Raw genomic sequence first — 72,089 nt, 5'->3', positions numbered from 1 at the left:
TCTCCTAACCTCTAACACTTCAATACTCAAATCAATTTTCATTAGAGTGAAAAAGTTTGCAAGCCTTACCCTTTTGTTTCAGCTGTAATTTTGGACTCTGGATGCAAACAGTGACACTTATGTGACTTTTGGCTGGGGAATGTGTATGATGCAAAAATTCTGTCTTGGTACTTGAATTGCTGTGTGTAATTACTAAGGAAACTTTTTACATAGAGAGTTTCTCCTTCAGAGAAGAACAGACAACTGACTTCCAGGCAATCTGAAAAAGCACAATGGCATACCTAATTAAGAAGATAATAAAGACATTTACTCAAGAAGAACCCAAGACTAATTATTGTTATATCCTAGTTAAAATAAATATAACAACTTGTTCCCAAGTGTGGGCACTTCTGCATATAAGTAACTGAGGATTAATCATCATTACCCCAATGACTTCTATTAGCTGTGATTTAGATAAATTTTAGAAAATCTGTGAAATATGTGAAGGTCTGACTTTGTTCTCAAGGTTGGGAGAATTCCAGTTACTAAAATTGTAAAATCAGAAATATAGAATTCTAACTGGCATGTTGGAAATGAAATTAAGCAGATAATCAAAGTGAACTCAGTAAACCCCCAAACTGCCTAGCAGGTCTTATCAACAATTTACAATGTTGGAATGCTATATACCATGCAAAATTATTTGATTATGCATTAAATGTTGATTGAGGAGGTTTACAGTAACTGAAATAGATTGTGAATTACTGTGTCCTTGAGATTTATGTAGAAGATTAATCTCCAGATACCAAAAACTTTGTGAAGACAAAATTCTTGGGGGTTATTTTGTCTTGAACCTTAGCAAAGGACATGAAGAAGATCACAAAAATAACTTTGGTATGCCCTCATAGACACATTAGTTTTGAAACCACTCTTTTTTTTTTTTTTCTCTGAATTTTTAGTTTTGAAAGACTTTTTTTATAGAAGAATGAAGGAGTTTTTTGTTGGTTTATAGAATTCTATAACCCTGACCTGATTGTTCCAAATCTGGAGATGTAACTTCAGAGTCACTACAACAACACAATACTCTCAAATTCTTTTCATCTTGTTCACAGGAAGCTTATTATTTAAGGGTAGCATATTTAGCTGTTTTGGAGATAGAAACAACACAAAGCAGAACTCAAAAGCTACACTATAGATATAATTCACTGACATTTTTATTTGCAGGATGCATTGCTTTTACACTGACGTTACTTCTAGTCAGTATATTATTCTTTCTCAGCAGTTCAAACACCTTTGTATTAAAAATTTACTCTTTTTATGATGAAAATATTGCATGGCTTATCCCATTTCCCCTTACTTCTGGATTGTGTGGGAGTAACAGAAGAATATATGTACAAGCATTCACCAGCAGGATAATTAAAGAACTGATGTGGTCTGTCAAGATGTGTTCTTCAAGTTTGGGACTCCTTGTGTATACAGGCAATGACCATTGATAGACCTATTTAACATACACTACTACTTGGCAGTAACATAAGCTGAATGAAAAAGAAGTAATTGTACTGTTCCCAGCCCACTGGATCTCTTTGGTGGACATGCCTGGTCCATGCTCTTAAAAAACAGGAAGGAAATGGAAGATAGCTGTGTGAATATTCTTTTTTTATATGAATATTATCACCAATTGTTACTTGTAACAACCTGAACAGCAGGAAAGTTTTATCCAAACTTGTAGTGGAAAGAAATATTTTAGCTGTTGCACGAAAGCCTTTTCTTGATCTCTCTGACTTATAAGAAATCAAGAGAGGGACAAGGATAACTAAAAAAAAAACAATACAGAATGTGCAATTGGTTACATGAAGTGACAAAATGGTCTATTTCTGTATGCTGGTCATTTCCATAAGAAATAAACATCCCTCATGAGGTTCCCATGTACTCACTTTTTTGAGCTTGTCCAGGTCCCTCTGGATGGCATGCCTTACTTCAGATGTCTCATCTGCACCACTCGTCATGGTGTCATCTGCAAACTTGTTGAGGGTGCACTTGATCTCCTAGTCTATGTCATTGATGAAAACATTAAACAGTACTGGTCCCAGTATGGATCCGTGAGGGAAACCACTTGTCACCAGTGCCCATTGGGACATTGAACCATTCACCACTACCCTCTGGGTATGACTGTCCAACCAATTAATTGTCCACTGAACTGTCCACCCATCAAATCCTTCTCTCTCTAATTTAGAGAGAAGGATGTTGTGGGGAACTCTGTCAAAGACCTTACAGAAATCCATACAGATGACATCAATAGCCCCTGCCTTGTCTCCAATGCAGTCACTCCATCACAGAAAGCCAGTAGGCTGGTCAAACAGGACCACATTCTGTTTTGTCAGGAATGTTGCTACAAGGTCAACTGTCACAAAAATTTTAATAGTCTAACTGGCTCAGCAAATGTATCAGCAACTGGGTTTTATTTCTTTGGAGATCAGCTCAGTAATTAATAAGGAGAATAAAGAGAAATGGGAACTTGTAGAACTACTGTTCTACAAGAGTAGTGAAACCACTCGCCTCTTCCATACTATCACTTATTTTGCAGTCTCTTTTACATGTTGTTTTGGAGATCAAGTCTGAAAGTATTTCCAACATAAGATTTGAAGGGACAGATAGGAAAAGTTGAGTTCCAATCAAATGGATATCCTGCTGAGAAACAATAGAGATTTTATTCAACAAATATCAGGCTTTCATTTGAACCTCATTTCTCACAGCTCTCTTGTTTAATTTCAGGAAAAGCTAGAAACTGTTGACATGATGTAATGAACACATTGCATTTAATCACATCACTAACACTGCCTGGTGCAAGTTAATGAGCATTCAATTGAGATTTTGGAGTCCTTTCTATTTTTGTTATTAAAACAAATAAACATTGCTATCAACAAATTGTCTCACTCTAAATAGAAGAAGTTTGTGTACGTGAGCAGCTCTAGCATTTCATATACAAGTTGTGAACTCAGTAGTGCTTCAGACTTATACAAATATTATACCTATCTGAAACCAAGGAGTTTGTTCTATAGGTCAACTGCATAATATCCTGAACTTCATCATCACAGATTTTAACTTCATTTGGATTTGATTCTATGATCTTTCAGTGTTTATTCAGTCACAAACAATGATGTTGTCCTGGTTTTTGGCTGGGGTAGCTGGTACAGTGCTGTGTGCTGAATTCAGTATGATGTAGACAGCACACTGATGTTTTGGTTGTTGGTAGCTTATGTTTACCTGAAGCCAAGGACTTTTTTTGTGTCTCATTCTCTGCTAGTGAGATGGTACACAAAAAGGCTGGGAGAGAGCATAGCTGGGACAGGTGACACAAACTGACCAAAGGATATTCTGCACCATAGAATGTTATGCCCAGTGTATTAACTGGGGAAATTACTTGGAAAGGGGAATGATCAAGGTTCAGGGGTGGGATCTGACATTGGTCATCAGGTGGTGAGCAATTGTATGGTGCATAATTTGTTTTTTCTTGGGTTTTATTTTTTTCCCATAATAATAACAATACTAATAATTTATTATTTATTCTTTAATTTTGTTTCCATTATTAAACTGTTTGCTCTTATCTCAACTTTTGATTCTCCTCCTCATTCCACTGGGGTTGGGGGTGAGTGAGCAGTTGGTGCTGCATTACCAGCAGAGCTTAAATCACAACAAATGTCAAGTAAGTGAAAATTCAATGTCTAATTTCTATGTATTTGCTTTTATAGATAATTCTATCAAATTACTTTGAACATATGAAATTTATTTAAGGGAAATTTTCTCGTTTTCTATACAAAGAGTTGCAACACAGTTTCACTTGGCCTAAGCTCTCATGCATGACAGTGTGAGATTCAAGTTTAAGATGTGTTTTAAAGGAATTTCAAGTGGCATTGACATGTTGGTTCTTCTTTATTCTTTTAAAAAGATCAGTAGCAAAACCAGTATACTCCTAGTATATACAACTGAAACAAGTTTGAGCAAAATTTTTATGTTAGGTAAGACCTACAGTTTGCACCATACCTTTTTTTTCAATATCATTGGTTTAATTAATTTAATTAAAGATCTGTGAAACAACACACAGTAGTAATATAGCTTGTGTGGTATAATAAAAATTCCCACAATAAAAACAAATATAGTTTATTCTCATGACAACCATAATTGTAGTTAATAATAACAATTTATAAATCATATTTCATATCTTGCATTATAATTTTCCATATCACGACACAGAAAAAAATATGAAAGGAAATTTTTAATAAAAAGTCAGTCTGTTGGGACAAAATCAAAATTCCCTAAATATTAGGAAAACCCAAGTAACAGACATCTCTTTAGGTTTCCAAAAGGAGAAGGAGAAGCCAAGGAAAGTTCATAAAGGGATGTTTCTGTTTTAAGAAAAAAAAACGAAAACCAGTAGCAATCAAGCCCATTTTTGTATCGCCTTTGTAACATTGTGCTTACAAACAGTCCTATAGTGTATGGAATATTTTTCCTTGTTTGTTTCTCTGCTTACTGAACTTGGATTATAATTACCTAGGTGTAAACATGCCACTACATTTTGAATAAATGGAAAGGTTATTCTTCAAAGTGAATTCCTCCCAATATGCTGTGAGAAATAATCTATAAAAGTGGACTTCAGTGCTGGGTCCTAATTAAAATAATTTCAATAGTAGAGTGAATATTAGGTCCATGTATTTCTTTCACACATTGTTTATTGGTTAAGCACTGCAGAGGAGAGCTCTCACTAATAATCAGTAAATCATTGCTGATGCCCAAAAAGAGTCCCATCCTTTCCTCTTGCCTTCCTCAATTCTCTCTTGTTCTCTTCACTTAGGATGAACAAATTATCAAGGGACATCTCAGGCTGCAAACTCATTATCTCTTCTCTAATTATAGACACACACACACACACACACACACACACACAACTACCAGGCGTTTGTTCTCACTTATGTGATTTATCTGTGTAAGTTCCTGAAAAGGGTGACCTAGCAAACTTAGCACAGATCTGACAGGCGCAATTCTTATGAGAAGAAAAAACAGGATACCTGTCTAGCAGGATTCAGAAGACTGGATATTTTTTTTCAAATTGTCAGTAATTGCTTATGTAGCAAGGATTATACAAAGGCAAACAGCTGAGACCCCCCTCAACTCCTTCCAAAAGCAAAACAAACAAAACAAAGAAAAAAGTCAGCTACTATTCAGCAACAAATTCCAAAGAAGTGTAAATCTGAAATTTTACAAAACACAAATTCTAATACAGACTATTGCATAACTATTCCTAAAAATTTGCTACTGGAAAACTTAAAATTGGTGAATGTCAATGGTTATAAAAAATGGATTCAGGAAGAATTCAAGCAGCAACTAACTTGGGGTTAAGAGTTCAGTATCGAGCCAATTAGATGAAAGTGCATTTAAAAATGAAACAGACAAGAATAAAAAAATAGTCATACAGATATATTATCTAGTCAGGAACTGTCTATATAGGTGTTTTAAAGGATAATAATTCTCCCCAGCAAAGCAGCAGTCTTTACATGAGCAGTCACTTAGGAAGGTAAAGATAGATTCAAGATTACTTACATTTAAAAATACTTATAAGCTTTCCAACTGAGGATGCTTAAAGCCTAGGAAGGTTACTTTGTGGATTAAATCAAGAAGTAAGAAAAGAATATATACTTTATGTGTAGTGTGCAAATTGTCAACATATGTTACTAACAGAGTTCCAAAAATTCTGTGTTGAGACCTGAGGCATTCAACACAAATCTATTAAAAAAAAAGAAACCAAATAACAAGGTTTTCCCTGATACAAATGCTGAATTAAGGACGAGGAAAACAAATGGTTACAGTAAAGAGTACACAGATGTATGCAGTAGGGGGAATAAATTAGAAGAATTAAAAATCTATGTGAAATCTCATTGCAGTTACAGAGACATGGTATGATAGCTCGCATAACTGGAATGTTGTCATGGAAGAATGGGTAAGAGAGGTGAGGTGATGGATTTGCTCTTTATGTGAGGGATCATCTGGAATGTCTCAAGCTCTACCCAGAGGCAGAAAAATGAATTGAGAACTTATGGGTAAGAAGTAAGGGACTGGATAATATATATGGGTGATACTTGTGGGCATCTGCTATGGGCCACCTGACCAGGAGGAGGATGTTCATGAGGCTTTCTATGGAAAAGACTGCCCAGGGAAGTCCTGGAACCTCCATCTCTGGAGACATTCAAAACTCACCTGGATACAATCCAGTTTAACCTGTTCTCAGTGGTCCCTTCCAACCTTAACGATTCTGTCGTTTTATTATCTGTGGCACCAAGGTTCCAAAGGTAGAATAGCTAAAATCTAAAGTCACAGGATACACTTGCAACAGGGAAACACATCTGGGACACTGATGATTGGCTGTCAAGTACCTTTTGAATATTCAGTCAGAAAAATATCTGCAATTTAAATATCTTGTTAGATTTAATAACAGTTGTCAAAAAAGCACATTAACGTGCCTAGGGGATTAATTCCCAACTTCCTTAACTGCATCTATGTGACTAAGACAAGATTCAACATGTGCTGTATAGTCCCAGGTGAATATATTTCCATGTTTTATGCAATGATAATTCAAACCAGCTGAAATCTTTTAAAAACATTTTTCAATTAAAAGACATTCTTCAAATATAGAGAAAGGGAAATTTTGTAAGTCATGTTCACTCACACAACAATCTGCAAATGTACCAAATCATAACCTTGTTTAATCAAGCTCAGCCAACAAACTTCATTTTGACTGAAGTTTCCCCTAAATTTCCCCTAAGATCTTCATAGAGAAGTTGATGAACTATGAGCTGAATGAGGAAGCAGTTTGGTGGGTTAAAACTGCCTGAATGGCTGGGCTCAGAGATATAAAGTCTAGTTGGAGGCCAGTAGCTAGCAGTGTACCCCAGAAATCAATATTGGGTCCACATCTTCAAAAAAGATTGGAGTGCAGGGTTCATCCTCAGTTTGCAGATGGCACAAAACTGGCAGAAGTGTCTGATACAGCAGACGGCCTTGCTGCCATCCAGAGGGTCCTTGAAGAAATTATCTGAGAGGAGCCTTGTGCAGATCAGCAAGTGGAAGTGCAAACTCCTGCAACTGGACACCAAGCTGAACATGAACCAGCAATGTACTCTTGAGCCAAAAAAAAAAAAAAAAAAAAAAAGGCTAATGCTCTCCCCGCATGTATTAGACAAAGCAGTTTCAGCAGGCCAACTGCTGAAACTGAGAGTTGATCCTTCCCCTCTATTTAGCACTGGGGAGATCACAATCCACATCTGGATTCTTGTATCCAGTTCTTGCTTCCCCAGAACAAGACAGACATGGACATACCAGAGAGAGTCTGACAAAGTGCCACTAGGATGATGACAGGACAGGAGCATCTGTGTCCCAAGGAATGATTGAGAGAGTGGGAAAGGCTGTTCTGCATGGAGAAGAGAATGTTGAGGAACATCTAATTAGTGTTTATATGTTCCTAGGGAGGAAATGTAGAAGATGAAGCCAGGCTCTTTTAATTGGTGCCCAGTGTGAGGACAACAGGCAGTAGGCAGATACTGAAACACAGGAGGCTCCCTCTAAAGACCCAGAAGTTTTTTAATATGAGGGCAGCTGAACACTGTTGCCTCATAAGTTGCCCACAACAGCTGTGTATTTTCCATCCTTGAAGATATTCAAAGTCCACCTGGGTGTGGTCCTGGGCAATCATATGTAGGCCTTCCTACCTGAGCAAGGAGATTGGACAAGGTGTCTTTTAAAGGTCCCTTTGAACATCAACCATTTTGTGATTCTGTGACTGAAGTTTTATTATCTCGCTCATTTTTAAAAAACACATACAAGGAGTGGTGTGTTATCTCTATCATTATTTATTTTAAATTTTTTATTTTAATTTAAAAATTGCTTTTTAATTTTTAAAATTTTTCTAAATTTTTGGAGCACAGGTGAAAGAACAGTAGATTTGACTTTTTGCACAGTAGCTTGAAAGAACAACATGGTTTTAGGACAAATAATAAGATATTCACATTGGTCCAGGTTGTAAACCATGAAAACTGACATAGCCTTACTGAAGTGGAAGCACCTGACCTTTTAATGCACTTAATATTGTTAAGGCTAGGTAAATAATTTTTTTAAAAAAATCACTCAGAATTAAAATGCATGATTGTTCTTTTATTCAACAACATAACCGCACAGTATGCGACAGACATCAATCACTTCAGGAAGAAAACATAATGAGGTCATAAGGGCATGCAAAGCAATGTTCAGCAGAACAGAAGTTAAACATAAGCCTGTACTACAAAAGCTAAACATTAGCAAGAAAGACAAATTTTGTAGTTTACCAAACTACAATTATACACATTTTTGTGAAAAAAAAAAAAAAAAAAAAAAAAAAAAAAAAAAAAAAAAAATTACAAATTTTGTACTTAGGTTTTGGGTTGGATTTTTTAAATTGAAATTATCATTAAAAACACATAAAGAGGAAAAGTAAAGGACCAAAATTTCAAGCATTGATAGTAAGAGGACTATTTTAAGTGGTTGGATAGCACAGCTTTCTAGACTAGTTTAACAAATAAGTTTGAAAGAAGTACCTAAAAGTCATAGAAACTGGTTTGGAAACAAACTATTAACTCAAAGATGAAGATTTATTTTAAAATAAATGAAACCACAACAAGGATAGAAACTGAAAATAATTTGGTGTCTTCACAGGTACTGCAAATCTCACTTTTAGTGATGTGATCATGAAAGCTTTACCTTTGCCATACATAGAATCATAGAAAGATTTGGGTTGGGAATGAGCTTATAGATCACCTATTTTCAAGATGTGTGTCATCTGCAAACTGGAAAGGGACACTTTCCACTACGCCAGATTACCAGATTAGTTGTGTATCTCTTAATATTTGTCTTAAATACAAGATGCTTCATATGTACATTTTCTTATGATGACATTATCTACTATTTTAAATATCTCTTCTTCCTTCCTGGAATTTAGCTTTCATATGCATTTATAGAGAGAAATCACAACTGTTTTCTACTTTTTTTCTGTCATAAAGAGGAAGCCAAATTTTTCTCATCTGTTGCTTTTTTTATGATGAGTCCTTCCTTACTCTAATCATCTAAATAGCACTTTCTGGCCTTATTTTAATTTACCATCTTGAAAAGAAACAGGTGACAGTACACATAATCCTGCAATTTAAATTTTTTCTGTGACTGTTACAGATCATGAGTATTTTCCAGTCTCAGTGGAAATAGCTTCTCTTGCATATCTAAGAATAATCAATTATAATGTCAAAGTATAGCATATTAAGTAAAATTATTTTGCAATAAGCCATATTAGATTTTATTTCAGCTTCCATTAACTTCATCATTGTAATTATTCCCCTGCTCATTTTTTTCCCCTAATATGTCTGTATGTATCTTACTCTCTGGGTATTTTTTATATTTCTGATATTATTACTCCTGATTCCTCAATTTGCAAAAACTTTAACCTATTTTTTTACATTAGTTCATGCAGAATTATAGAATAAATATTTTAGACTCTCCACTTTTCATGGATTCAAAGAAATGCCTTTCAATTACACCAGTTAGATTTTTCAGAACCTTTCTCCTATCAGCCAAACTGAATAACCCACTCAGTTTCTCTATTTTTACAGGTTACTTTTTGCTGTATTTACTGAAGCTTTACTGTATAGTCTACTCTTACAGCACAGCAGCTGTATCCTAAACTTGAATTTTACATAGTTCAAGAACTTTCTCCTGCCTTCTTCTGTGTCTGCTAGATAAAAGGTTTGGCATGTAGATAAAATGAGTAGGTCTCGTTTTATCCCAAATCCATCTCTCAATTGCAAATGGATTTTTAAATTAGAAATATGTTTAAGAATAGAATTTGAACCATTATTCTTCTTGTTCAGATGACTAACGTCTAGAAAGAAGTCTGAAATGCCTCACTTTATTAATTGAAACGTTTATAATGGATCCATAGTAATCCATACAACATTCTGTTTGCAAGATGGATCTATAAGCTCATGCAGTAAATTCCACAGAACTAGAATTATATAAGTTTTCCATTTAGCTCAGTAAATTAAAATGTATTTCTGCAGCCTGAAACTAATGCCAAGGATTTATCTTAGAATTTAAATAAAGCTCAGTTTTTACTGCCATTAATTAAAAAGGAATATATTTTTGTTTGTCTGCGATACTTTAAAGGAAAGCAAGCAAATCAAGCCAGAACAAATAGATTTATATGCGAGCACAAACACTCAATTATGGAATTGCTCCAGCCTTCATTTCATTTGGTCAAGGTTCTCTTTCCCTTTGAGCAGTAAAGTAGTCTGCTGGCAGCTAATGAGGTGAAAACAAACAGACATAATTAGAAATTGTGTAATTAACATATTTACCACTATAAATACTGATTTGGTGGAAATTATGATTTTGACAAATTTCCAAATTTTAAAGTGGAAAAGAAGGATAATATTTTTAAGGAAAATATATCTGATTCTGTAGAGTATAATTTAATATTTTTTTTCATTTGTTATTCTTGAAATGTTGCATTTTTTGTAATATGTTAATATCTCGCCAAGAAAGAAATCAATGCACACTGTTTTACCCAGTGTCATTACATATTAATTTTAAATAATTCAGTAATTACCATTATGCTTTTCAGTATATTTTATCCTTCCCTTCATTTGGAAAAATATAATCAAAACAGTCAAACTATACTATAAATATCCCATGCAGTTCCTCCAACTCCCATGGGACAGTAAACTTACCCCAACACTGGAAAATAATTGTGATTCACAGTGGCTCCTCAGTGTTATTTTGAAACATATTCAAAGGTTGAATTTAACAAGTTAAGGTTTACTTTACATCAATGGAAACCTACAAAGTTCTGAGACCTGAATTGTCTATTGGAGATGCTCCTCTTTTTATTTCAGTTTATGATGTATGGAGAGCCTGGGACATGTAGGATATTAATTTACCTTCCTTGAGGTCACTGCATGTCTCTTGGGCCAAAGCTAAATAGCAACTGGGATATAATACTAACTATATGCAAGACATCCAGGTTTGAAACTTCTTCACATTTAAAAACTGTACAACAAAAATCTTGGCATTTTTTTCCCTACAAGAATACCCCTGAGAGTGCAGGTAGACAATTTTAATTAACTCAGTAGGTAACTGCATTTTTTTACTTTGATCTTCATTAAAGGCCTCTTGGTTATTCTGCTCTCATTGTCCATCTGCAGTACCCCCATTGACAGAAACATGAATATTGCATAGGGAAATTGTATATTAGGTGATTCTGTGGGGGAAAATGAAGAAATGTCCTGCAGATGTAGCAGACTCAGTTCTATTTCTGCAAAGGCTAAGACAGACTTGGAGGAAAGGAGAAGCATGGTATATTAAAAAAATAAACTGAGTGTACTTCTTCCATAGTTCTGACTTTTAGTAATGTTACTAGAATGATTTCTATAAGGCCCTAATGACAGAGAAAGTAAAAACTAGAGTCATTGTTACTTTATAGGAAGGGATCATGAGAGAGGGCATATATCTGTTATAAAGCCAGCCAATATCTTTTAAAAGTCAAAGTGGATTTTGATGTAGTATGTTCACAAATTGTGAGAGAATAGCAATAAATGCCAAAATCAGGCTGGACAAAAAATACTTGTGGCTTAATTTATTTGTCTTTATCAGTTAGGTTTAGGAGTTCCTAAAAGTAGATTGTGTCCATCCTACAGGAGTGGGGTATTATGCACTTGTGCAAGAGACAACAGGGATAATCCCCAGTCACAGAGAACTACTGACGTACAGGCCTTTGACTCTGGTACATCTCTGTGAGATTCACAGCCTTACTTTATCCTATGCCTGCAGCAAACAAATAGTAATTACCTTCTATTTTCCCGTGCTCCCTCCTTGATCCCTGCCCCACGATCTATTTACATTGCCATCACTACAGTCAAACAAAAACCATGAAAATCTCTTTGGCAAAGAATACACTAAAGCCCAAGTATGAGCAGTCTAAGCTATTTCATTTGTAAGGGACAGGTGTTATTTCAGAAGCTAGAGTTGCAAACTCAACTGTAATTCAACACTGATGAAAAACAGAAGAATTGGAGCTTGAGCAGCAATAATCTGGAAATAGACCCAGCAGCGAAACACCGTTTTAGAGTAATACATCAGTGAGGGATATACATTTTAATAAGAAAATCCAGAGGCCCAGAGATTAACCTGCAAAGAAATTCAGTAGCTTTCAGATAAGATTTCAAGTCAGACCTGATATTCATACCAGACATCTAAATGCATTCACATTAATTTGATTTCTTTAAAAGATATGAATGAAGTCAGAAGCATTGTGTTTAATTTATATGTCCCTATGAAGAAACCCATCCTATGTTGCACAGAGCCCACCAATATTTATTAAAGCTTAGATAATAATCTGGGCAATAAAGAATCTTTCTTTCTCATAGTAAAAATACAATCTAAATAATAATGGGAAAGTACATTAACTTGACCTCAAATTTTATCATTGTATTTTTCTACTAAACCAAGTATATCAATCAGTCTCCTTGGAACACATGAACAGCACCAAGCACCAAAAAAAACCCTCAAATAGTATTTGATTTATTTTAGGAGGACATTTAGTTACAGAATTTCCTAACTTAACATTAGAATTACAAAGAATACATGTAAATTATAGTGACATTATAGTCGGTGTTCCCTATAGGCCACCTAATCAGAAAGACCAACCAAATGAGGTCCCAGATACCAGGGGGAGAGGCTAAAAGGAAGACATATTCTTATGGAAAAGGTTCAATTCAGGAAAGACATAGGCAAATGGGACATACATATAATCCATGGGCCCTGATGGGATTCACCCAGACGTCCTATAGGTACTGGCTGATGTCATTGCAAGGCCACTCTTGATAAACTTCGGTTGATCATGACAGATGAGAGAGAAGTTCTCAAAGACTAGAGGTTTCTGTAATATATTTCCCACCTTCATCTTTTCTGAGCTGTTCAGTGAGGAATACACAGATCCTAATTTATTTATTGCAATAGGCATGATGAAAAAAGACATTTAGATTCAATATAACATGTCTTGATTCAAGTACTTCTGTTCATCTTTATGCTTAAAAAAATTCTACAAACACTCTCACAGTTAAAGGCAGTGGGAAGATCTTAACATTTTTTCAGTTCTTAGAGGAAAATATATTGCTAAATGAAAGCAAGCACTGTACCTTAGACTATTAATTTCTCAAAAGGAGCAATCAACTGTGGAACAAATATAGTCCTTTGATGATTTTTTAATGGCAATGGGTCATACAGATGAGGATTCAATTTTATATTGTTATTAACAGTTGCAACCATTCCACTTCCAGACAATGCACTTTAATCTGGGACTTGCTACTAGTTTGCATCTCATCTTGACATAGGCATACCTGGAGCACCGAAGGAACAATTTAAAATTTATGATGGTTGAGCTTCTCAAACTGCTGCTCAGTCCTTAAAAAAAGCTGCTCAGACCTTAAAATAAAGTTCTGGTCTTCCAGCTATAAAATCCACCAAATGAATATGCTTATTACTGAACTTAATTTCGCACATATTTCTGTCATGCTTTGTTTATTTGTTTCACTCCAGAGCAAGAAAAACAATTATTTTTATTATTATCACTTTTTATATTTACTTTTGAAAAATTGGGTTATTCATTAAAGGAGACAATTAAAGTATAAACATTTTTCTGAGTCCTTTGATGTTCCTTTCTTGAACCATGTCAAGATTCTCACGCTTAAATATTCTTATCTAATTTTCAGTTAAAAATGGATTTAGAGACTTCTGAACAGCATAATACCATAGAATAATCCTCTACAGAATATTTCTGGGCAAATTTAAATTCCTATTCACTCTCAAATAAAAGATGGTTTAACAGCTGTACTCAAAAATACATAACCTATATTATTATTACAAAGATTATTGCACTGATATAAAAAGTATATCGAAATTTGTTCCACAGAAATTCACAACAAATAGAAAATCCCATTAATAGTGATGACTTTAGCCACATAAATTTCTCAATATAGGAAAAAAAATCTGCACTTGAACTAAAATTTTTCATAGACCATCAACAGTCAGATTTTCTTCTCCTCTGTTTGAGACTTTGAGACATTCAGTAGATTATTAAAGCAGTATTTATTATTGAGCTCCCCTAATTGACCTAACAAGCTATATTCATTGCTAACCTAAAGTAGTATCTTTATTGGCAATTTTAACCTACGCTAAATCTGACGGAAAATGATGTTTAGAAATTAGTTCGAGGTTGCTTTTGAACACAATTTAAAAGAATATTTGTCTTGCATTAAAGAAATCTTGAATCTTTCTTTCATGAGCAAGAACAAAAATGTGGCAATTTTTAAATTCTGGAAAACCTTTTCTTTCAGATAATGAGCCCTTCTTAAAAACAGAAGAAGACTGGTGTCAAAAACCTCCCACAAACTAAAAGCCTAAAGGACACATACTGTAGACTCTGATTAAATAGTGTGACAGTGATTTTTTGTTTGTCAACTCCAGTGAAATCCTTGATCCTCAAAACACTATATGTAAAAGTTATTAATCCATCACCTTAAATCAAAATGGTTATTTTTGAAATTCATCTGTGGAATTCACAATGCTTACAGGCATCATATATTTTCCACATAAAATGTCTGAGACATTCTTCATTCTGTTTGAAGATTTGGCATCGCCACTTTTTAAAAAAGGCTATGGGATGGCCTTGTCTATGTGTCTGCTTGCTTGCACAGCCATGCTGTGCTACACAATCTCAAATCATGCCTTTGTAAAATGTTGCAGCAATCACCACTTTCTTTTAAAAGAACAGCTTTTTTTTCTGTTCACTCACCAGCTCCATTCAGAGGTCTCCTTGATATTCAGTTCTATTCTCTGCCTTAGAGGAGTTGAACACCTTTCTTCCTTGATATCATTCAACTACACCTAGTGTTCTGAGTTTCTATATGATGGGAGGGCAGAGCACACCACCTTTTTTGCACCATTTTGCAGTAAAGAATAAAATAATTTTTAGGCTAACAAAGCCTGTAAACAAGACTTTAATGCAGACAGCTCAGAGTGGGCAAGAAAATTACAATTTGATTGCTACAGCAGTCACCTGCAGATGTCCAGTATCCAGATCCTGTTGCAGAGGTTGAGTATATGTTTTATTGAGAATGGAAAAAGTTGTTTTGTCCTTAAACTTTTATATATATATATCTACACATATATATATATATATGTATGTAATCTGATCTTGATTACTTGTTGCTGCAGTTAATTTCCCCCAGTGTTCCTGATGTAGTTTAGCAATTTTTTTATTTTTGTTAACTGTGAATGCATATCTTATTAAAAAAAGTGACTGCTAAAGAGACCTGCACAGTACTGTAAGAGTAACTGATGGGTTATGGTACAGACAAGTTGTAGGCTGAATGGATTATTTTTACTACCCTCACTGCCCTGATTATAAAAATTATTTCCTCTGTGCTCTTAAACCCAATTAGTTTGCTGCTGAAGATTGGCCAATGAAAAATACCATTGAAGACTCCCGTTAATAACAACTAATGAACAGCAACAGCATGTGTAAAACAAATTAGTTGAACTTCAACCTTGGACACAACTTTCCTGTATCAGATATAGGCATTCTGCGTCTCAAACGATTGCAAGGAACTTTATTCACATTTTCAGTGGTTTGTTTTCTCAAATTTCATCTCAGCTCTGAAAACCTAGTACAGTTTTTTTTTTTTTTTTGGTTTGTGGTTTTTTGGGGTTTTTTTTGTCATTATCTGCACATTTGATCTCCATGAATTTTAAATATTACTGGGTTTCTTTTTTACTGAAGAAAATAACACAAAGGACGCATTTTCATATAGCTGCATATTTATATGCTCAGTTGTCTCTCACTAGATTACTACCATTCCAACAAAAAAAATTCAGAGTCGTGTGTGTTTTTTAAACTGATACCTTCACTACAGATAAATATGCAGCTTTTCATTTAAAAAACCAAAAAAAAACAAAAAAAAAACAGGGAGTGATACTTTCTTGTAGTGGTTGTATGGTAGGAAAGTAAACAAAACTACACTCCAACAAAAATCCAAGCATGGTAAAGTGGATCATGATTCTCAGCAGTCTCTGCACAGCAACAAATAACTGTAAGAGTTCTTTAATCCTTATAATTCAGACTTCTCCTTCACAACTCACTTTAAATGGAAAGAATTCTCTGGTATTTCCAAGCCATTATGCCTTCATAACAGACTGTTAGGTAAAACAGGGAAACAGTATGTAAAGATCTCCCTCTCTCCACTTGTCCTAGCATGGCAGACTAGTTAAGGACTGATACAGTATTAATATAAATCTAAAGATTGAGTTTTCCTTCACAATAGAAAATAAGCGCTGGTAGAGGAATAGATTTTCTTAAACAGCAAGTACTTATCCCAGTTCACTTCAGCAAGCACAGTATCTCATAGGTGACAAACTCATTACTGCAAGTAAAGCCACTTCAGGGCTGTTCCAATGGCAGACAGGGTTCTATGCACATTTCCACTGTGAAGAATGAAGATTGTGTTGACAGTATGGAAAGGAGGAGGAGGTGAGAATTAAGAAAGGTTCAAATCACTTTCATTGCCATTAATTTTATAAATGAGTATATTTTGTAAGTATGCTACCTTGTAAGTTGTTGAATAAAAAAGGAGAAAGAGCGAATAGAGACTTTGCAGTCTTTTCCTATTGTTTCAGACAGTACAATATCCTTTGCTTTAGGCACACCCTTAAGCAACTGTTTGTCTGAGATTGTCCAACTCTATTAACAGACCATGAGCTCAGTACCATGAGATACATTGTAATAACCCCAAAGAAATTTTATTGAGACAACAAATTATCTTATCTTTGCCTAAAAAATGTTCTTACAGGAGCAGAGAAGACGGAAGGATTTTTTTTTTATTTATGACTATCTACTCAAAAAGATCAAAACAATAAAAGTGTTCATTAACACATCAAAATCATAATTATCATCCTTGCAGAATGCCCTTTAGCAGACTTAAACTATAAAAATTGTTATGGCAAACTAAAACAAGAAAAAAAATTGCTGTGTACCTTGTTTTAGAATGATTTTTTACACCCATTTCCTCTCGGTGCTCAGACAGTTGCATAATGGATCTTTCTAGTGTATGTTCTTTATTTCTCCAAGAAATCCTTCTTTTATAATGAGCCTAGCATCACCAAATTATGCAGCTTAAAAATATTTTTCTCCCTCCTTTTCTTTTTTATGTTTGACCGTTCAATTTAAAGGGAGAGAAGAAAAGGCTTAGCCATAGGAACACTAAAATCTGCTGTGAGGTAGAGATCTGAAAGGTCTTATATTTAATTTGTACAATCTAATTCAATGACTTCACAAAACCTCATCGTGTATAAAAAGAACTCTGAAAAGTCTGTGGATATTGAAATGGCATAATCTGTGTGTTCAGAGTATTACTAACTGACTAGTTCTGAAATCTAGTCAACAACCCATGGGGTTGCACTGTGGCTTCATACAATGTTATATCACCTCATTCTGGCTAGGCTTTGTTTCTGATTTCCGTGACTGAGTCTGTCTTCTGTCTTAGATTTATAAATTATTCAGCAGAGGCTCCTTAATGCATCTTAACTTTCTAAAATTATCACGTTCTGCACTTGTATATACATATATATTTATGTATATACCTCTATTTAATTTTATATGCATATAATATTATTAAAACTTGATCTGATCTTGCATTTTTTCACAGCCTAGCTAGTAAAATTTTCTCTTCATTAGGAGAGATTGCTTCAGACTCTGAATTGGAATATTCAGCTGCATATGGCCTACATTGTAAAATTCATTTCAGTTGGAACAAATGCAGAAAGCAAGGAGTTTTATGTTTTATTTTGTGGGGATATTGTTTTGTTTTTATTTTTGATTTCAAATGGAATATGCAATTCAATGCCATGAGGTTATTAGCAGTACAAAGTGAATTATTTATCGTATGCTTTTGCAAATCTCTTGGAAATTATTTCTACACAAACCAGTACTGAGAATTTTCAGAGGCAATCACAAGTCATAACAACAGGAATGTGAAGAAGTGGTGTCACCATCTGATTTGACATGCCATGCTGCCTTCTTCGTTCTTCCAAAGGTCTTGGAGACTGAAAATTTAAAAAGCTTTTAGTTGTATCTATCTTTTGGATATGCCAATGAGCAATTTCAAAAGTGAAGCCATTAGTACATCTGGACTTTTGTCATGACCATTACATTCTAGGACTTTTCATTGAAGAATCTGGAAGGTTTTTTTCCTAAAATGAGAGTGTTTAGAGCTCTTAACTCTTGCTCTGACCTTTTGAAGTAGAACAGGAGTTACAATCCTTCCACTAATGAAGGATTTTTAGCAATTCAATTATTTCTCCAAGCAACCTTCTACTATTTTACCTTTAGGGAAACCAACATTTCTTTGAGGAAGAAAGAGAAAGTAGATATGATTTATGATATACTTTTAATATCTTGTCCACAAAACTCCCTCTCTAGACCTAAGAATTAGCTGATGAGATGAAGAAATTCTTCTACCTAGTCTGCTAATAACTGTCAAGAAAATTGGAATTTAGGTGCTGTTTCCATTCTCGGATTCAGAAAAGTGTTTATGCTAGTGGCTATGAAATTTCTTTTTTTTTTCCTTTAAATAAAGAATACATTTTTTCGAGTGCTGTATACACTCATAGGATGAAAGTTTACCAAAGTACTGATCATAATTCACATAAATGAACCCTAAGGTGGAAGACCTACTGCACTTCAACAAGAAGCTCCAGTCACCTATATGCCTGGCATAGAGGTTTAGTTATGTAAATTACATATAAGCAATCATGTATAAACAGACTTCACAGTAAAGAATTTCACAGCTATATAGCAAAAAAGTAATATTTAAAACCAAAGTGAATACAAATTAAAAAGATTAATTAAGCAGAATATGAAAAGGGGAAATATCTTGAAATATCACTGAACATATAAATTACCAGAGTAAAATTAGGTGTCATTAAAATTGGAATTCATATTGATCTCAATAGGATTTTACCTTCAGAGTTTTACTCCAAATCACCTTTTTTTTTTTTTTTTTTTTTTTTTTTAATTAATACTTTCAGTGGTAAAAAAATGAAACTGAAATATATCTTATCTGGACTCTACACAAGGAACTGCCTGGCAGCAACAAGCATTACAAGACTTGACAGGATGGAATTTTAAACCCAACACAATCATATCAATCAGAGGGCACAAGCCAGAGCAAAACTTAATAACCTGCTGCCTCCTGCATTGATGACAGCAAAAAGAAATCCATAAGCCAGGCAGTTTAAGGCAGGTTCAGTTTCTTCCAAAGCCCTTATAAAAAATACAGGTTTCACTACAGCCACAAACCAGAACAAGAAGCTATGAAGAAAAACTGCACTATATTTTAAATCAGCTAAATGGGCATTTCAAAAAGCTCTGTTCCCTGAGAACTAATATGAGCAGTCAAAAAAAAAAAAAAAAAAAAAAAAAAAGCAAACAGCAAAGACCAAAAAAATTGGACTTACTTATTTACTAAATATAATTGAAATATACCAGGCAGGATAATTCTCTTAGTATAATTGCCCCTTTAATATGGAGAATTTGTCAGTGAAGAGCAACATTCCATACAATTCCCTGGGAATGTATTGCTATTCTATGGTGTTATTCTATGGTGAAAAGGACTGGAGTACTGCAGAAAATTGAAGGACACCATTGTCCAGAACAACATATTTGAAGCACCTACCTCATAATGTGTGTTTAGTGATTCTTATTCTGAATTCTGACATGGTATGAAGGGCCATGAGGGGGTTGCACATTCCTTTCTCATAGCACTTTGAAACAAAACATGGTTGAAACCCTAAAGCCACAAATAAAGGAGTACCACCTTGTCTTGAAGTCTCACTTGTCCTTCCAAGATCACTTGTCAAGTCATGCAATTTTAAATGGAAACTCTGACTTTAGACATAATGCAAAACTAGATCTGGATTAGTTTGGAGATTTTTAATAAGAAACACAACTGTAAACTTTAACCTGTGCTTGCTAATTGACAGTCATATGAAAAGAAAATTATTTAAGACTCAATAAAATTAGACATAAACTTTATGCAAATAAGAATCATAAGGACCTGTCTGCCAATATTATAGTTTACTACATCACCTTCAAAACTAGCAGTATTTATAGCTACTCAGTTTTACATCAAAGAATAGGGACTTGTAACTGCAATCAGAGCTGCTTCCAGTGCTACTCTAAAATAACACCTGTACTTGTCCCGCTCACATAGAGTTGATTGTGTTTTTAGTAGCGGATACAGTCTTGTGGTTATTATAGGATGAGGCTAATGTTGATATCGCACTCATGGTTCAGTTACTGCTGAGCAGAGCTTACACAGAGTAAAGACCATTTCTGCTTCTCTCCCCACCCTACCAGCGAGGACACTGGGGGTGCACAAAGAGTTAGGAGGGGACACAGCCAGAACAGCTGACCCCCTGACCCAAGGGATATTCTGTATCATATGGTATCATGCTCAGTATATAAAGCTGGGGGAAGGAGAAGGAAGAGTGGATTTTAAAGTGACAGCAATTGTCTTCCCAAATATACCTTAGACATTGTGGATCCGTGCTGTCCTGGGGATGGCTGAACACCTGCCTGCCAGGGTAAGTGTTAAATTAATTCCTTGTTTTGCTTCAGTTGTTTGTGTGGCTTTTTCTTTACCTTTTAAGCCGTCTTTATCTCAAGCCATGCATTTTCTCATTTTTACCTTTTCAATTCTTTTCTCCATATCACTGAGGGGGAGTGAGCAAGCGGCTGTGTGAGGCTTAGTTGCTGGCTGGGGTTGAGGCACATCAATATCCACTGAGATAACACCATAATCAGTCCCCATTGCAAGAAGCTGGAATCTGCCTGTCCCAATTAAATTACTGCAAGACCATTCTGAAAGACACATTCTCCCCAGAGCATTGCAGAAATGTAAAATGAGCCAAGTGAATTAGCTGCAGTACGTAGATGGCCTGCTCTCTGCCTCTAGGTATAATTTTAAGCATTTCTAAGATCTACTCAATCAACTCATTCCTTTTGTGGCTCATAAGAGTAACAAATACCATTTTCTTTTTGTATAAGTTTTGTCTCATTTTCTTGAAAAACGTGTATTGGACTTAGCAGTTGTGCAAGAGTCATGATTTAATATAAACTAGACTATTAAGCAACTAGTTATATTAACTAGTAGTTATAAGCTAGAATATTAAGACCTGGATTCTTGCATAGGTGCAAATACAAAAACTCAGAACAAAATAAAATAATGAGGAAACAACATTCAGTTTAAGATCAGGAGTAATCATCACTTAATGATGACTTAATGGCATGGATGAAGAATACACTGGGGTTTCTGTTATAATGTTGACGCATGATAATTACCTTTGAGCACATTTACTTTTATAGATCAAAGGAGTGCAATATATCCATAAATAATTGCAGAAAAAGGGATCAAATTAGTGCTGATGATGACACTCATATCCTACTCTCTCGTAGGAAATGGAGCTTTGAAGTTATAAGATCAGAGTCCCTAAACATTTCTGACTTACCTCTAGAAATATTGAAAAGCATTTACCTGACCATATGATGCAATTCCTTCCCTGCAATTATTTATGCACTGATTGCAGCCACATCTGCAAAATGTCTTATTTTTATCACTGTAAGTTATTTGAATACACCTCAGGCATTCAGTCACTTCCATTATAAAAACACTATATTGCAGCATTGCTGGGTCTGTGATAAGAATTGTAGTCCTCCCCTCATTTTATTAGGAACCATTCAAATGGACACTATATATATATATATACTGCTACTCCAGCATTCATAGTTTTGTTTTGTTATAAAATTTGTTCTTTGGTGCTAGAATGAAAAGGCATGTACAAAATTAGTGTATAAGCAGCCATAATTGTTTCGGAAATTAAATACTTGAAAGTCAGGAAATTAAATTCCTATTGTTAAATTTCAGTATTAAACAAATTCACTTGTGATCATGTGTGGAAAAGTGATTTCTAGAGGACATCAATTGTACTTTGCCCTTGGTACAATTATAAGTAGAACTGATAAGGCAGTTTGACGTTTCCCATTAGAAGAAGCAGTTTTAGATTATCACTTACATCAAACTTGAAATATACCAGCTTGGAATATCTGCTTTAGGAGTACTTTTGTGCTCCGTGGATTTTGTTTATCAAGAAGAAGGTGAAGAGGAAGAGGAAGAGGAAGAGGAAGAGGAAGAGGAAGATGTGTGAAAGCTGACTTAATTGCAACTTGCAGTCACTTCCATAACAGATAAAGAGCTCTTTAGGAAATAGGACAGAGCATAGACCAATGGTTGGAAGATAAAACTAGGCAAACTCAAATAGGAAAGAAGTTTACAGTTATTTTAAACTGAGTAATTTATGTATAGAAAGAAAACTACATGTGAAGTACAATGACATCCATATTTTTAAAGAAAGGAATTGTGTTATCTTTTTGGAACAGGCTTTCATTGCACAGGTTCATGACAAATACTAGTGAAAAGGTATTTTACTTGATGACCTGAGCTATAAGAGAATATAGTCTCCAAGTCCTGAGAGGCTGAAGAACATTCAGCAAATTGCACAGCATGAGTGAAAAGACCTGAGCAGAATAAGGCAGCAACTAAAATAATGAAATGCTATCTGACTAAGAGCATTGATACAAAGACTTAGAGCTCCCTGGATTTAGAAGGAAAACAAAACTATATATGTAGTCCTGTAGCACATCTGTTCTGTAAGATGTGACAGTCCTAAAGCCTTCCAATGTAAGCAGTTTGGCAAAATATCTCTGACATTCTCATGCTCTTCCTCTAAATCCATTGTGATCTCTTTCTCTGATATTGCTGAAATCATCTTCGTTCTGAGGTCATACTCAGTTGCCTGTGACTATTATTACTAGCTCCTAAGTACAGTGATAAACTATGATTTCTGAGCTTTAAATACCATTTCTTTTTCTTGTTGTTAACTGCTTTTTTTTTCTTTCCATGATAAAATCACTACAGTTCTCTTCCACTGCCTGCAAATTCTCAGTTATTTCCTGGGGATGTGCCTGGCATTTCAAAGCCAAGTTTTTAATTCTAATACATTTGTTTCTGATAGCAAGCTCCAACATAAATCAACTGTTCTACCTGCTACATGGACACAATGCTTCAATGTTTCATAGAATGTAGCTTAGCTTATTTTCATACTCTATTTAATCCATTTAATGAAACCAAGAGGCATGCTAATGGAAATTCTTTACAAGTGCAATGAAAGTTGTTGAACATCTGTTCACTCTCCTCAATACTCACTGTGTTGGACTACATGAGACCATCACAAAAAGTCTAAACATCTTCTGAAAAACTTTAGAGACTGTACCCTGAACAAGTAAAAATTCAGAACTCAGTAAAATTCTGTCTTTTGCAGTAACTGTAGGGTACAGCTAAGAAATCCTGAGATGGCATGTGGACACTAACCTTACTAGAAAGCTACAAGTTGAACTTTTGCAAGAGTTGGTCCACAGGTCACAAAAGGGCTACCACTCTTAGCAATACAATCACAACAATACTGCATTTGCATGCATAACAGATTATGAAGTCCCTGAATACATTCTGTTTGGAATTGCTGAGGGATTAGGATGAAAGCGAGAGGGAAAGCATATGTGCATGAATGAATGTAGGTATAGGGAAAGATTTAACAGGTGCAAGAAGTCACAGAATAAGAGTAAAAAATTGTGTCCATAGTATTTTTAGGGTCATTTCACTGTCCTCATTAAATCTAGCCCTTAATAGATGTGGAGTTTTTTCACTCCTCCCTTACTATTAGAGAATGAATGAGACAATATTTTTTTCTCCCTATTGGGCTGTTTCAGTCTTTTTGCCTCTCATTGGTAAGGCATTTTTAAATTTCACAGTACTTGCTAGCTAGAAAAATTTTTGTTAACTCTATTCTTTTTTTCAACTTCTAGTTTATGCTACTTAATGATAAAGTTAAAATTCTTCTAGACCCCATGCTTTCCCAATAAATAGAGATATAACCAGTTTCACTGCCTGATACAAAAGAAAAAGAAACAGTTTCTTACCATGTGAATGTAACTTTACTGTATCAAAAAAACCTCACTTGTTTTGATTAGTAATAATATTTTCATTAAAAAGCAGAAATAAAATTCACCCACACAAAAAAAAAAAAGTATATATTACTTTCCAACACACATATCTTTCATTTTTTAATCTTTATGTTCTGCACCAGTATCAGCATTCAATATTATCCACTGGTTGTTTTTCTGTTGTTACCTCCTTATAGCTAGAATAGTGCCTAGAGCTTAATTTTAATTCACAGTGTATTAAAAAAATTGCAATAAACATATTTGTCTTGGTAAATAAGTTTTCTTTGAAGATCAGCTAAATATTCATGAAAGTTATGTTTACAGCTATTTTTAGCTGTTTTTTCAAGGAGTATTCAAATTTTAGACTTCCAGGGATATTTATTAATCTTTTAATCTATTAATCTTAAGAATGCATGAAGGCTTCTCTATACGATATGGGTGTAATCAACACAACTAATGATAAGCTAGAAATCTCAGATATAGCCTACCACATAGTATAAATGTGCATATTGACAAAATTATCCAAGTCTTCCCAAATTGCTTACTACTGGTTATTGCTCAGTGTGTTATATGGAGCTGTGATGACAAGAATCATTGATAACATTTGGAAAATGTGAAGATGCTGATAGCATCACTTTCAAGATAAAAAGCTGTATAGTGCTTTCTTTTTGCTTTCCTGATAAGAACATTTGCTTTATCTTTTGGAACAAATATTGTAAACAAAAATGCTGGAGAGATAATGGAGTCCCATATTTTTTCTCAATAAACTTACCTTTGATTTGTAACTATGGAATAACATAATTACATTGAATAGAGCGACATTTTTACTTAACCCATTAAATGACATGAAATATCATATAGCTAACAATAATGCAATTAATCAATGAATCAAAGTTAAACAATGGTTTTCTGTTGAATACCTATTATATATTTATTTTTGGGGATTTTTTTTCTGGCAAGTTCCAACAATATTCTTAGCATTCTTGTGTAAACCTTAACATTTCTGCAAACAGTTTGTTGAGATCCAGAAGTACCAACCCAAGCTACATACTGACATCTTGCAATAGATTGAAATTCTCTGGATGACTCAGCCCTGGCTGGCTCCAATCAGAACTTTCCTCCCAAGAGCAGAGGAGGTAGACTTGCCTAGGGTTATGCTGCTGCCAGCTAATGGCCCGGGCTAATTCTAGATCTGGTTAGTGCCAAGTTTGTCCTGACAACTCTGCTCCACACTGACAACGCAAATTACTGATGCCTCTATGCCCAGCCACTTCTTATTCCTTTTGGCACCTCAAACTGATGATTATAGTAGATTTGGAACATTTTCATGCTTATTCCTTTCTTTGTTTGCTGGAACAAGACTGTCAACAAGCTGACCCTCTGATCTTTCAGCTGATACTCACTATGTCAACTTAGTTTGCTTTCGGATAGTGCTATCATATTGAATTAACTTTGTCCTTAGAGAAAGTTGTCATTTTCAGCTCTGCCATACAGGCATGACAACCATTAAATTGTAGGTGATTTTAAATAAAAAAGCATAGGTAAGTAATATCTTAAAAGTTTTGCAGATACTTTCATTAGAACTCCTGTGGAAGAGCAAAATCATTAAGTAATTTTATACTTAAAGACACTATAAAATGTATTACTCTAGAAGTTCAAGTTAACTAGTGGTTTTGATTCAGTTACACTCCATGATGTTTATAGTCTAATTTCAGAAAATAGTATCACATTTTAGATTCTATTATACTTAATAGCTACAGTAGGAGCCCTAACTCAACATCTTTATTTTTTTAGCAAGCAAGCTGTAATTTTAACACACAAGTCACAGTTTGTACCACATAGACAACTAAAAGAAAGTCCTCAGCAATTAAAGTTAAAGCACAGAAGTTATCTGTGGACCCTCTCTTTTGTTGTCATAATCCTAGATCTTGAAAAACAAGATAAATTCCTAGCAAGAACAAAAAAAACCTTCTACAGTCTTTACAAAGCAACTATATGATGGTGTATATGCATAATAATATCTGTTTTATTTCCATTAATATATTGCACAGTTTACAAGAGAGAGAAAAGAAATAAAATTTCAAGCATATACCATCATTTGGTTCTAGATAAGTAAACTGCATTATTTACACAATGTTTGACCTGCTTGTACCTGAGAGTTGACTGAGCCATTATGTAACATCGAGTCATTTGTTCCGTTAACAGTGAGGAGGAAATTTGTCACCTGATATCCTATGTATTACTGCAAGACAAGCCATGAAACTCAATGCAAATTTAATACTACAAATCAAAATTCTCAAGTAAAGAGGAAGGAAATATTAAGTATGTAAAATTTGTCCTATTTGACTCAGAGAGACCCCAGTTTTTGACTTAACTGTTTCATTACTACTATTAGCAGATGAGGACGGATGTTATGATATATAATTTTTAAAATGTTGAGAATTAATTCTTCTTTTCTTCAATCAACTAGCAATCAAAATTGAAGATTTGCAAATTTATTTTCATTTAACATACAATATCAGACAAATAAAGGAAAACGTCGCTAACAGATTTTGAATATATGTTCTTCTAGAGACAAAAATTACTGTGGATTAATTGACAGGTACAGTTTGTCTTAAATATAACTGCTTAATTTTTCCAAAAAATGCTTTAAGCTTTCAGTGGATGATAAAATAATAGGCTAGTAGAAATCTTTAAATAAGTACATATAGCAGCTGTTATGACCTTCCCCTGAACTTAAGTTCTTGTTAATAGAGCCCTTGGCGCAGATTAGAATGAATGATTGGTGTTTCTAAATATATTTATAGAACAATGTGTTTGTGATGGAAAACAGGTATGCAACCATTTTGGTTGTTATTATTATCTATAGTGATATAGAAATACAAAAGCATAAAAATAACACTCATGAAAATATATAAGGAAAAGAAAGAAAGGGAAAGAATGGACAAGAGTGGAAAGATATCTCCACGTGTAGATGCAGCAAAGAGACTTGATTGATGTCCATTGACTGAGGTGATGGTCGCAGTCTTTGTCCATCGAGGGTGGGGGTAAGTCAGCAAAAAGCAAAGTTAAATGGGTTAATACATGTTTAGGTGTAGGTGGAATGCCCAGGTACTTTTCTGGGCAGGAGGGAATTTTATGCTGCCTTTGTAACATTGTGTTTCTGTTGCAACATTGTGGACTCACGGGCAGTCCTTTGGTAGAATGCCTCAGAAATGGGTCTGGGGCACTTCGGGGGGCTCTGATGGTTTATGGCCCCTTTTGGGACGTGACAACTGCCTCTCATGTCAGCGCAGCTGTGTGAGTTAGGTCCCATGAGAAGGGATAAATATCGTCATGCCTATGTGTGAGTGAGAATGTCCTCTGTGAATGTGACCTGGGAAAGGGCAGGAGAGGACATTGGCATAAAAAAAAGCACTATGCCACCTTGCAGGATCTGCTTTTTATCAGACTTCTCCTTTATCTGGCTCAAAACATAGAGCCTCATGTGGTGGGTGCTCACCCCCTCTGTCTTATGCAGATCAGAGGTTTCACCATCACACATCCAAAACTCATCTTCTCCCCCTCGGGATGTACAAACATGGCCGCAGCAAAGCTGCCTGCTGCATCTGCAAATGCCTGATTGTTTTGAGTCATTAAACTTTAACATTTCGCTCACTCAAAGTTACTTAGCATAAAATACAGCTTTGTCTTTAGAAAATAATATTATTCCTATCCATCTGTTCATTCCATATAAAATGGATAATGTAAATGCTTTTCACAGCTAAAACCCCCAAACCTTTCCTGAAAAAAAAAAAAAAAAAGAAATTTTCCCATTAGAAATTAACTGCATCTGGATGCAAACCAATATCTGCTGTTTCTGTGAAAGCATATAAGTAGAAATTATTTCAAAATTGGCTGAAGGGAAAAAAACCACATTTGAGCACCACTATAATTCTTGAAAAAATAATGTCATCAGAGATGTAAAAAGCTAATAAAGGGGTGCAGAAGGCATGCCTGAATTTTGACTGAATGTGGTTAGAGGTAGGATGTCTTTGGTTTGTTTCCTTCAAGTTAGAGTATAGTCACATGAGGGGGAAAAAGGAAAAAGGGATCAGGGCAGTGAAGGAGAAAATAGACCCTTAAATAATGAATATCTGAAGTAATTGACCCCATTAAATGCATGGGTATATTAGTAGCACTGTTTAAAGACAATAGTTCTACATCTGTCTTCTGAAGTATGTTTGGTGTGGTTTGCACTCTGTAGGCAACACCCAACCAATATCACTCATAGCAGGCTGTGATTTTATTTTCCATTTGTTCCCTGTTCTATAGCTTGTGCAGCCAATCAGCAGGACTTTCATCCTGAACAGTTATTGGTATTCTGACTTCAGAAGTCACAAACCATCTGTGGGAAATTTTGTTCTAAAACCAATAGCCCCAGTACATCTATTTGTTTTTTATAGTGACTTGAAAAAACCCTCAAAACACTATTGACAAAAGTAACAGTTTTGCTAAAACTTTCACATAAATATTGTAAGCAGATCAATAGTACAAACACTTGATCAAATACCTACCAATCAGAAAGTAAGCACAGCACTACTGATTTCAGTAGAATCTGAAAAAAATAGCATTGTCTTGACATATATAACCCTTCTTCCTAAGAGATAGCGACACATTTTCATTCTGGTTGATACAATCATGATATATGTTGGAGCTTCTTGTAATACTTCAGCTAAGACTAGGAGACTTTTTTGTCCCCTTCCTAATAGAAAGTGAATTATTCCAGAAGTTTGAAAAGTTATAAAGATGCTTGCAAACAGTTTTATTTCCTAGTTATGAGTCACAGGATGCATTTCAGATTTCCTTTACTGTTTCTTCTTTTTAAACTTTCTATTAATGTTGAAATTCTATATATTTTTAAAGGGGATTTCTGTCATGAATAGCAAGCATGTCATACAGAGATTTCCTCAGAAAAAATAGTCCGTAATCATCACTCCCCTCACCCCTTGTAGAAGGTTTCTAAATCAAGAGCTTCCATTTAATCCCAGCATCATGATTTATTTTATTTCAGCAGACTTCCACATATAATGATTGTCAATGTCATGCTGACCTTCCCTCTCTTCTACTTTCCTATGGCTCTACCAGGGAGAAAGAAATCCTTTATTATTAATAGACTATTTTGAAATCTTCTGCACATGTATCTTGGAATCACAATAAGTCAATATTCAATGATATATGCTGCCCTGTCTGTCATTTTTAATCACAAACTGCACACTCCCTGTAATAATTATTGTAATGTTGAATGAATCATGCACCTTGATAATAATAAGGTCTTTCAATGCATCTAAAATAGATGGGAATTTCTCCTGAATTTTAATGACTGTATTTTAATAACTGTCATTCTGACATGTAGTTGGCTTTGCGTTAGTAGATAGTAGTTATTAGTGGGCATACATAGATTTGTAATTTTAGAGAGATTAGGATAACCAGAAACAGACCAAGGCATTAAAAATTTAATAAAATACATCAGTATTTTGCAATCTAAAATGATTCTTTGTGATAGAAATTATAGTTAATTCTAAAAGAGAATGGCAACTTGCAAAATGCTGAAGGATATGATGGTTTCCTGTGACTAACCTTTATTTTTGGTGGGAGTTGGGGTTGTGGGGTGTCAATTCATCCCTTTTGGTTTAAACTCTTTAAATGAAACAAAACTCAAAAGTAAAATAAATAATTTTAAAAACTCCAACACACCAACATGAAATTTAAAAAATGCAATAAACAATAAAAATATCAGTAAAAAAAATCATCACTTATTATTTATCATATGAAAACTTATCACAAATACTTCAGTTTTACTTAGGAGACCATTAGCATATCCCAGTATTAAGAAAGAATGTAAAAGAATATTATCCCTCCAGGTGGAAGGCTCTGCTGATTCACACTGAGCCTGCTCTCAGTGTTATGAAACTGAATTAATGTTAACCACAAAAAGAAAAGGAAAAGCAAATTGTAAACACACATTATGGTTTGTGTAAGGAAAATGTTATATGCATTTAGAACACACTAAAATAATTTTTATTTTGCTTCAGATGAACATGAACTTCATTTACATCCACATATCTAAAAAGCATTTTTGTTGTGGTTTTAGTGGGGTTTTTTTTGCAAAACAAATAAAAAGCAGTGTGAGAATGGAAAAACCTAAGATTTATTAATAGAAAAAAAAAGTGAAAAAAATATCTCCAAAAAAGAATTATTTTGTTTTGCATTTGTTTTTGTTTTCTTTTAGTTTGGTGGGGGGGAGGTTTAATAAGCATATGCCTGTGAAAGAAACTATATGTTTCATACACGCTATTTTTTGGGGGGTAAAATGCAGGACACTGCTTCAGAAGATAAGAGGCAAAAGGGGAGAGGAAGCATCTTTTTCCTTTCTTACAAATCCATCTAGATAAAGTAATGCTAAAAAAGCTTTTGCAACAGCGAAGGGTGTTTTGTATTTCTGGTGTGTTTTACGAGAGCTTGAGTTTAATACAATGTTCCTTTCTTCCCTTTTGGCTTCAAGACTTTCACTTTTGGACTTTGGAATCATGAAAATGAAGAAATTGGATAATGAAGTCATAATTCATCAAAGAAGAAGAGTATTTGCATGCATTTTAATGAAGACTTTGTACTTTGTAAAGCATGGATGAATCAAATTTATTTTAGGATAAGATGGTCCAACATACAGTGTAAATCTTCAAAAACATGGATTACATGCTATTGATCCTTCATGATATTCCCAGATCATATGCTAGTTCTCTTCTACATGCTAATTATAATTTTTAACAAACCCAGCTGTGAGATGATATTTTATATCTACAAATAAGAGTTCTCATATTATATATCTTACATTAAATAGAACCAATAACATGCTTTTTGGATATTAATATTTAGGGTTTGTGATAATGGTTGGTTTCTTATAACGAAGCATCTTTTGGTCTAGCTCTAAATCTCAGTATTTATATGTAATTTAATTATATCTATTCCTTATAAATAAGGTTAGGGGAACAAGACTAAATGCATGTTAGTTGATATTAAGAATAAGTCACAATCCTTGCAGCTGCAGGGTTAGTGAGGCAAAGCTGATAAATTAATCTATGAAGCTGAAAACTAATAAACCTCCAGGAGCAAAAAGTATTTCTCTCATAATTGAAAACATGAGATATTTGTGAGCCAATGGCAATCACACTACAGAGTTCAGTGAATAAAGCAAAGTCCCTAGAAGACTGAAAATATCAGGTATTCAGCTTCAGGAAAGAAAGGGGAGAGGAAAGATTTACAGAGGAGTATATTCATTACAGAGAATAGTCAAATAGTCAAATATGCATTTCAACAATGCCGTATGCTGAAATAAAAATATGTTTAAATAAAGGGGAAGTATTTATGTAATTTATCTTCTATAACTTCATAATTCTATTTGCACCTTACTTAGGTTTCTTGCATTTCAGAAGATGTAAAATGGATTTCAGTCTGAAGCACTGCTGAGGACAGAAATCCTTGTTTCAGCTGGGCTGTGTTGTAGCTATCTCTAAATAGCCAGCTAGGTTTCTTCTTGCTTGGTTCCATGGCCATGGTCCCAGGGTAGTCACAGTGTAAATGTACAGCACTGGCCTTGCTTTTGCAGCAGTCAAGCTCGTTCCCCCAGCACTGAGGCACAGTCCATATCGTCTATACAGCCCACCACTGCATGGTCCATTTATGAAAGCTACCAGAGAGCTGCTTTGTCCCAGCTTGGCTCCTCTGAAAAGTTCAACAGCACCATCCACCTGCACTGGGCACACAAGGCACACCATGAGTGCCATCTAATCTAAAGCAGGAACTCCTCAGGCTCTTTGCTTCTGAATTTTTCCTGTATGTTGTTTAATTTAGCCTTAGAGTATAGATTTTGGAACTTGAATACAACCAGCCTGTATCAGTTTGCTGCAAAGCTCAGTGTTTAGTGTTAATTTACACACAAAAGTAAGGATATGGTCTTCACAGCAGTTAATGACAGGTTTAGATTTGCAGTTTGAAATACATAAGGAAAGATGTAAAGAAAGCTAAGACAATGCCAAGGTATGGCTGAACTCAGCAGATCACCTCAGTTAGAAATGACTAGATTTTGACTGCAAATAATTTCTATTGCTGTTGCCTGGGGACATTTCCTCGATAAGAGTGAAGAGACGATTAAAGATGAAAATTAAAATTGAGGATTAACATAGGTTTTATCTATTTCAGGAGCATATGACCAAAACAGAAGGATCAGCAGCTAAATAAAAGTTTATACAGGTAACTATCCATGCTGTCATAATACTGAAAGAAAGCTGGTCAAAGTAGTGATTGACAGGGTAGGGTGTTTACTTTAAAATGAGCACCTGCAGCTTGTGCAGATGAATAGCTTCCCATACATGGGAAGCTATGTCCACAGACAATATTAACTGTATTCAGTATCTTAATTTCAATGGAATTCAAATCCTACCGTCATTTGTGTCCAATAAATTGTTTCTTTGATGCATGTTGGGTTTTTTTCCTACCAAACCCTTACAGAGGAAAGTGAGTGTCGTGATTGAGTGTGAGTTGAGTATGATGGGAAACATGAGTAAATTGAAAGAAAGTGATTGCTGAGGATTTTTTTCCAGAAATAAAAAGGGAACTACTATAACAGTTGTCTAAGATTGTTATGGTATTTTAAAAATTTAATATATAATCATATTATTACTATGATTAAGTTTACAATGAGAGTAAATAGATTTGTTAATGTATCAGAACTCTCCCTACTTCATAGGGTGAGTGAAGTCTTCAGAGTTAGGATGGCAACTAATATATAATGTTTTATATTCTGTTCTTCTACATCAGTGAATCCTCTTGCTGTGACAAGGTGAAGTCATAGGAAGAGAACCTCAGTGTTGCCCTTGAGACTGAAGAGTTAATGAAGAGTTAATGTGGCTATTTAATTTAGCTTCCTAAAAAATTAATATACAGTTTTTCATGTATATGTATTTTAATCTGTCCTTATTAGCAGCATAAAAGAAGCTCTTATTCCATTGCATCAACTGGAAATGTTTCATACTGTACTGCAGTATTTATTTCCACTAAGGTTTCTAGAGAGAAAAAGAGATTAAATATTGACACTCCCCATAGAACAGAAATGAATTGTGCAGATACATTTAAGCTAGTATTTTTCACTTAATGGTTTATAAAATAGGTGAAGTTTATGACCCAACCTTCACCAGAAAATCCAAAAAAAATCCTTTCTTCCTTCCTTGCTTCCTTCCTTCCCCTCTCTCTCTTTTTTTCTCTCTCTCTTTTTCTCTCTCTATCTTTTTCTCTCTTTCCCTCTTTATTTCTTTCTTTCTCATTTTGGCAGCTTGGCAGCTTGGTAGGGTTGAACTTGCAGGTTCTTGTGGGACTTCCAATGCTATGCTGTCAAACAGCCTTAGAATAATGGAAATATTGGGTGAAAAGCCACCAATTAAAATCAATCAGTTATTCTGTATTGGAAAATAAAATTAAGGTTCTTTGATTGAAACTGAAAATTTTAGAAATATTTTATTTAAACACCCAGCATTTGAAGGGGAGAAGAATAAAATGTCTTTAAAATAGTTCTTTCTTTTCCAGGTTAATTGTCAATGTATTTTTTATTCATTCCCTTCAGATGGCAAAATTTTCAGTAGTAGTTAATCCCAAAACAGGCAAAAATTCTTTATAACAAAAATGAAAACATTTTGCTATGCTTTGTTCTTAGACTCAAAGCAGGCCCTACTTTCATGTAATTTCCTAAGGTTTTTTTTACAGATTGCAAGTTCATCCCTATTTCTGAAGCTTTCATTCACAATAATCTATTCAAAATCTTTTTTCTCCTTCATTTTCTTTTAAATTAAATCTTCTTTGTGTAGTTTTAGCCACTCTTGTAAGGAAATCTTCAAAATGTCTCCGCCTATTAATTGTTTTATGTGTTTAATTGAAAAGCAATAGGATAATCCTGTATTAAAGCAGTTCGCTCAGGGCAAAATCTTCAGGAGGTGTTCTTAAAAAAAGAAAACCTCAACAAAACAACAGAGTAAACACAAAAAAAAGGCAGTGTTTTACTTTACAAACAGTGTACCTGTGAAAATAATAACAGGAACCATAGTGCTGGAAAGTTCATAAGAAACTGCATTTGGAGAAAGACATGTTGGAAGAGACCTCCTTTCTTACCAGTTTTGTTTGAGCTAGCAATGCTAAAAGTAGCTAGCAATACTAAATATTTTTGCATCAACTGAAAATTTCCTTTATATTTACTAAACCAAATGTTTCCTACTATGATTATTTTATACAACCTCTATTAAGCATAATACTGAATAAATAGAAGAACCAACCATAGCAAAAGAAGCACTTTTGCTGATGCTTGTAGAAATGTTATGCAGTAAGGAAAAGGTTTTTTCTTCATCCATTCTTTCTTTATTAAATCTATTTATTTTTTCAAGAGATAACTAAATAATCCACATGTAGAAAGTGGAAAATTAATTTCCTTGCTATATGGTAGAATTTTTTTTCCAGCCTTTCAACAAGTGGTTGTTTTTCCTTTAAATATAATAAACTAATTTGATACTGCTGATTAGGCAGAGAGGGAGGAAAAAATGACACATCACCTTTACCTCATTATATGACAGTTTCCAGCGACTTATTCATTTTCACATGTAATGGTTTAAACAAAGTTCCTAAATTCCTTAAGATATTTAAAGAGAAAAACCCCCATGCAGATATGAAAGAAACACCTGCTAGCATATTACAGATTTTTTTTTTTTAAACATAAAATTTTATCAGCCATGTGATAGCATCTGAAAAGCTAGCATGTATCATATGGTTAATTACCCTAGCATATGGTAAAATAGTAGCTGCAAGAAATTTCTAGGAAAGAGTCTTGGCAGCATGGGAAACATAGCCTCCAGAACAACAACAGTGGAATGAGGTTAATTGCTTGCTGTATATGCTCATTGCCGTGCTGGGCACTTATTCTGTTGCCCTCTAGAAAATTTTAATTTCTATAGAGCCTATATAACTTGAATAACTTTAATGTAGATTAATATGTACAGGTACATAAATAACTAATATGCATAGTCTAGTAGGGCATACATGATTTTTTATACATACATATATACATACATGTATTAATACATATCTGAATAAATACATATAGACCTATGGCTGAGAAATAATACTTCTTAAGTGTCCTTCAGGATGAAAGTAGGAAAAAAAAGATAACACTTGAATGAAATACAAGAAGGGATAAAACACAGAAAAATATAACCAAGGGAATAAATAGGGCATCAATTACATTGTTTGAAAATATCTGAGTAATTTTATCTTCTACTACTGAGGACATCTTAGAAACTTATCTTAAATGAGCATTAATAGTATTTCATAATTTTTCCTGTTCTCCAGTCATTCCTATGATGATGAGAGCGGTTTTAATTCACAAAGAAATTTCTTCTTTTATTCATGGGAAGAAAGGGAAGATGGGAGGAAGAAAATTGACAACTTTCTTTTTTTGAAATTCTTCAAGACAAGTTACTGGCTATTTCTTTTCTCTGTTACAACTAACAGTTTAGCTTATGAAAAAGATATTTACACTGCTTTTTTATTCAGTTCAATTAAACATTTTGATAGAGTTTGGAATTGAAACTATGATGGCATATTTGCTTAAATGTCATATGATTTCTGATGCCTTTAGTGTCTATTTTCATTGTATTGGAAGCCTGCTATAAGCATTTTAGATTATGGTGTTTTCTCCTCATATATAAAGATAATCTATGTTTCCACAAACATTTAGATGACTTGGCAGTTCCCTTTAGAAAAGGAGATTTTCTGGAGCAGACATGATGATGAGAAAGTTAAGATGATCAGAAAGTATTTGTTGATATTTATGTGAAAGTTTTCTCTCTCCTTTTAGAGACCTCATGAGCAGTTACTGCAACGACTTTTTGAAAGTGGTGTAATATTTCTTGGAGAAGGAAGACCACTATGAAGCCTGCCTCAAAACTTATTCGAATGCACTCATCAAAATTTTACTTTATTTGAAAGTACCAACAATGTGTATTTGGTCAATATTCACAGCAGCACATCACCAAAGCCATGTACCAGTACAAAACTGTTTATACGTCATGCTCATTGCTTTGTAGAAGAAGATTCAGCTCTGCTGACTTTCAAGGGTCAACTATTGACATTGGAAAATAATGTGGATAATGCAGGGGCTGAAGAAATATTTACTTTGTGCTTGCTATATTAGACTGTTCATATTCCTCAGAGTTCTGTGTACTACCATTCCTTATTTGGAGGTTCTAACATATGGGTCTCCTTCCTGAGTTTTAGCACAAATATTTATAAATATATTAATCCTAGACACACTTTAATTTATGGTTAGTAATTTTTTTTAATTATTCAGACTAAAGCAGAAACAGGCTTTTCCCTCTTCTCACCATCATATGTGATCATTTATTTTTGTTAAGAAGCTCTCTATGAAGAGCTGTGTAATTAGGCATAACAAAATAAAAGAAATAGCATAGGTAAAAGCTTTTCATGAGATTGTTCTGGGTGATCTTAGCCCACTGTGCTAATTAGTCAAAAGTAAGACATTATTATTGTCTTTCTAGAAATAGCTCAAGAACCAATGAGTAACTCATTATGGGTTCTAGGATCTGAAAGAGGGGTTACTATTTCAATGAGAGATTCAAAAATAAAAGCCACATTGTTTTCTTTTTTCTTTCTGCAGTACTCACTGTCTTTGCTTCAACCTAGTCTTTCTCTGCTCCAAGTCAATTTCTGGTCATCTGTAATCCAAAGGTTTTGCACATGCGTAACCACTGGCTACATCCATCATGGTTCCCTCCAGTGTATAGAAAAGGATTGTAAAAAACTAGATTTCACCAGCTATATAAAGAGTTGCATGCAGTGTTTGAGAATAAACCCTTGCTCATTATACTGGGAGACAGACAATGCGGGTCCATGGGATGTTTTCCAGAAAGGATTTGGTGGACATTGGAAGGTCTCTCAGCTCAGCAACTTTTGGCCTCTCTCAGGTGTGAACAAACCGCTAAGCAATTTCTAATAATGACTTTGAACACTTGCTAAATAGTAAAACAGCACAATACACAAATGCAAATACAAATGCAAAAAAAAAAAAAAAAAACCAAACCAAACCAAACCAAAACAAAACAAAAAACCCCCACCAACTACATTTACTAGTGCTGAAAACTTCTGGATTTTTCCCCAAACACAAATTCAATAGATAGGTTACTGAAATAAACTATGAGGTAAAGTAACATCTTGGCTCAGTTCTTTACCCCAGGCACATATGCTTTACTGCAGGACATAATGAAAACTGCAGACAAGACTGAGCTCCATATTTATCTTGGTGTCCAAAAAGCTTCAAACATGAGTATATAAAAATATGCACTTACAGACCTTAGAATTAATTCCCTTAAACCATATTTTCAGTGAGCAACATCTTCTGATTTCATTTCAGCTTAATAAGCACAAGATTCAATTTTAGCCCCAAAGCAGCATGAAACGCAAAATTTTTTTGCCATTTTGTTTGTTTTATTCTTTTTTCTGAAAAAGAAGATCAGAAGGAAATGGATGAAAGATTTCCGGTTAAATAAATCTTTGACTTATTTCCATCCTGTACTTATCCGGCTTGAAAAGAAAACACTACTGATGGCAAGACACACAGGTAGGACAACAATCAAGGTTTTGAAAAACATGGTTTTATTTTCCATGTCAATGCTGACAGAAATGTTACCCATTTTTCTTAAAATAAGCTTAAAAGGAATATGGTAAATATTTCCTTTAGACAGTTCTGGATTGATGATAGAAGTGAATCAGAATGTGGAAGACTTGACAGTCAAAAATAGCCATTGTCTTCTTTAAATAAGACAAGTACAAATCACAACAAGAAATTAATTAGATAATTTCTTTATCTATTGTCATAACTTATGGCAGGGTATAGATAGAATAACTCTTTAATATCAGTCCTGGCTTGATTAGTTTATCAAGATCTCAGTATGATGTGCTAAGTTTCTCTGTAGGCAAGTGAATAACCTGCAGAACGTTATTGCTTTCACTCGCTATTGAGTTTGGCTGACATTGAGTGCCATATTCAATTTATTCCTCCCTAAGCAGCCTGTCTTCAGTGCGAACACTTTTCCAGTCAGCTTGCATGGCAGGCACAATGATTTGTTAAATATTTCCTATAAGCAGTTATTACTGTGCTATCAGCGTGCATGTACTCTGCATTACTCATGCAGCATGTTTATAAATTACATTGTCATCATGAACCTCTTCCATGCACTTTGTTTGTCCTTGCTGTCTTAAAATACTCATTGGTTATCACTCAAAACTGTAGCAAATATTCTACAAGGTCATTCAGTGCAAAACAGATGTTCATATAATTTATGGAGATAAACATGTGCTTGTGCTTTATTAGTTTAAATATTAGATAATAAATTAAGGGAAATATTGTCTTGCAGGGGTTCATCAACCTAACTCTGTGTTTTGTAATTTAATTTAATTTCGGGATTTAAAATATTTTTTTGTTTTGGTAGGGTGTTTATTTTGCACACACATATTAGTGTATCTGCAACAGTATTTTATAACTTCCTCTATAGCTGTAATAAAAGGTAAATGTTACACTAACTAGGATTATTCATCAGGACATTAACACAGACGATTTGCTAATGGTCTTTCATGTGTAATATTAGAAAAGCAAATTTTTATTTCCATTTCCTACCCTAAGTTACATAGAAAAGTTTAGTAAGCAGTAAAAATATGATAAAATTCAGAGTAGGTTTCAGCCTTTAGGTTGTAATACTCAATTATCCCTTCCTTGTAAAGAAACCCCTCCCAAAGAGCTATATTGTTTGGAAAATTAATGATTTTCATTAACATTTGTTACAGAAATTTTCTCAAAAAAACTAGAATACACAAAATCCCAACAACTTTCCAAAAATCATTTCTACTATTAAATCAAGGTTGTTAGCAAGTTTCCTCAAACTAGCCAGAGATATGAAATTTCTGCCCTCCTCTATAATAAAATTATAATGTGACATTTTTTCAAAATTAATGAGATGTTGCTATTTCTTTTGGGGCTTTTTTTGAAAGAAGTCTTGATTTGAATTCCAGTGCCTGATGTTTGGTGCATTACTCAAGTGGAAAAAGAAAAGGCTTGTGCTGATGTCTTTTGGTTGTTTTTGTTTTCTTGTTCTTTTGGTCACTTGCATTTAATGAAAAGAAGGGACATTTGATGTGGATCTCCCACAGGACCATAGGAAGCTTCCAGTGTAAAACACCCGGACGGCGCTGCAACAACTGCAACGGCACAGAACAACAATGTTCTGACATTTTGCTCCTGCTATAAGGTAGCAAATACCAGCTACTACTGGATTTTCTGCTTTCTCATATCACAGTGAGAAACTGCGCTGTGGATGCCTGCACATGCAGTTGCACTCACACAATCTTCAATGCCCAGTTGTTGATGACTTTTAGGCACTGGACCAAATATGTCAAGTCAGAAATCATAGCAACAAATTCAAGACTCACCATGCCAAACCTGATGTCTTTTCAACAGATGAGAATCTTGTTTCTTAGTTTGTACATAAAAGTTGAACACTTTCTTTTTGGCTCTAAGTGAAATTAAGATTTGACATACTGAATGAAGTGCATTGGACAGATTTATCTAGAGTATAAGGGATTGCTCCAAGCAAAATTCACACTGTAGCAGATCTGAGGTGAACACAGAGGACTTTAGACAAACTCCAAATAAATGCTCTAATCAGATACTTTAATTCTCAGTATAACATAACTATTCTTTTGTGAGAGTTTGTTCACTTTAAAGGTTTTGATGTAAACTTATGCTGTTTAAATGAATTTTAAGTATTTGGGTGAAGGAATTAAAACACAAATAATATATAAAAGCTGGTCTTTCAAATTTACCCTGTCTCTGTAAAGACAGCAGCTCCTGATGATTTCCTGTGGACATTTGAAATGCAGCCTTCTGTCCTTACTGTATTATCAAAGAAAATGGTGATGTTCAACATATAATCAGCCAAATGGCTTACTAATTCTTTTTCAAAAGCACGGGACTGTGGTTTATGAAGATAAACACATAACTCAAATACCTTACATGAGGATTAATCTGTCAAGTGGAGTCAAAACCTATTCTTCCTTTCTATGTCACTTTGTGTTGAATGACAAGTTATACATGCAAAAGGACTTTTTTGCCATTGTAAGTTAAAGACACACAACAAAAGGATTTTCTATTATATTAGTGGACAGTTTTCTTGCACTCTTTTTTAGAGCTGTAGCAAGAATAATCCCAAACTCTGTCTCTCTTTTTGTATATGGAGAATCAAATTCAATTTGTAATATACAAGACAAAGGAAAACAAGTTTTTAACTTACTTGCACCCATTAGGTGAGCTCTTCAAAGTCACCAGCTATACACAAAGAAACCTGGTACAGCTGACAGGTTCTTCTCGTAAAGTAGCTTCAGGAGAGCATCTAGACATGAAGCATCTACTTCAGTTTCTGCTTTTTCACTAGGGAGACACACTTTCACTCTCACTTACCTTCAGGCTTTTCTGTACACAGTATCTGTCTTCAGTAATAGGAAGACTTCATTTTCACCTCTTTCCTTCTAAAATGTCTGGGTGAATTTGCACCAGAAGCATAAAATATATGTTTTACATGATGGATTATGATTGGACACGTTAAAGATACTGTCAAGAAGCTAGAAAAATAACGTTCATAGACCTGCCAAGTTTCATTCATTTTCAATAAGTCTCTATTCTATGATGATTTAGGATCATTTGGAGCAATTTGGGATATACAAATTGATTAATAAAAGTTTTTGAGGCTCCCTTGAGAACTAACATCTTTCTAATCTTATCAGTTCTATTTTAAAAGAATATTTTCATGTATCTTATAATTTGTTTCTGCTATCCAATGATATGTTGACTACTTTCCCAGTGTGCTCTTTTTTGTTGTGCTATGCATAGGAGAGGTACATGTAATGACACAGTGAAAACAGACAACTACCTGAAAAAGTTAAGGTAATTTATATTCTATAGAAATTTACCAAAATCCAGAGGTTTTCCTCAGCAATGGCAGGCAGGAAACTCTCTTTCTATCTTACCTGAGCATTTGAAATCTTGAAAAAAAATCAAAAGGAAAAACAATAATTATAAAAGGATCAGAAGGCCCACCTGCCTGATGAAAGTCATTGCATAATGCAAATAATAATACCATTAATTAAAAGAAAAAATAATATTCATCAAAATTTCCCAGATTAACTGTTATCTGGAGTTGATTTCCTCTTTGTTTTTTTTTTAATAATAAGCTAATGTTTTTCCCTTAAAGAAAAAACAAAGATCCCACCAAAAAAAAAGGTAGCGGAGCAAGCCAAAAGAGTATATCACTTTCAAAAAGCTTCACTCTCTTGGTTCTTGGGAAGACCTTACCAGTACATCCTTTAATCTGTCACCTCAGTAGTACGCTTATCACATGAAGGAGTTGATCTTAAACTTTATTTCCATACAAGCTCTATTCTAGACCTTCAATTACCTACTGGTGAAAAGCCAACATTTTTCAAATTCGAAGCCCTGCTATCCATTAGCTTTTCCATTTCTACAGCACTTGCAGGTAAAAGATGAAACTTGCGTTTGAAGCACTGACATGGTATAAAATGCCAACATCACAAAAAGAATAAAGGTGTCCATAAATCATTGCCTGAGGAGTAAACCTTTAAGAAGAAAATCACATTTTTCATTGCTTTTTTATTCTTATAATCATTTCATAGATCATAAATTATCTTTACAGAAGACTTTAAGGAAAAGTTAGACTATTTTCAGTATGTGCACACAATGAAACAAAAGAGAGAGGTAAAACAAATATTTACTCCCATATTTAAAACAAAGCTAATATATTTATTCAAGGGATAGGATTTTTTTTTTTTTTTTTGATGAGTGGACAAGCAGACAAGATAGAGCTTGTTCAGTTTTGTTGACAAAAAATATAAGTGGTTCATCTAGACAAATTACACTGTCAGCTGCATTGCATTTTCATTTCTGTGACAACTAAAACTCAAAGTTTGAACTAAAAAACCTGTATTGTTTAATACATTGGTATTTCAAGAACGACTAAAAGTAATTATTAAAAATAAAATACTATGTGTAATGTTTAATCTTAAAAATTATAAAATAAAACAAAGCAACTTATATCATGCTATATAGGGGTTGCAAGTGCTGATCAAGTAAAGAAGACAGAATACAATTTACAGTATGTGACTGAGGTCCCATCAACTGATCTTAAATTATAGTATAGACTTTCATATGAAATAAATTATTAGTTATTGGAATGCAACAAATAATTACTGCTATTTTTATTTTCCTTTTCTCTAACAAAATATGGTAAAATATGAATACCAAAACCTGAAACACTTTTTAAAGCATCCTAGAACTGTGTCTTAATATGAGAGAAGCTCATTTTGGATCAGGACCATAATAGTAGCTATTATCAACTTTCCCTTGCTATTTTTCTTTTGCTAAAAAATGGCATCACAAAAGTTAGTATAGGCCCTAAGATATGACAAGGTTTTTTTGAGAAGAGATTTAAATAGCTTTTATGCTTGGTTGTAGCTGAAGAAGATAAAATTTAAGACTCTAAAGTGTCATGCTTCTGGATCACTCTACTCAGCAAGCCAAATTCTTATTATTTCATGTTTTACTCATACCTCTAGATCTAACATTGCAACCCACCATATTGAAAAGGATCAAAGCTCTATATGCTAATTCTGGTTATTAGTAAACTTTGAAAAATGAGAGAAATTAATGAAAACTCTATTTGACATTAAAGTAAGAAAAGCTAAAGATTGAAAAAGGCTTGTGTAACATTAATTATGTTTCTGTTGAGCCTATGCACGATCAAGGACTAAGACTTAAAGAAGACGTTGTATTCTCTTTGATCATTTTCATACTGAAGAGCAGTGATTAGACAATGTGGACTAACTGAAATATCAGTATTATGTGCTATCCACCTGAAAGAAGCTGAACACATAGTTTCTAAAACATTATTTCAATTTTTAAATATAATTAGTTATTTCTTTTGGGCAAATCATATAAATCACAGTGAGCAAACACCCTAGAATATTCTGTAGTGTTTTTAATTACTCATAAACTCCAGTTGTTGCTGAGAAAGTTTCCTCTCTTCTATATCAAGTCAGATGAAATACTTGTTAGAAAATACAATCATAAATCCAGACTCTTCTATTTCTTTTTGTAGTATGCAAAGCAAGCTATATAATCAACAGACAGGAATATTGAAGGGATATGATTTTACATTTTAGCGTGGCAATAGCAGCCAGTTGCTAACTGGTGCTATGTGACTATCTAGTAATATGGATTTTAAAAATTTGAATCTATAATTAAATATAATATGAAAATTCAGTTCAAACAAACCAGTCACCACTTTCATTCCTTAGGTCTTTCTTTTGGTTAAAGATTTTAAGCTATTGAAAGCACATTTTTTTTTTAATAAAACCTTCATCAACATTAGTTGTAGTCCTCAAATTGAACATACACCAGGGATTCACGGTTTATGATGATATCCAAGAATAAGATTTGCTGTTAAATAACCTTTCATCACTGAAAATGAAATACATTCATTTTCCTCTGTATAAAGCAGGGAGTGACATTCTCAGAAGTGTAATTTTACACTGTCCTTCTCTTCCTGTAATAAGGCTATTTCTATCACTTGTCTATAGTTTTATCTCATGTGTTTCGAGCTTATACCTCTCTGTTCCTCTCAGATTTCATTTATCTCTAAAAAGAGATGGCCTAAAGGTTTAGGAGCCAAAAAACCATAGTTTAAAATATTTCCTTCAAAAGACAGCATAACAGGATGAAAAGATAAAGGTATTTGATGTGAAGCATTAGAGGGATTTTGTGATCATTTTGGAGACTTGTATTAACATTCATTAGGCAAATTCAACCACTGCATAAAAAGTGAAATTTTTACTCTTTAAACATAGAGAATTCTGTGCACCAGAAAAATTTCTAGGTAAATCGGTTGGCAGGTCAGGTGCAGAAGTAATACTGCATTAATTAGTTCAGGCAGGTCTACAGTCGTGCAGGTCTAGGACAGAAGTTAAACTAGTTTATTGTTAGTCTATAAATTAATTCAATCTTCACAGTATGCAGATACTCCTTGGATTATCATTGAATGATGGTGGACCAATCATTTTAAAATATCTAGAATTTAGCTATTGTAAATGCAGGTGAACCCGGTGGGAGGAAATGATGATGTCTGACTCCAGTTCAGAAGGCTGAATGATTTCTTTATTATAACTATACTATAATATATTAATATACTAATTAAAGGAGACACTAAAACTACAAACCTACTTTTCTAACTACCATATCTAACTCACAACTCGTGACCCCCTCACGAGAGTCCAGCTACAGGTGGATTTGATTGGCCATCAGGCTCAAACAATCCTCACCAGAATCCAATCAAGCAATCACCCCAGGTAAACAATTCCCTAAACACATTCTACATGGGAAAAACAAGGAGCAGAAACAGAAATTGTTTTCTCTTTCTTCTCTCTGTGTTCCTCTATGAAAAATCCTGAGACAGAGAAGAATGTACCTGCCACAGTTAGCATTCAAGTAAATCAACTGTTAGTCATAATCCCTTCTGAACTTCTTATCACAAAGAAAAAAAAAATCTGTATTTCTTAAAAAAATTAGTGAATAATTTGCTATCTAGGATTGTAAATGATATAATATTCTGACCAGTGCTACAAATAACAAATGACAATTCACTCCTGGAAAGATTCCAATTGGACACAAGAACTTTTTCACAATGAGAATGATCAGCCATCAGATCACTATGAGTTTTCCTGTAGGCTTCTCCCAAGCTGTAAGTGACAAGCATTACCAAGGAAGTTGGTACTCTTTCTATTTCTGTCCATACCAGTCCACTTCCTTACTGGTGGACCTTATTCAAAATTTGTTTTGCTGCTACAGACAGAGAGGTTTATATAACTCTAAGAATAGAACCATAAATTAACACTACTACATGTGAATTTCGCAAAAAGTAGCTGAAAAATTTGTTTAGGATAGCAGGCAGTAATTTAATTACCTAAATTAATGAATAAAGTAGTCACACAAAAACTATGAGGAAGGAAAAGTTTGTAGGTCTATATTCCAGGAACATGGTAGCATTTTTTGTATAAGCTGAGCCATACAAGTGCATTTTATTAGGAGACTAATACAAAACATGTTCTACTTCAATATTACTATGCTGCATGTAATCTATAGCACATTAATTTTATGCACAAAATAGGAAATTTTTCATAAGGGTGTATTTTAATGAATGTTGGCATCAAAATATCACTGCCAAATCACCGGGACTCTGATATCTTGTAAGCTCATCACCAGCATAGCAGATGGAACTGGTTTTGCTCTGTGAACATTAAGATTCCAAGCAAAATCCTCAGCCTTGTTTAGCACCCCTTTTATGACATGTTTATTTCTCCAAATCTATTTGCTCTAACCTCTTACGACAGCTCAGATTGCAGCCCTATTCTTTCAGAATACCTTCCACTGCTGCTGTGGGAATTGATTGGCAGGTAATCATATGTGAGAAACCTGGCACCAGCATCCTGCTCAGGACCAAACCTGACACAGCTGGCCCTGTCCTGGTAGATGAAAATTGTTCAAAAGTTCAATTTCAGGGCTGGGGAGAAATAATATCAATAGAGACAGTCAGTTTCAACTCTGTGAAATACTGATTCTGATCTGTTTATTAATATCTTAAGGAGTGTCATTATGAATTTTTACCAAGGACCTTGGACTCAAGAGAAAATTGTAATATATAGTGACATATAATTTGTTCTAGTTGCAGCAAAGTGCAGTCTTTAAGACAATAAAAGGTGCTGACAAAACATTAATGATGGGGAGGAAGTAATATTTTTATAAGCCTAAGATTTCTGAGATCAAATAATATTTCTATCTAGTGGTGCCATCAAGGCACAATGCCTCTAACTACCCTTCATAAAGGAGAAAATTGCTTGCATCATTACACTGATGATATTAAATCTTATTTGTTTGTCAAATATGTGTAAGACCTTCAGCATTCTGCTGCTAATAGTAAGGATTAGTATTCTAGAATGGATGCTGGAATGGCTGAGAAAACAACAACAAAAAATCCTCTTGTAATTAGACATATAAATGAAAAAGCTTGGTTGGCAGAAATCCAGTACCCATATATTAAAGTAAATAGCCATTACAGCAACTTTCTTTATTGCTATTCTCATGAGATCTAACAACACAGAAAACAAAGATGTGCCAACTGTTGTCTACTGTGATAATCTATTACAGACAGAAAACTAATTCACAAAATGCCATTGTTCTTACAAAATCTCTCTTAGATATAAAAAATAAAATGCATTTTCACTTCACTTTTAGATCATAACAGTCTTTTGTGTCACTATCAACTTTTCCAGAGCATGTTTGATATTATGTTTCCCTGAATTTAGTAAAGTGTGCCAGGCAGAGAAGCAACAGAATCTTTACTAGGAGTATGTCCTGCTGAACAAAAAATGGAGTAAAAATTAGGTTTTACTTTTTTTGAGACACAAAGGTATTTTAAATAACTTAAATCAACACCTTTCCAAATATTTCCCAAAATTATTACAAAAAATGTAATATTCCTAAGAAAAATAGAAAAATATTAAAAAGTTTCCAAAAGCATATCTAATTAGCTAATCATGTCACTAGTCTGAAGTAAAGGTAATTTCTGCTTTCAACTTTTGAAAACTTATTACACTAGAAAAAGAAGGAACAAACATGACTGTGCATCTAGATGATCTATGTCTTCACACCTCCTCCCTTCTTTTGCCATGCTAAGAAACTGGTTTCAGGGAAAGATTTGAATTTTTAAGACATATCTGTTCTCAGATCACAACATTGAAAGCAAAGGCTTGTTTTGTGCTTCTCTTTCTTAAATACTTACAAATACTTCATGACTTAGAATTACTAGTCCTACAGTGTAATGTATTGTACTCAGTATACTTATTATAGTAAGTTTGCCTTTGATACTAAATTGGGAGGAGCTGTTCACTTCCCCAGAGGCAGAGAGGTCCTACAGAGAGACCTTGATAAGCCTTGGGCAATCACCCTGTGTATGAAGTTCAACAAAATGCAGGATGCCACATGTGGGATGGGGCAACCCGGGATGAACGGACAGAATGGGAAACGAGCAACGCTGTAGAAAGGGACCTGGGAGTCCTGGTTGATGGCAAGTTGAACATGAGTCAGAAGTGCCCTGGTAGCCAGAAGGGCTAAGAGTGTTCTGGGTGGCATCAGGCACAGAATCACCAGTTGGGCAAAGGAGGGGATTGTTCTGCTTGGCTGTGAGCTGGGGCAGCCTCACTTCAAGTGCTGGGGGAAGTTTTGGGCACTGCAATATAAGAAAGATATAAAGCTATTAGAAGGTCCAGAGGAGGGCAATGAAGATGGCAAAGGTTCTGCAGGGGAACTGTATGAGTGGCTGAGGTCACTTGGTCTGCTCAGACTGGAGAAAACTGAGAGGAGATGTCATGGCATTCTACAGCTTCCCCATTACCAGAACAGGAGGGGCAGGCACTGATCTCTGCTCTGTGGTGGCCAGTGACAGGACCCAAGAGAATGGCCTGAAGTTGTGTCAGGGAAGGTTTAGATTGCATAGCATAAAAAGGTTTTCCACCCAGAGAGTTGGGCACTGGAACAAGCTCCCCAGGGAAGTAGTCACAGCAGCAGCCTGACAGCATTCAAGAAGTGTTTGAACAATGCTCTCAAGCACATGGTGTGATTCTTGAGCTGTCCTGTGCATGGCCAGGAGTTGGATTCTGATGATCCTTGTTGGTCCCTTCCAAGACAGGATATTCAATGACTCTATGATTCGATGATACATTATTTGGTGCACTTACTGTATTTTGGTAATGAAAAGCATTGAGATATAAATTATCATTACTGTAATTCTTATACATTTTTTTATAAAATCAACATGTGAGGAGATCTATTTGACTGTTTTTGGACAGTTTCCCTTGATAAACAACTTGTATTATCCTTAATACAAAATACATTAAAAAAAAAAAAATGTACCTAAATTAATTTAGAATTTGGTACATTTCTGAACCTTATTAATCACAATTATCCACTGCATCTTGTCTTGGCACCTGTTCTGTACAGAAATTCTATACTGACTTGATATTATTATACAATAACAAACCTGAAGGTCTGCGGTAGATTTAATCAATGGGTTTTTTGAGGGAGGCTTTGTTAATGAGTGTACCTCATCTATAAATAATTCACTATATAAAGAAATCTTCTACAAAGTGTTCTTTCATTTTTGGAGTCGAGCAGCTGTCTAAACAGAATATTGCAGTCCACAACATGTTCTAAAGCCTACAAAATAAGACTAGGAACTCAGTCTTCCAGGAATAATTTTTACTTCTTATACTTTTGAGTAGCTAGATGATTATAAATGTATAGCTAGATGTGCTGGATTGGGAAGCCAGGTTTCCTGCTCACTGCACACATGCAAGCCAGGAAAGAAATAAACTGACATCAGGTAGCAATCACTATTTTGAGAAAAGCATAGAAGCTCCACTCTTTTGCTTCCCTTTTGTTTCAAATATTTTAACAATCATTTCCCCCATGGTGCTGTATCATTGAGAGAAAGAACAAGTTCTCTGAGTTTTTGCCTATTTATCTTGATACCAAAAAGAAACCAGATTACTAAAATTCTGCAAAATGGGTATCCAATACAAAATGGAGTTCTTAGTTTATCATCAGAGACAACTCAGAAAACAAGAAACAGGAGAGGGTTGGGCATCTGGTGAGAACAGGGGGGCAGAAAGGACCAGGATCATCATTAGAAAAATTGGCAAAGGTATTTAATTTTGTATTTTTTTTTTAAATACCTAAACCCAGAAGTGTGTAGAAATGAGCATCTGGGAGGAGACAGATGGGGTAGGGCAAAAGGTACAGCTACCAAACCCATAGGAAACAATAGAGTAACTTCTAAAGAGACTGCTTGAAAGAGAATTTCTAATGAAAAAAATATGAGGAAAAATATAAAGCAGCAAGTAATGTAGAAATATAGAGAGTAGAAATGGGAAGTGTAAGTTTTGCATTGCTGAAATATGAGTTGTGTGCCATATAGAGTGAATTAAAGTTCAGCTTACAAACTGCTCTCTGTGTCAGGAGTTCAAGTATTACATCTTTGCTCATTGCTTAAATCAATGTGAGCTCTTGAATCAGGAGAGAGTGGTCAGAAGAGTATGATAAACAGTAGGATAAAAGTCATTTGTACAAACAGGATTTAAGAAAACTTTCAAAAATCAACAGCAACGGCACAAACAAAGTTAATCCTATAAATTATAAAGTAGTGGTTAGAAAAGTCTTATAAATGTAAGAGATTTTCATTCAGGTAAAGCAATACATAAAATACAAAACTTGATAACTCATACCCTTTAATAAAGTATTGAACAAAGAGCTGTTAATCAAAAACAGGAAAATGGCCAATTCTGCAGTCTGACAAATCTAAGCATTGCTTATGAAACTTCAGCTGATTTGTTCTGGGGTTTTCACCATTATATTTTCTTTTTCTTCTAAGTTTGAAAAATTACCACCCCACCATCCACCCCCAAGTTTTAGAAAAAAAAGTTTTCCTGAATATGATCTGTCAGCAAAGAAAAAGTCTCTCAGAGAAGTCTTATGGCTGCAATAACTGCAGCTTGTATTTACCAGGCAATCCTATGCTAGCCAATAAACTGGGCTGGTAGAGTTTGGACTTTTGGGATAAAGGCAACCAAAAGTATTTTTGCAATGTCTTCCAGAGCAGTTACTCTCATTCTCAGAAACAGAGAACAGAGATTCTCTTCAGGACAGAGCACTTCAAGCAGCACACAAGCATAAACCTGATGCAAATATTGCTTGCATGGTAATATCTCTGTGATAGATAAACTTGCAAAGGAGGATCCCTTGGGATCATCTGAGCATATGTGTAGACATCCTTATTTTATGTTCATAACCCTGCTCTGCTATCAGCACTGCACTAGAAAGCAGGCAGCAGCCTTGAGGAGACAGAGCCAGGGTCACCCAGGCTTCCACCACCACAGGAATGGGAGATCCAAAGACTGTGCAGCTGGGTTTGTCTTAAATCAAAAGCTAGTCAGTTCATACAGAGCATCATCTGCCTCTATTTTGCATTCTCAAAACTGCTGGAATAACAGAAATTATGTATATCACACACAAGATTTTTCTCTTTTTTGTATTTAATGGACACAGCAAGAAACCTGTTTCTCTCTTACAGAAAAGGGATAAGTGCAGGCATTAGTAGAAATATGAAGGTAACTATTGTGGTCAGAGAGAAAAGGGGTGGAGTTTCTACCACTGTTTAATTCCATACCCTCTACATCCTGGCAGGTGCATGGTTTCAGCAGGAGAATGACAGGCCGAAGGTGGAACAAGGTAACACAAATGGTTTAATCTTCCTGCTGGGATTTAAACCAACACAGTAACATAGCCAGAAGAAAGAATTCAGCCACTCTACGGCCAGGGAGATCTGTAGATTAATATTTAAAAATTATTTAAAAACAAGTCTCACATTTTTTAGAAAATATTGCAATTGAACTATTTTTCTAGCTGAAGAACATTAAGCTGAAAGTGACTCACAAATATAAGGTAGTACAGATTGATATTCTTAAATTTAAAACATAGCATTTCAGCTTGTCTGCTTTTACATGAATAAAGGACTAAAAATAGGCATAAAGATGAGAATACTTAATTTTCAATTATGAATGTCATTCCTATCCATAGACTGACACCACTATCCATACTTGCATTTGATTTTTGTTGAGAAATAAATTTGCCTATTGTACTATTACTACTGAAGGCAAGCCAATTATCTACTATCTTTTTTAATGCTGCCTGCTGGATTTTTATAATACTTTAATAACCTGTGTTACCTCTTACTCCTGCCTTCCTATAATCTTTAGCTAGCTAAACATTAACCTTTAAATGTTAGAGTAGCTAAAACAACTACTTAAAACTAGAAATTTTCCTCCCCTGAATTCCATCTCGGCTGAAACAAATTCCATTTTTCATGACTTTTTGACATATTTTTTTATGGAAAAGAAATTGAAAAAGGCTTCAATTTTGAATTAGTATAAATGTAAATATATTGAGTCTAAGTATTTTAGTATTTTGTAAAGCAGACTTGTTTAGCTTTGAGGTTTTTTTCTGTCATAAAAGCAACATTTTCCTGATTCATATCATACTGCATACACACAATTTACAAGTTTTTAGTTTATATTTGAACTTTACAGATACCATAACAGAAATTCAGGGATGTATAAGATTAGGATTTAAGTCATGCATACACTTTATTCTTCCATTACATTACATTTTTGGAACATAAGAGCTAAAGTTTCAAAAGATTTAAAATAGTGACAATTTCTCTTACCTGTCCTGTTCCTCTAATAACTTTTCAATCTTATAAGGCTGGTTATCCACAAATTAATCAACATAATAAAGTTTGAAATTCTGAATGATTTAGGAGAGCCTTATAAGAAGCAATATACAGTGGTTTTTGTTTTTTTTTTTCATGGAAGAACAAAAAAAACACTGCTGTTAATGTCACCTATTAAAGACAAACAATGGTAAAAAAGATTTTGGCCAGAAATAAAATAATAATTTTTAGAATTATGTACTCTTTTAATAAAATTTATTTTACCAATGCCCACTTCCTGTTTTGATACATAGTCATAAAAACATAGCTTCCTTAAAGATATATACTTGGCGATATATTGGGCCTCCCAGGATTTCATAGTATGATTCTTACCTGATTAGAGATGCCACCCAAGAAAAAGAAAAAAGTACATTGCTTTGTCTTGTGAACTGGTGCTGTAAGATGCCTCCTAGATATTTAAATATGTATTTTCAAAATAGGCAAACACTAGGCCTAGTGAAAAGCGATATATTTGTTTAATTTATTAAAGAAAAAACCTATTTGCTTAGTCAAATATACATTTGGAATATGTTCTCCTTTACCAACCTTTTTTCTTTTACAATAAAAAAGAGATACTATTATCTTCAATCTTTCTCCCCCCTTACCCACAAGCAAACATTTCAAAGGCAATATTTTTTTAATCCTGTTGCTGAATATTTAAACTCCAGATGTTTTCTTGCTTAAAGAGCTGGCTACCTTACTGCATTACTTCTAAAATGCAGCATTGACTGAGTGAGCCTATATCAGAGAAAACCTGATATGGGAGGAGAGCTGCATTTCTGGTATATATCATGAAGGGATGACCAAGCTGAGCAAGTCAGGCCATAAAGAACTGCTACATGAAATCTTCAGATTACAATCTTAAAGAATTTTTTCAATTCCAGAATTGAAACATTTTCCTGTATATGCATTTTTACCAACTTTCCCAATCATTGCTGTTTCAGTAATTACACAAAGCTAGTGGTTAATGTAGATATAACAATTAAAAAAAAAAATATATATATATATTTAGTAATTTCAAAAAATGATCATGAAAAGGGTAAAAAGTGGTGGTGGAATTCAAAGTTCTTAAAGGATTGCTAGAAATCATTGTCTCAAAATTATAAATGTGGGTGCCATAAATGGAATTTCTTTTTCTGGTTGTTGTTTTGTGTTTTGCTTTTTGTTTTTTTTAATGAATGTTAATGTAGAGGAGCTAAAATAAGAGCAAGGAAAATATAATCACTAGCATTCATTGTCTAGTGCTAATGTCTGATTCCATAGAGAAGGAATTCCCATGCCTGGACCTGAAAATTAATCACTGTCTGGAAAAAAAAAAAAAAAAAAAGTTATTTCACAGTTCCTTCAGGGATTTTCCTTGAAGAATTTGCCACATAAATGCAGCTCTAAATATTTTTGTTTCAAGGAAATTAACCCTCAAACATTTAATTCCATTTCACCTTAGGGTAAAAAATTATGAAATACAGTCTGTAGGCAAAATTTTGTATGCTTGAGGAAGTAATGCTTAATCAATAGAAGGAGATGAGGAACTGAAATTTAAACCTTTTTAGTCTAAATGGGTGAAGGTTTATAAGCATGTAATCTGTCTGGTTTGGTTTGGCTTTCCTAGCACACATACATAAAAATCAATAGGTGCCCAAAATCTGATAAAAGATACAGAGAAAGAAGGTAAGTTTCTGCATTGTGGAAATGCTGGTGCTACAGAGGCATTTGCAGTCATGTAGCATGAGATATTCCATGAAAATAAAAATCATACATTGCTTCTTATAAGGCTGTCCTACGTCTATTAATTTTAATGTTCCTGCATCTGATTTTCCTTTTTTATGAAGTCCAATACTGGCCTCGATATTTAAGGTAGGGAGAAAATGGAATTGAAGAATGACATGGGAGTACTTCAAAGCCGTCTGCCTTACCGTATATTTGGACCGGTTTTAAGTTGCATAACAGGGCAGTGAGATACCACAAAGTCTTCAGAAATCTATCCCTCTCCTCCTTTATTTGTTAGGGTCTTTAATGGAAATAAATTTAATACTTTCAGTGATTGATTTTACCGAGAAGATTCTTCATTTAATAATGGTTTTTAAAATTTGGCAATGATGGAAAAGGTAGAGAATAGTCAGGGACAGTTCCAGGCAGCATGGCCTCTTCTACTGTCTCATAATTCTAAATATCTTAACTCCAAGCTATGTATGTCACAGGCACTGAGAAATTTCCTTTCTTCACTGGTGAAACAAAATTGACTTTATTTGCAGTTGCAAGTTTTGTAGGGTTGCACACCTGATCTTGGATTCAGAGGTGAACATCAATTTTAAAATCCTCCAGTACCCCTAAGCATCTAAAGGAAGAGCAATGAATAACACATATGGAAACATGCTGAAAAAATTCATATGAAAGAGTATTGGCAACAGGCTAATTTCAGACCTCAAAGACTGTATGGACAACATAACATACTACCAAACTTGCCAGCAATATAAAAATATAAACCCACAATAAGCCCTCTTTTTTCCTTTTCACCTGCCAAGGGGAAAAAGATGAGGGTTTTTTTTTTTTGTGTTTTTTTTTTCCCAGAACATTTTCACACCGATTCATAAATATTTTTAAACCCCAAGAACCAATTTCTCCCTCCTTCTCAATTGAATAAGTAATTTAGCAGCTCAACCATCACTCTACAAAAAAGAATTCCCTCCTTCCCCATCATACAAGGACTTTGAACCCAGTACATTTTGTACCTGCCATTGAAAAGTCAGCCCAAACTATGAGCAGCTGCTGAGCCATGATGTATGTATCTGCCAAAAATTCAGAACTTATGATGCAAATATTTCATACAAATAATATTTTTTGTGAGATATCCTTAAGAAATTGTGATTTTTTTTTTCAGAATGGCAGTTGCCTTTTTTAGCTTAGTGGCTCATATTAATATTGTACAGTAACAATAATTGATGACAAATGTCAGAATATATGTTTTATGCCTACATGTTTTTCTACTTACTTTTCTATTTCAATAATATAGTAGAATTCTTAATAATGCTCCATTTCTTCCTTTCTTGTAATATAACTTCAATTTTCTCTCTCTCTGACTCATATAAATTTTGTCAAATATATCAATAACGGCCACCTGCAAAAAAAGAGACATTGAAATCAATTTATCATATCAGGATTTTATACTTTCTGAATATAAATGGTGATTTAGTGGATGGTAAAAGTTCATAGGATGAATCACAGGAAAAAGACTCAAATGTTTTAAACAGTTGATTTTTTCAAATGTCCTCAACAAGCCTCTTCGAAATGAAACAAAATAATGTTTTCTGCCTACCCTGTGCTATTAACTTTTGTGTGGGCGTATGTATAATTTTACAGATTTCCACAGGAGATTTAGAAAACAGGTCAAGGTGACAGCAACTCTGTTATATAATTTCCATTATAAAACTCTAAACCACATAAAAATCAACTTGAACTTTTATCACAAATTAAAAAGGACTACAAAGAAATTGATTTTTGTGTGCATGTTTAACCCGAGGTGTTAGACTTATGGATATAAAGACATGAAAAATTTTCTTTTGAAATCATGAATCTCTTAAAGCACAATAGCCTTTCTCAGGAGATATATAACACAAACCTTTCTCAGCTCTTCTTCCTCTCTGCTCTTCTTCCCCTCACACTGGCTGAATGATCTGCTAAAAATGTATGAGGACAAATGAATTACAGAATCATAAAATGATTTGAGTTGGAATGGACCTTAAAGACCATCTAGTTCCATCACCTCTGACATGGATAGGGACACCTTCCACCAGACTGAGTTTCTCAATGCCCCATCCAATCAGGCCTTGAACATTTCCAGAGACAGGGCATCCACAGCATCTCTGAGTAACCTGTTCCAGTGCCTCATTACACTCATAATAAGGAATTTCTTCTTAATATGAAATCTTTCTCCATATTTTTTGTAAGATCCTTTTTATATTGTGAAAAGTCACAATAAGGTCTTCCTGGAGCCTTGTCTTCTCCAGCTGTGCTTTATCTTTCCTAACCAAATCCCCACACAGCTGAATAGTGTTCCTATATTCTTCCCCAGGGATAGACACATTCCTGGTTCCTCTGTCTGCACATTTTCCTCTTATTCTTTACTTTGAGCAGGAGGTCCTCATTGAGCCATGCTGGTCTTGGGCTTTCCTTGTCAAAATTAATACACGTGGGAATCGAGAGCTCCTGTGCTCTAAGAAAAATGTCCTTAAAGAGCTGACAGCTCTGTTCAGCTTCATTGTCCCTGGTTACCATTTCCCAGGAGGGTCTTATTCATTGCTGCCTTAAACAACAGAAAATTTGTTTTCCTAAATTACAGCATAGTGACTCTACTCTTCACAAGGTCCATGTCCCTCAAGACTCTGAATTCCACCAGGATATCATGGCTACAGCCCAGGCTGCCACCAATCTTGACATCTCTAATTAGCTATTTTTGTTGATGAGCAACAGCCCTAGTAACACTTCTCTTTTTGGTTAGAATAAAAAATTATTCTTGACTACCTCCAAGATTGTCCTGAACAACTTATAGTTTGCTGTGCCACGTTTTCAGCAGATGCAAGGCTCCCGTTGTGCACATGTTCCATCATGTGTCAACAACAGCAATTAGGTCATAATGTCCAGCTCCTCCTGCTTCCTACCCATGCAGTGGACATTGGTGTGGAGGCACTTCAGCTGGAATATTGAGTGTGTCACCTTTACAGGGTGCCCTAATTCCCTTGAGGAATTTTGCAGCTGTTCCCTGGTTGATTCCTAATACATTAACAGCCTCTGTCTCTTCTCAAAAAATCTTGACAGGTTATCATGAATCAGTGGTTTGGACAGCTTAAAGAATTACTATAAATATATTGGAAAAAAAGAGCAAGTTTTAATATAAATTTGTTAAAAATTTCACTCACTTACTTCATAGATGAAGCATATGCAGGAAAATCGGAGTAGAATCAGTTTAGGATGATTTATAGGGATAGTGGGGATGCAAAAGGGTAAAAGGATATAGATACAAAAAAAGAAGGTGCAAAAGGGGTTAGCAGTACTTAATCATTAACTGATTTAACATTTATAAAATTATTCAATAGGATTTGCTAGAATTATAGCAATGACATTCATGTCCTTATCAATTCATGCCTGGCATGCAGCCAGGCAGCAAGATTTATCTCTATTTGTATGTGTAAAGGTGCCTATCAAAAATTCCCATTGCATTCAGTGGAATATGCACATCAAATCCTTAGTGTTTCTCATCAGGCAAGGGTTGCACCTCAAGGAGTTTGTGTGTGCAGGGCAGTTCCAGACCTTTTCAAAAGGTTTCATAATGATGGTACCCTTTCACTCAGGCTATGATTCAGGGCAATAATTTTCCATGGCTAAGAAGTATAATTATTAACCCTTCATTCCCCACTTAGGTCAGGCAGCTGATATTGCTGATATGGTCAGAACTGTTTCCACCTTTACCTTGCAAGAGTTCCCTGATATGGTCAGGGGACACTTCATCACACAAATGGTGTGGTAAAGGGGCACTTCACCATTCAGCTCGTTCAGTCAAGCCTTGTCAGGAGCTCCTGAGATCACAGATCAGGTCCAAGGAGGAGGGGGTTGGGGTGGGAGGAGGGCCACACGAGAAGTTAATAGGCATTGATTCACACATACAAGATGTTAATAGGCATTGATTCCTTAAGAAAGAAGAAAAGGATGTCACCAGTGTTTGACAAGATTTGGAATTGAGCATTTTGTATAATGATATTAAGAGTTCTAGGTTTTACCAGTAGCTCAAACAAGTATTAAACAATTTTTAAAAGGTGAAGACCCTTACATTATGTGTCTATGTAAATCTCAAATATAGATATAGAAAAATATAATGTTTAGCGACTCCAAGTACTTGTATTTTCTTGTAATTAGAAATCAAAACCAGCAACTTTTAAAATAATAGTATTAATAAAAAGGCAAGACCTGTTGGATTACAGCTTACACTTCAATAAACAAGATCTATTTGAAATATTCAAATTCTTACTCTTCCTTCCTATCCAAAAATACAATCCAATGAAGGACATTTTCATGAATTTGATTAATTCCACTACAAAGTTTTATACAACACTGGAATTAATCATATTGTCTAACCTGACATATCCTAGCAATTTTGAAATGCATGGCTCTGCAAATATGATTTCTTTTAAATACAGCACTTGAAAGAAAAATATTTACTTCACTTTTTTTGGAAAAGCAGCAGAATAAAAAAGGTTAGCAATGAAATATGCATAGGCACTAACAAAAACTTTCTCCCAGCATGGTCTATTAGCAATTTTTTTATGTCTTATTGAAAGAACATATGATCCAAACTTGAACTCATTTCTATCAGAAGTGATGATACATTGCAATAATCTGGAAGCATGCTGTGGAAAAACTCAAAAGCAGAAGGAGAAATCTGGCCCTGATTTTTTGGCTTGCTGTGAAGACAGAACTAGGGAAAGATTTTTCTGCTAAAGCTTAGAGGAAGAATAAGAATATTTGAAAGCTGAAATATGAAACAAGATCTGACCTCTTACCTCCCATACCTGAAGAAGAGTCAGAACAGACCTGTGAAGGTTCACAATTTATATCCTAGGGCAAGTTTTTCTTTAAATATTTCAGCTACAATAGAAAAATAATTTTCATAACAAATCAATTGGTGAGCCAGACAGCTTTAGATATATTGACGGTGTTCTCAACACATTATTTAGTAACTATACTAGCACCTTGGATTCAATCTTTTCTTCCAGAGTATCCCATTTAATTTCAGTTTTTTAGATCATGGTGAAAAGAGCATTTATCTATTAAAACATAAAGAAATATTTTTTTAAAGTCTGTCTAGAAATACCAAGTATTTCTGTTTCTCTCATACATCCAGATCTTTGGTAGGCAGATAATAAAGCCGGTTTAAGAAGTAAGGAGAGAGATTGATGAAAGAGAGTACTAAAATTTAGGGATTCTGGTTCAACTGCAGGAATGATCTCATGCAAAGACAGCTAACAACTTTCACTTTGACTACTTCTTCCCTTATCTCTAAGCAGGCAGACATGCTGCTAAAATCTAAGAATAAGTACAGCTATTTTCTTGTGCCTATGTTCAATTTGCATTAAGTGCTCATTTAATTTCTGAATTTCATCAGTGTCAAAATAGAAAGAACTATTTTTAAAGAAATTAACCATTACTTTCAAAAAACAAGAAAATAAAAATTTGAAATAGAAGTTCTTGTATTATTTTTTCTCATTTCATGAAATTTTGATAAGCTATACAGCAACCCTTCTAACCTCCATATTACCACTAGCCTCAGCCAGCTAAATGTGCAAATAAATATGCAACTCAGCAGAATTAAGAAAAATTTCAGTCTTTCCATGCAAGAGAAGAATAAAACCCAACAACAGTTTCAGAAATTGCTTTCCTTGAAAATGCATTAGTCATGTGTCTATTGCAATCCTTCCCTGAACACAAAAAAACTTGTTCACAGTATCAGAAAGTTAATTTATGTATCATACATACTCAGTAAATGCATGTCCTACCCTGACAGCTAGTGTATGTCCTGGGGAAATAATTAATTAGAAGTTAAACCATAGCAAACAGGCATCAGGATGCACTTATTCAGTATGAAAAATTTTCTGAAGAATGAAACAAAATAATTTCTGCCCTCAACCTCTCATTCATACAGACTTTACTACTGTAGTTAGCAGTAAAATAGTTTTATATGCTTGGTCACAATGTACAAAATATTTTAGCTAAATATTTGGCCAAATAGATGGCTGGATCATAGGCCAGCTAAGGCTTCTGGACAAGGAAGTGATTTGAGAGTAGAACATGCTCATCTTTAAAAAGATATGTGCATTGCAGATGGAGTTTGAAGGAAGAATAACTAGAAAGGCATAAGTGTCAAGTGTGCAAAATGAGACATTTCCAAGGTACTGGATCACACCCATTGCAAGCAGGGAACACCAGCATGGGCTGATAGCAGAGACATTGAGAGTACAGGCACAAGATGACACCCCAGGGACACCAGACACCAGCACAAAACACTGAGAATATCTTCTGAACATTTAGAGCCAGATAAAGCAGTATTCAGGGCAAACAAAGCTAAAACACTATATGTAAAATAATTCATGTGGTAAAAATGGGAGGTAACAAGAAATAAAGTATAAAAAAACAGACTCTACAAAATTTGAAGATGAAGACTATAGAGCAGAATTTCTTCCACCTTTAATGACACCATGTTTCAGCAACACCACTGCATATCTGCCATAAGGTTTTTCTCAGTGCATCTCTTTTTGATTAATCTTTGACCATATTTTGCAAGTGAAACTAAGGAATAATAAGTAAAGTACTATTTCTTATGGCACTGATAGCTTAAGTTAATTAAAATTTAAAAAGCAGCTTGTATGCATGTGTTTTTTGCTCCATATGGGAATATGGCAAAGCGGTTTAATACAGCAGCCTGTTGTATTGTGTTTTTATATCTCTGGAACAGTTCTGTAATGTTTTGCCCCTTCACCGCCCATTTTCTCCTGGTAGTTACACCCTGAGCTTTCCCACCTTTCCCTCAGTGCCAATCTCCCTGAAAATGCTCAGTCATTCCCCTGTCCCCTCCCTGGTACCCTGTCCATCACTTGGCTCCCCATCCCACTCTCCCAGAATTTTCCACCTTGGGCATCGAGTGAGTAGATAAGGGTCAGGGGTCCCTCCCTTGAACTTCCCCCATTGGTTTGTGTGTCTGTCTATCCCTCTGCCTTCCACTCCTCCGAATCCCCCCATTGGGTGGTAGGTTTCCCTTCCCTCTGATTACCGCCCCGGTATTTGAGCTGTTGCGAAAGCCTTGGGGGTGCTTTCGGCTGTCAGATACAATGGCATTTGGAGCTCCTTGGAGCTCGGATTAAACCTGAGACTTTTTCCCCAGCCTTGAGTCGACTCCCTCATTGCCTCCTCGGACGCCGCCTCTCCTCCAATACAAGGCAGACAGCAAAGCGCTCTGTCTTAGCTGCTCCCCAAATCTCCTCGAGAAACAGGGGAGTGTCCCCTGCTGCTGACCGTGCCTTTGCCGGGCAGGCAAAGCCAGGGAGCTTCAGAGTAGGCACAGTAGCAGCAACCCAAAGTCAGAATAAAGTTGTATGCAGCACAGACAGCAGCACTAATCAGAACAGTGCTGGAAAATAGATGGAAATTAGATCTATTAGCCTCATGGCTTTCTCTCACAGTCAAATATTCTAGTTTCACTTTTTATGGGGCAGAAAAGACTGATGACATTTTCACCTGTCACAGGTTGTGAATTGCACTTCTAAAAATCTCTAGTAACTCTTGGTAATGGAGTAGTTCAGATTCTGAGCCTAATTTAACCTGTCTGGTGCACCGCATCAGGGCAACAAGGTGGTTTCAAAGTAGTGGCTGGTTATGAAAGAGACCAAAACCTTCTCATAATTTTTTTCTGTTTGGATGGTACTTTGAGAAATATGTTTTTTAATTCCCCCCCGCCCCCCCCCCCGGAGTGTGAATTTCCAATTAGAACAATGGACCTGATGTGTCACCCAAAAGAGTCCTATAGGAGATAACATAAACACAGAGGATTTCTTCATTGACATAGATGAGCTCAAAACTTTCCAAATTAAGCAGAGAAGACAGAAGTGAGTGTTCCTTCTCTCTGCTGTTCAAGCGCTAATTTCTCACTCAACCTGGGTAATAAACTGGCCTTACTTAGGCATATTCAGTCTTTCTTTTCTTCCTGAGCCAGAGTAGAAAGACTCCCTAAAAAGAGTATGCTAATGTTTAAACTGAAAAGTTTATGAAAATCTTGTTTCAAGATTGATGGTACTATTTTACCCAGAGGAAAAAATCAAATGGCCTATTCTTTTTGTAGACTTGGCAAGAAGGAGGGAGAGAAGGTCCTTAATTAGACATCTTTGAGATAAGATCATAACATACAGAAGCATCACAATAAATGTAATAGCTAAGAGAACATAGTATTTCTTTTCCTTCCAGTTTTGCCTCATGCAATTTATATCTCCAGGGAAATAGCCGAATATTATTTAAGGAATACTGTTTTCTTTTTCTTCTTAAAAAAAAAATATTTTTTATAAAAACAACAGCAGATGAGAAAAAAATGAAAGGTTATTATGGTACATATGGATCATCATGCAAATTAACCTAAGAAGACTAAAGTCCCTGAGCTGGTATTATCCAGGTTGAAGATGAATTACTGCTATTTTTGATTATAAGAAATGATAAACAAAAAGGAAGACAATCTGTTTGCCAAGCTGTTTTAGAACTCCCTCTCTTTCTCAACAAGGAGTTGATCAAAAAGGCAAAAAAATCTTCCTTACTTTTTGCAATAAATAAACAGGAAGGGATTATGATTTATTCCCACAATAATTTCTATGCTTAAAAGTAGTGGAAGAGTATTTACAGTTCCAGTTTCTTGAGGATGTTTCAAAATGTGTCAGCATTATTTGCATATAACTGCAATATTTTCCTGTGGACAGTAGACTTGTCTAGCACTGAATTAGCCAGACAGAGTAAATTCAGAACTATTCTACACTCTTTCAGAAATGTCAAGCGTTAGCATATACACTTGCAAAGTTCAGTTATTATTATTCTACGTCTAAAAAAAGCTGTTACTAAAAAATCAGACAAAAGGAAAGAAATCTCCAAGTTCTTGAAAATAATACTCCATTTTTGATTTTCCTTTCATTTACTTCAGCACTGCTCTCTTGATTTTGTGGTTCTAGTCTACAGAATAGTTCACCTCTGAGTCTTTGTCTTCCTTTTTGAAACAAACACATTATACTTTAATAACTTCTAGTGTAGCCTGTAGGACTTCCCTGAAATCTGAGGCAGAATATAACCACTGTGTTATGCTGGGAGCACTGTGTCCTGTGCCCTGTTTGTGAATCCAGTTTCTTGTTTAAAAGGGTAAGGGAACTTTCTGCTGATAAAAATGTATTTCAGTCCTTGTTGGGATCACTTTTATCAGCAAAACCAACAACAGAAATAAATGAAAAAAAGCCCTTCTTTTTTAATATTCTGAAATCCCCTTGTTAATTTCACCTAGATATATTCAAATATAGTGGGAAACAGAATTAAGTCAATGAACCTCATAACACATTAAACCAATCCAAGTCCTTTTAGTTGTGACTTTATTTGCCTTGCATATAAACAGAAAGACAAATATCTTGTTTTCTTAATCTATCCTGCAGAACAGAGGTAACTATTCTTATTTCATTTTACCTGGAATTTGGGTCCATTTAGTTTTCAAATCTCTTCCTGAAGAATAATATGCAGCCAGCATGGCCACCTGGCAGTGTAGAAAATTAATTTGAAATGAAAGCTGTGGTCAGGTTAGTAAATTATGGATACTAAGGCCCTCAAAAGCTGTTTAGTCCAATTTATTCCTCTCTCATCACTGAGAAACAAAATTTGTTCCTTTTAGACAAATTTTTAATTTCCTTAGTTCCAGAGACATTGCAATATGGAGCTCAGACACAGAAATAGCTCATCAGATTTGACCAAGCGGTAGATTATTTAGAAAAAATGCATTAGGTATGAGCAAAGATATATCAATTTTGCCTTTGCCTTATACCTTTTTCCACCTTTTCACATATTTTCACATATTATGTTGGGTTAACAGTTATGTTCAGTTAAGGAATTACCAGTAATGTAACACTTCAAAATAGCAAAGATGAATGGGTATCTCAAGAAGTGATACAGATTAATAGATTTCTGAATGCCAAATTATAGTGAAGACTTTGCATTATTGTACTGATTTTACTGTAAAAAAGGTTTCTTTTGCTTCAAAACACAAGTGTAATTTTCAAAAATTCTTTCTCAGAAAATAAGTCATGTTTATGGGTCTAAAGCTAGTGATTCAAAATGGCATTCTGAATGTCCAGGATGCTCCTTGAAAAAGGCATACAAGATAGAGCATTAAACACTATTTCTTCTCTTTTTTAATGTGTGAAGACATTGTGAATGGGCTCCATTACAAAGAAAAAAAAAATTGCTTTTCATGTGATTAGAATGGGCTTCAAGAAGAAAACTATGAATCCCATGTGAAACAATTCAAGGTCTAAGTATAATCTACAGACATATGTGCTTTCTGATTAAAAATCCAAAACAAACCCAACCCCAAAAAATTGCCTTTTTTTCCTCCATGTACATAAAAATAACTACTGGACCCATGGAAAATGAAAAGCCTATATTGTTGCATCCCGGGTTTGGTTTTAGATTAGGGGTTCTGATCTATGTTAGCTAGCCGAGTTCTGTGTACCCCCGTGCATCCCCCGTGTTTCCCCCTCCCCACGATGGTTCACTCCAGGCTGCCTGCTATTGGAGCTTCCCCCTGCCACTCCTGTAACCACTCCCTGTCCACTCCTGAGAATTCTGTGTCTGTCACCCGGATCCCATGACCCCATTCTCCCCAGAGCCCCGTGTCCGCCCCTGCCGCGTCCCCATTGGTCGTCGTGGTCCACGTCATCGCCACGGCACCTGTCCCCCTTGGGTGGGGGGGGGCTCCTGCTCCCCTGATAAAACCCCGCGACTCCTGGGTCCCGGTCACCATTTCCTCCACGTGGGCGCTGGAGAGCAAGCCGCAGCTTCTCCATCGTGGCTCCCGCGGCCATTAAAGCTTTTCAGCTTCCCTCGTGGGTGATTTGGACAATTCCTTCCCTCTTTGCCTCGTACCCTTGTGCGGGCGACAGAACCCAGCAAGCCCTGACCGGCGTGCTGCAGAAGTGGCACCCGGGAGCAAGCGGCGAACCCGGTCTCCGGAGGGAGGCGGTGCCGCTCCAGGTGCCAGAGCTGCCCAGAGCCAGGAGAAACAATGGAGTGCCACACTATATCAATCCTCAGTCTTTTTGATTTGAAAAATTTCTTTATGTCAATATGTTAGGTTAGCATTTCTTCAGACATAACCAATGTAGACTTATCTCTTCCTTCACAGCAAGATTTAATATCAGTACTGTGACACATTGTCCATAACTGAATGCAAGGCATCACATCAACCCAACCTGGTAGAAATGCTTTTTTCTCTTGTCTGCTTTAGTGATATTATTATCTCATAAAAGCCTTGGAAATAGCCTATCAATTTGCATGATATTAAATAATCTTCTTGGAATTGCTGCATTACAAAATACTCAGCTGCAGGGTGTCACTTAAGTAATTCCAAATAAAAATACTTAAAAGTTTGGTTTATATGGGCTAGAGATACTGTAAATTCACCTTCCATAGTAAATCTGCTGTGAATCAGAATCTGAAGTCTGTGGAAAACAATGGGAAAAGGTAATTTCTGTTTTATTTGCTGTATCTTAACACCTTTCTTTATAATCTCCTGTTCAGAGACCTAGATGACACAGTGGCTTACTAGTCTGATTTTTCATGTGTGAGACAACACAGGAGATTATCGGATGTTCCAGAAGGGAGAATGTATTTGATTGTCTGGAAGTTGTCTGTTTGGCATGTTTGCGCATGTCACAGAACTGTGGCTTGTTTTATTGCAACTATCTATCCTGATTCAGAATAAAACTCATACTGCTGTGGCAGGAGTGTTGGAGGTAAGGTTATTTCTGTGTAGAAACTACTGGGGGGGCAATTTTAGCCCTTATTGGGCTACATATCATATTTTTATCAATACATGTTTTTCCATACACCTCATTATGCGCATCTAAGGAACTCTGAAGGAAAGCTTTTCAGAGGGAAATGATGATTTATCAAAACAGAAGGTTTATAGGGATCGATCAGGTTCAGCTAAGCATTTATTCAGAAGACTTAAAGGTGCAGAAAGAAATTTTAAGCATGAGAAGAGAGTACTCTTGAAAGCATACAACATACACTGCTGACAGTGTGATGTTGAGGATGTTGACCAGTCTCTTGGGGATGTGTTTTTTTATTCAAATTTGTGCCACAGAAATATTTGACTACACTGTGCCTCGTATGCATGATCCCTAAGTCACAGGTAAGAAATGAAGATATTTAGTATCTTAAGAAATTTTAAAGGATCATGTACGATATCTATATGACAGAGATTAAAGGGAAAATAGAAATTGATTTTCTTAAGTCCTCTGATGTTTTTTACATACTGTGTATCATTTCTATAGTAAATATATAGTCTTGTAACTATTCTGTAGTGTTATTCCCTGAACAAAAATGTAAGTCTATCTTTGCACTTAGACAGCTCTTATGCTCTCTGCTTTCTCCATTTGTTCATATGAAGACTTTATGATAGACTCATCTACTGCAGCTTCTTGTAAGAAAATCTCATTATCTGAGTATGCGTTCAGTCTTCCAGTGAGAATCATTTGCAGTAAAACCTCTCTCATTTTTTCCAGATATCCATTTATATAAAATAGAGCCAAGTCCCTAGTTCCATTGAGACAGACAGGATTTCTTGCTAATTTTTTTCTACTTTTCTCCTCTATAAATTTATTTTAGTTAGTTGCTGCTTCTGTCACTTTGGCAACCACAGGCATTAATATAAATTTTCTCCTATGCCATTTGCACCACTTTGAATCTGAAAAGTCCATAAGACCACCCATGGAGTTTTTAACATTTCCAGCAGGAAAAACAATTTGCTATCAAACCACCTCTTCAATACTATTGATTGTCAAATAAACAAGCAAACTTAAGTGCGTAAAAATCACAGTATTTAAATATCTTCTAGTACACCCTGTAAGTGTTCTAGTGCTGATGCTTTGAAACCACTTTGAGACTACTATGAGTAATGCTCTTTCACTTTGATAGCCTCAGCATGAAAGAAAGAAGCTGGAAATTAAATAGCAATAAATGCAATGCTTTCATATGTAACGCATAGTATATTTAACCTGTGTGCAACATCCTACTCTTAAGGGAAAGGGAACACCCAAGATTCATAAATGCATGTGATTGAAAGAAAGTCAGAGGACCTGCAAAAACCACAAAGTTTTATTAGTAAATTATGCACTTTGCCTGGAAACAGTGTGTTAGTCAGTTAATGGAAACAATCCTTGGTTGCCTCCACAGCCATCCAGCCATCAGTGTTTGAGACACACACATTAGTCCCTTATATTTCACTTCTATAAGACTCCAGTCAAACATCTTTCAAAAGAATTTAGATGTCTAAAAGTTGCACATTAAGCAGTGCTAGTTATTATAAATTTAGAAATGCTATTATTAGTTCTCAAACCTCAAGGATTAAATTTATTCTGAATTTGATTTAGGAAAAAGTATCCTTCATTAAGTATGCTATAGTTTAAATATATTTTGAGTATAAGTTTGCTTCAGATACACTGCAGTTTCCATAATGCATAAGATAACTGGTAAAAAAAACAAATGAGTCTCCGTTAAAGATGGGTGGCTATACATGTCATGAAATTAAAAATTAATCAAAATAATATAAACTAATAATTTTTGTTTGTTTAATTACATATATTGAATTCAAAGAGTGAAGCTAACACTCACTGAATATATCACCTGGAGTAGTGGCTCATACTAAAGCCCCTCTGCATTGCCTTAGGTCTGTAGTTCAAAGAAGAAAAAGAGCTTGGGTTTTTAATTCCAGCTCTAATTCTGCTTTAACACATTAATATGACCTCTTTAGGGCCAGATGGTCTAATCTGATGTGGATGTTAGGCTTTCATATCTAATTTACAAATAAATGCTGAAAGTTACACACAGACAGATGCTCACACAGACAGAGGATGACTTCCAGAGATCCTCCAGACTGGAGTTTTAACTTCTATAACTGCTAGGTTACTTGCAATTAACCATTTCTGCAAAAAAACATTAACAGCAAAATACCCTTTTATAGCAAACAATGTTATAGGATATCATTTCCTTTTCACAGATGGAAAATTAAAGCATGATGGATCTCTTATGTCAAATACTATGTAACAAATCTTGTAAGAGCAGTAAAAATAGAACAGAGATGTGTCAGTTTCATTCTTTGGTTGTTTGTTTTGATGTTAGTACTTTCCTGTAGAAAAATCTTTCCTTCAAATTAAAAAAAAAAAAAATAATCCAAACAAACCAAGGCTGAAGCCCGCCCCCCCCGCCTCTTAATTTTGTTGAAGAAAAAATTAGCTGAATCAAGAAAAGTTATTTTTATTCTGGTTTTATCCTTCTGTGAATTCATGTTTTGAAGACAATATAAAAAATTTTAAATCACATTTGCAGCCAGACAATATTGTAAAAAACCTAACCTATTACTTCAAGGTAATGAGTCAGAGTGATTCACTGCAGCCTCTTGGTGATTTCTGTATGAGCCAATCAAATGAAAGGGCACAAAAGCCATTCACAGTAAAGATAATCCTTAGTTCTCTTGCAGTCTGATGCCATTAAAATCCATAAGAGGAGAGCAAAGGAAACATCAAAGGCAAAGTTTTTGCCCTCCCCTTCCCAGTCCCCATACTCCACAACACAAATAGCAAAACTTTAAAGCCAAACATGACCCTGCTCCAGTGTGGGCTTCCCACAGTGTCACAGCTTCTTTTGGGAGCATTCATCTGCTCTGGCCTGGGCTCCTCCCTGGGCTGCAGGTGAATCTCTGCTCCTCCATGGGCTGCAGGGGCACAGCTCCCTCACCTTGGTCTGCACCACAGGCTGCAGAGGGAGCTCTGCTGCCATTCCTGGAGCACGTCTTCCCCGCCTTCTTTACTGCCCTTGGTGTCTGTAGAGTTGTTTCTCTCAGACATTCTCACTTCTCTGCTGCTCTTACAGTTGCACATTTTTTTCCTCCCTTCTTAACTAAGTTATACCAGAGGTGTTGCCACTGGCCACCTTGGTCAGTGGTGTGTCCATCTTGGAGCCAGCTGGCATTAACTCTGTTGGACATAAGGAAAGCTTCTGGCAGCTTCTCACATCAGCCACCTCTGTAGCCTCCTCTACCAAAACCTTGTCGCACAAACCTGATGCTCTGCTCAATAAGAGACAAAATATCTAAGCTCCCACATTCAGTCCTCGTAAGTGGGCTCTGCATGAACTGCTAGACAGTGACCTCCTGCATAGAATTTAAATACCAACAGAAGTTTTATATTGAAATATAGATGCCTCAGAGTTGTATGCAAGCAGTGATAATGGCAAGTATTTTGCTGCTTAGCAGTCCTGTCCTGAACACTCCTGACAGAAAACTACTGCAAGGGAAGCCAGCATTCACCAGCCTGTATCCTTTCCTTAAGGTAAATACAGTCACTTTCTCACTGAAAGCTCAGAAATCACCATTTTATTGTAAGCTAGGGCTTGAGTTGCTGATTTATTATTTTTCTTAATTCCAGTGTAACACATTAAACATCACAGGCAGTGGATAACAGATTTATGAAGCAGTTTCCCTCTGAACAGGTTTTCAGGAACATGTCAAAATATGATAAATGGAGCATAAAGTCATGTGGTTAGTAAAATGAAATACAGTTATACCTATCTTAAAGCTGCTTTCCTCTACTGAGGCACCTTTCTTCTCCTGTTTCCTTTAATTTTCCTGTTTTCTTTCTTTCTTTCTTTCTTTCTTGCTTTCTTTCTTTCTTTCTTTCTTTCTTTCTTTCTTTCTTTCTTTCTTTCTTTCTTCTTCTTTCTTCTTTCTTTCTTTCTTTCTTTCTTTCTTTCTTTCTTTCTCTCTTTCTTTCTTTCTTCTTCTTTCTTTCTTTTCTTTCTTGTCTTTCTTTTCTTTCTTTCTTTTCTTTCTTTCTTTTCTTTTCCCTTCTTCCTTCTTCTTCCTCTTCCTTCCTGTCCTTCCTTCTCCTTCCTGTCCTTCCTTCCTTCCTTCCTTCCTTCCTTCCTTCCTTCCTTCCTTCCTTCCTTCCTTCCTTCCTTCCTTCCTTCCTTCCTTCCTTCCTTCCTTCCTTCCTTCCTTCCTTCCTTCCTTCCTTCCTTCCTTCCTTCCTTCCTTCCTTCCTTCCTTCCTTCCTTCCTTCCTTCCTTCCTCCTTCCTTCCTTCCTCTCCTTCCTTCATTCCTTCCTTCCTTCCTTCCTTCCTTCCTTCCTTCCTTCCTTCCTTCCTTCCTTCCTTCCTTCCTTCCTTCCGAACTGCCTTCCTTCCTTCCGAACTGCCTTCCTTCCTTCCGAACTGCCTTCCTTCCTTCCTTCCTTCCTTCCTTCCTTCCTTCCTTCCTTCCTTCCTTCCTTCCTTCCTTCCTTCCTTCCTTCCGAACTGCCTTCCTTCCGAACTGCCTTCCTTCCGAACTGCCTTCCTTCCGAACTGCCTTCCTTCCTTCCTTCCGAACTGCCTTCCTTCCTCTTTTCTTTTCTTTTCTTTTCTTTTCTTTTCTTTTCTTTTCTTTTTCTTTTCTTTTCTTTTCTTTTTCTTTTCTTTTCTTTTCTTTTCTTTTCTTTTTCTTTTCTTTTCTTTTCTTTTCTTTTCTTTTCTTTTCTTTTTCTTTTCTTTTCTTTTCTTTTCTTTTCTTTTCTTTTCTTTTCTTTTCTTTTCTTTTCTTCTTCTCTTCTCTTCTCTTCTCTTCTCTTCTCTTCTTCTCTCTCTTCTCTTCTCTTCTCTTCTCTTCTCTTCCTCTTCTCTTCTCTTCTTTCTCTTCTCTTCTCTTCTCTTCTCTTCTCTTCTCCTTCTCTTCTCTCTCTTTTAAAATCTCACTTATTCATTTCCACTGTCTATGAGATTTTTATCTGATTGACCCTATGATACACAGTCCCTGCTCTTGAAGGAAGTAGAAATGCCTCATTCAGGATTTCCTTTCTATTTTTTCTGTTTTCCTAAATGCTGAATCCAAAACCTTAATATGGCTGCAAACTAAAATATCAACTCATAAAAGTTTCATCCATGTTTATAATTTAACTTAATATTGTTGATAGAATATAATAATTCAATATATCTATGATGTGTGTCAAGAAGCAGTTGATATAAATATTTTTTAGAACTATTGCATATGTTTTGGTTTTTTATTCTTTTTCCCCAGAGAGTAGTTCATTAATTCAGCTTTGAATGGCTGTCTATATTTAATTTTTTCATGGCAAACATCATCCTTTCAGGTAAAAAAAGAGATTTCAGATCTGAAGTATGCATGGTTGCAAGGTTCCATTTTTTTATAAAAAAAGATATATCATTCAAAAGAAATAATTCTGATACTTTTTATCCTCTTTATATATGATCTTTGATTCCAGGACATCAAAATCAAATAGAAAATATAGAGTTTATAAATTGAAGATGGCTTATATGATAGGACCACTTTTGTCTGTTCTCCATATTTAATTTAAAGAGATCATGACCCCTTCTAAAACTCGAGGGGTTTTAATTTTTTTTTACAATAAGCCTACTATAACAAAGTCTAAAAAAGCAATCCCTTTTTATTGAGTGACAGAAAAAAAACCCCTCTAAATTTCACATTAAAGAGCACTGAATTGAGTTATATAATTTTACATTAGTCAGTTTTGTCTCATTTTTTCTTATTTTTTCTTCCTAGAAAAGCCTGACATATCAAAGGGTCACTGTTCATATCCTGATCTGACTCTGAAGCCTTTAAATAGAATCTTTATATAACCTTGCTTGTAACATTTTTAACTTCTTCCTCAATATAATTTGACCTGTATCAAGCTTGAATAATTAAATTATGGCTTCTTTGGGGGGTGTTTATTTGTTGTTTCCTTTGAGTAATTTATTTAATCAGTATGCTCTGTTATCCTACTTATTGAACTAATATTTCAGTCCCTTCTGTGAAATACCTTATGCTGTGTTCGTGATTGCTCTTTCATTACTTTTGAACAAGACTTATTGCCTACATGAACATGACTTATAGCCATTTAGCATCTATATTTCCAGCCTGAAATCTATATTTTCTGCAGCTCATCGGGGTGGCCAACACTCTGTGTTTCTCAGAGTTCCAGGTAAAACCTTAGTGATTATTCTTAAAAGAAAAATCATTGATTACAGCGGCATTTTGCAAGTTTGATGCAAGTCCCTCCAATATTCTCCGTTCTGAGAAGAATCTGAATTGACTTCTTGGAAACCTCCTGGTTATCTTCCCCTTCTTCTTTCACATCCTATTACTGTCATCATCTTTTCATGGGCCTAACTAATTTATTCTTCCTCTGTAGCAATCTACTGTCTGATTGACAAGTTTTCCCTACTCTTTAGGGAAGTCTCTCCTTCTTTTATAACTTTTTCCTTTTGTTTTGCCTCTTTTCCTGACTTACGAATTGACCACATTCTTCAGCACATCACCCTTTCTTAAGAGTTTGCCCTCTAGACTCTCAGTAAATTTTTAGAGCAGAGATTGGACAAATAAGTCATCTTCCTTTTGTGCTAGAAACCTTTTCTGATTTCTGTCATCTCTCCTTGGTGTGATTTTATTTCTGAG

At 35.1% G+C, this 72,089-nt stretch overlaps 1 long non-coding RNA gene across 2 annotated transcripts; it reads right to left on the bottom strand.

Moving 5' to 3' along the window:
* Window positions 1-50,631: 50,631 nt before the first annotated feature.
* On the bottom strand, window positions 50,632-56,405 carry LOC128814667 (uncharacterized). 2 transcript variants are annotated; one of them, XR_008439455.1, is made up of 6 exons: window positions 56,323-56,405; window positions 55,421-55,478; window positions 54,794-54,919; window positions 53,718-53,812; window positions 52,138-52,213; window positions 50,632-50,859 (listed from the first exon to the last, which is right to left on the bottom strand). It is a non-coding gene; the product is annotated as an uncharacterized LOC128814667 (long non-coding RNA). The 2 variants fall into 2 exon arrangements; XR_008439454.1 differs by lacking the exon at window positions 52,138-52,213.
* Window positions 56,406-72,089: the final 15,684 nt, after the last annotated feature.

Source organism: Vidua macroura, chromosome 1 (genome assembly GCF_024509145.1).
Source record: "Vidua macroura isolate BioBank_ID:100142 chromosome 1, ASM2450914v1, whole genome shotgun sequence".
Taxonomy (NCBI): Eukaryota; Metazoa; Chordata; class Aves; order Passeriformes; family Viduidae; genus Vidua; species Vidua macroura.
The sequence above is the reverse complement of the archived record's forward strand: the minus strand, read 5'-3'. Positions and strand labels throughout refer to the sequence as shown.